The 67,814-nt window shown below is 42.9% G+C and overlaps 7 protein-coding genes and 1 long non-coding RNA gene across 10 annotated transcripts; 3 read left to right on the top strand and 5 right to left on the bottom strand.

The window, feature by feature from the left end:
• Window positions 1–859: 859 nt before the first annotated feature.
• On the bottom strand, window positions 860–3,186 carry spmap2 (sperm microtubule associated protein 2). The gene is made up of 6 exons (XM_074691395.1): window positions 3,125–3,186; window positions 2,979–3,040; window positions 2,840–2,897; window positions 1,526–1,652; window positions 1,185–1,347; window positions 860–1,110 (listed from the first exon to the last, which is right to left on the bottom strand). Exons 1-6 carry the CDS (start codon window positions 3,184–3,186, stop codon window positions 860–862), a joined length of 723 nt encoding a protein of 240 aa, XP_074547496.1.
• Window positions 3,187–5,811: 2,625 nt separating this feature from the next.
• shda (Src homology 2 domain containing transforming protein D, a) lies at window positions 5,812–13,931 on the bottom strand. The gene is made up of 8 exons (XM_074692845.1): window positions 13,691–13,931; window positions 12,513–12,762; window positions 12,310–12,411; window positions 12,055–12,217; window positions 11,362–11,625; window positions 11,107–11,278; window positions 8,893–9,012; window positions 5,812–6,803 (listed from the first exon to the last, which is right to left on the bottom strand). The coding sequence occupies exons 2-8, from the start codon at window positions 12,756–12,758 to the stop codon at window positions 6,617–6,619; spliced, it is 1,254 nt and encodes a 417-aa protein (XP_074548946.1). The 5' UTR covers window positions 12,759–12,762; window positions 13,691–13,931; the 3' UTR covers window positions 5,812–6,616.
• A 1,306-nt stretch (window positions 13,932–15,237) lies between these two features.
• Window positions 15,238–18,368, bottom strand: yju2 (YJU2 splicing factor homolog). The gene is made up of 8 exons (XM_074691398.1): window positions 18,195–18,368; window positions 17,804–17,904; window positions 17,131–17,275; window positions 16,894–17,028; window positions 16,621–16,802; window positions 16,322–16,472; window positions 15,747–15,918; window positions 15,238–15,607 (listed from the first exon to the last, which is right to left on the bottom strand). The coding sequence occupies exons 1-8, from the start codon at window positions 18,216–18,218 to the stop codon at window positions 15,486–15,488; spliced, it is 1,032 nt and encodes a 343-aa protein (XP_074547499.1). The 5' UTR covers window positions 18,219–18,368; the 3' UTR covers window positions 15,238–15,485.
• An 896-nt stretch (window positions 18,369–19,264) lies between these two features.
• Window positions 19,265–22,703, bottom strand: LOC141806135 (uncharacterized). The gene is made up of 3 exons (XR_012599768.1): window positions 22,448–22,703; window positions 20,049–20,404; window positions 19,265–19,512 (listed from the first exon to the last, which is right to left on the bottom strand). It is a non-coding gene; the product is annotated as an uncharacterized LOC141806135 (long non-coding RNA).
• Window positions 20,296–21,405, top strand: LOC141806134 (cocaine- and amphetamine-regulated transcript protein-like). The gene is made up of 3 exons (XM_074691400.1): window positions 20,296–20,431; window positions 20,518–20,598; window positions 20,868–21,405. Exons 1-3 carry the CDS (start codon window positions 20,297–20,299, stop codon window positions 20,973–20,975), a joined length of 324 nt encoding a protein of 107 aa, XP_074547501.1. The 5' UTR covers window position 20,296; the 3' UTR covers window positions 20,976–21,405.
• Window positions 22,643–34,749, top strand: LOC141806131 (microtubule-associated protein 1S-like). Its single transcript, XM_074691397.1, has 10 exons — window positions 22,643–22,841; window positions 23,627–23,722; window positions 26,321–26,403; window positions 26,795–26,932; window positions 28,109–28,607; window positions 29,613–29,699; window positions 30,914–33,246; window positions 33,392–33,527; window positions 33,611–33,828; window positions 33,903–34,749. Exons 1-10 carry the CDS (start codon window positions 22,679–22,681, stop codon window positions 34,056–34,058), a joined length of 3,909 nt encoding a protein of 1,302 aa, XP_074547498.1. The 5' UTR covers window positions 22,643–22,678; the 3' UTR covers window positions 34,059–34,749.
• A 3,341-nt stretch (window positions 34,750–38,090) lies between these two features.
• On the top strand, window positions 38,091–40,218 carry LOC141806133 (growth arrest and DNA damage-inducible protein GADD45 beta-like). Its single transcript, XM_074691399.1, has 4 exons — window positions 38,091–38,253; window positions 38,826–38,927; window positions 39,031–39,247; window positions 39,428–40,218. The coding sequence occupies exons 1-4, from the start codon at window positions 38,222–38,224 to the stop codon at window positions 39,530–39,532; spliced, it is 456 nt and encodes a 151-aa protein (XP_074547500.1). The 5' UTR covers window positions 38,091–38,221; the 3' UTR covers window positions 39,533–40,218.
• An 8,369-nt stretch (window positions 40,219–48,587) lies between these two features.
• gng7 (guanine nucleotide binding protein (G protein), gamma 7) lies at window positions 48,588–59,191 on the bottom strand. Of its 3 annotated transcripts, none has more exons than XM_074691767.1 (4): window positions 58,995–59,191; window positions 54,578–54,706; window positions 51,990–52,105; window positions 48,588–51,134 (listed from the first exon to the last, which is right to left on the bottom strand). In XM_074691767.1, exons 3-4 carry the CDS (start codon window positions 52,068–52,070, stop codon window positions 51,009–51,011), a joined length of 207 nt encoding a protein of 68 aa, XP_074547868.1. In that variant the 5' UTR covers window positions 52,071–52,105; window positions 54,578–54,706; window positions 58,995–59,191; the 3' UTR covers window positions 48,588–51,008. The 3 variants fall into 3 exon arrangements, with proteins under 3 accessions (XP_074547868.1, XP_074547870.1, XP_074547869.1); XM_074691769.1 differs by lacking the exon at window positions 58,995–59,191 and adding an exon at window positions 58,807–58,988; XM_074691768.1 differs by lacking the exon at window positions 58,995–59,191 and adding an exon at window positions 58,761–58,988.
• Between the last annotated feature and the right edge of the window lie 8,623 nt (window positions 59,192–67,814).

Consider the following 67,814-nt stretch of genomic DNA (forward strand, 5'->3'; position numbering starts at 1 on the left):
CAAAGGCTAAAAGATGAGCTAAAGGCTAAAAAGACAAGCTAAAGGCTAAAAAACGGACTTAAGAACAAAACACAAGCTTCTGTGATTAATTTTGTAGTGATGGTGGACACTGGAGCCTAACTGTCAGACAGAAAAAGGACAGAAGAGCAGAAGAAAGAGAAACAGGAGAGAGACAGAGCACAAGCTAAAGGCCAAAACACGGGCTAAAGGCTAAAACACGAGCTAAAGGCTAAAAACCTGAGTAAAGGCCAGAACATGAGGTGAAAGCTAAAAAACAAGCTTAAGGCTAAAATAGAAGCTAAAGGCTAAAAAACAAGCTAAAGGCTAAAAAACAGACTTAAGGCTTAAAAAGGCGCCAAATGCTAAAAAAACGGGCCTGAAGGCTTAAAACAGACTAACGGGTAAAACACAAGCTAAAGGCTTAAACACGAGCTAAAGGCTAAAAAACAGACTAAGGCTAAAACATGAGCTATAGACTAAAACACGAGCTAAAGGCTAACCCCAGGTTAATGTGTTAGTGCTAATGTCTATTCCAACCCACAGTCAGCAGTTATTCTGCAGTGGTCTGTTCAAACTTGAGAGTCTATCAATAAAATGAAGAGCCAGGTTACGTTAGCTCTGCTTGGTGAGGTTGGAGTTGGTAGATGAGCTCTGGTAGGACAGAACCAGGATTCACTGACGTTACAGACACGTCTCAGAGCACCGGGCTGTGAGGAGAGATAAGAGAGACAGGAGGATGTGAATCTGTCAGAAAGGAGCAGGAAACAGAATAAACAGACGTTAGAAACGAATCACCAGGACGTGTTTCTTTATTCCAGCAGGTAAAGTCAGACCCACCGACCCCCCCAGGGTCCAGACCTCAGCCCTCCTTCTTGGAGCTACATTTGCGCGGCAGAGGCAGGGAGAGCTGCTGGATGCGAGGCGAGGGGCTGGCGGAGCGGGCTGCCGGGCTCACCCTGTAGGGGTCGTAGCCCTCATACAGAGCCTTCCTCTCCTTTGGACTGGACAGCTCCTCCAGTCTCCGGCTGGCCACGTGGTTCCTGGCTGCTCTGGAGACCACCCAGCACACCGAGCGCTCCTCTCTGAACTTGCTGTGGTCGTGTTTTGGTGCTGGGGAGAGAAAAGTCCACCTGTCAGAGTTAGAAAGCTCGATCAGCGGCTGAGCTGTGGACTAACAGACGGACCTGCGAGGAGCTCTGTGTGAGCAGACGCTCTGTAGGGGAGGTCTGAGATGGGCCCAGGTTGTGGTTTGTGGTCAGAGCCCTCCTGAAACAGTCTTCTTCTTCGTGGCTGGGCCAGCTGGAGAATCCGTGAAGTGGCGACGGCTGTCTGCGTAGATCTGTTCAACTAAACACACACAGAAAGCATGGAGGAGGTTCAGGTTTCAGACACATTCACCAAAAAGAGAGACTCTGGCCTCTTCAGCAACCACCAGGAGCTGGTAATCCAGGTAACCCACGGTGGCTCTGGAGTCTCAGTAACTGTTGGACAAAGCTGACTGCTACAAACGGCGCCAGTTACTCACAGGAGCCAGCAGGGGACGGTCCGGCTGCCAGTCGGCCACAGGAGCTCGAGGCTGAGCCAGACTGCACAACCGATCAGACGCAACAGCCCGAAGAGCCCACTCACTGACCTCCCACACGGGGGACAGTCTGTGAGAGGAGGAACAACAGAGGAGGAGAAGACCACAGGAAAAAAAGAGTCAAGTTGTAACAGAAATCCATTAAAAAATTAAAGAGAAGGAGGGGAAGAAATAAGACGAGCAAGATAAGATCTGAAGAGGATATGGAGCCATTTTTCTACTGGGCGCTTTGATTAGCTCACAGATAGATTGAGGGGTTTCTACAACACACGTTAATGACCAGGAGTCTGCAACCTGTGGCTTTCCTCTGCAGTGGCTCCTTGTAGCTTTAAAAAAAATTATTAATATATATTTTTTTAATTTTCCTTAATAATAATAATAATAATAAAAATAAAATTGATTAAGAAATAATAATAATAATAATATTAATTATTATTATTATTATTATTATTATTATTATTATTATTATTATCATCAAAATGTGATATCAAATTAAAATGTGCTTTGAAAAAATTGCAAATTTTTAAAAATATCAATTCCCTTTGAACAACACTTGACATATTTTTTAATTTCAATTTTTTTTTAATATTTGCAAGTCTTTTGCAATTTCAATGTCTATAATTCTTGCAATTTTTTAAAAAAAATTCTAAACTCCTACAATCCTGGGAATTTTTAAAATAAATTATTTATTTTTAAGATTTTTTTGCAAATTTCTGAAATAAAAAAAAAAAAATCCAAAATATTAACAAATTTTTTATATTACAAAAGTTTTCCAAATTTTTGCAAATTATTTAAAATAAAAAACTGTAACATCACATGTACAATTTCCGTAAATTCACAATTCTTCTTATCTAGATAATTATTCCCTAGATGTGGTGTTAGGAGAATTTTAAACACTTTCTAGTCTTAAATAAGAAGATAAAGTTAATTTTGTGGCTCCAGAACGACTTAAATCCAGGTGAGCTGAGGCTAAATGGCTCCTGTTTAAGGCAAGGTTGCAGACCCCTGTTAATGAGCTTTGAAAATCTGCACATGCTCAGTCTGAACACCCAACACTGCACACTCTGAATGAAGAGATGTCTGTATTGACAAGTTTTCACTGATGAGCCAGAAAGAGTTCAGGATCTAACAATAATAAGAGCTGTCTGAAAAGTTTGAGCTCTCAGGAAAGAAACAAAGACTTAAAAACAGAAAATGAGCAGCGGCTCAGAAATCAAACGTGTTGACTCAGCGTCAGGTGAACTTAAGAGTATTCACGTGTCTTGTGTGAAGAACTTTTTCCTCCTGCACAGCTCCGACCAGCGAGGGGTTAACTCTGCAGGAAGAAGAGTTTGTCTTTTCACCTTGAAGGACAGAGGGGTTCAGGTCAGCTAACAGGAGACTGAGGGTAGGGTACCAGGTCTGGTGATGGACTCGGTCCTCTCTGGGGGCAGATGGTCTAGCCAGTAAACGGAGCGCCTGTGAGACCAAGAGGAGAGGCGTCAGACAGAGACAGACGCTCAGAGAGAGGCCGAAGGATGGAGGGATGCTCGCTGAGGTTACCGGTCTGGGTGTCTCAGGTGGTTGGGTTTGGGTTGGGCGAGCTTTTCGATCCGGGTTGCCATGGCAGCTGATGAGGAGAGCAGAACGTGATGAACCCAAAATTACCCCATTGTCAAAGCAAATGATGATGTTACCGACCTTCACAGAAATGACAAGTCACGCTACGGCGTTTCAGACGTGAGACATGAAAGTTACACCCAAAAGTTTGTGCTCTCAACTTCCTGTGAGGGAAAGGAGATCTGTCAAACAGACTGAACTCCTCGAACGTTCACCTTGGTGTTTGAACGATGAGTCTGACAACGAAAGACTGATTTTAAAACTACTGCAGGACCAAGTGTGACTGTTTCAGGAAGTCGACCGTCATCCACATGATGGGTAACGTTTACACACACACACTTCCCTGAATCATCGACTCTGTGGCGTGTTACGCTCTCATTACCTGCAAACCAATAACGATTCATTAGTTTTAACCAATCCAACTGCAGCTGACGGCTGACTCACACTTCCTGCAAACACTGATCTTCAAGTTACTGCACAGCTCTCCCTGAGCTCTGAGCGAAAGGTTTAGGAGAAAGTCGTCCTCTTACCACGCCAGCTGCTGGAGCTCTCTGCTTCTTTTCCCGCTCCCTGTAGCAGAGGGGTTCACCTGTGTTGTAGCTGCGGTTGCTGTGACACCTACACCTGCTGGTTGTCAGGGATCAGGTGACACTGGAGGGGAGCAGTGAGCTGAGGATGGTCTCTGCTCAGAGAGCGTTAGGACTGATGGTTACGTCTTTTTCTTCCTGGTCAAATTGAACATTTCAGATATCCACAGTGACATTATTCCTATCCACAATTGTAACTTCAGATATCCACAACTTAATTCCTCCGAGGACAAATCACGCCCCTTTCTCATTACAGATATCTTAAATTCAGTTATGGACAGCCACAATGTGAGATGTGGATATCTGCAACTAAATTATGACTATCCATAAATCTAGTTGCAGATATCTACAATTTCATTCTGACTAGCAACAATTCCAAATCAAGATATCTTCAACCCCCTCCTTTAACGATATCTAATATAGCATTTATAGATATCTATAAAAACATTGTGACTAGTCAAAATGCTGTTATAGATATCTTGAACTGGAATTACGCCGAGTCAGAATGAAATTGTAGATATCTGCAACTAGATTTATGGATAGCCTTAATTTAGTTGCAGATATCTATAATCAAGTTACAGATATCTTTAATTAATTGTGGTTAGAGATATCTGAAACTCAAGATATCTTAAACTTTTATTTTGACCTGTCAAAATGTAATTACAGATATCTTGAAGCAGAGTTTGGACTAGGTGAATTGATGTTGCAGATATCTATAATGATGACAAAAGTCGAAGATTTCTTGCACAACTCTCTAGTGAACGTAGCTCTTGTTCCCCACAAAGTCCCTGATTATACAGGGGTCCTACAGCTCAAGGCAAGTTAAATTTAAGACTTTTTAAGACTTTTTTAATGACGTTGGAAATCAAATTTAAAAACAAGTCGACAACGAACCACAATTAAAAAAAACAAAAGTAACAAACAAAAACACCACATGAATTACCTGGGTTAGAGGGAATTTTAACCCAATGTTAATTTTACATAAAACATCACTTTTTACCTTTTTTTAAACTCATTTTTACAACTTTTTGCCTATTTTGCCCCCATTCATCTTTTTTGGCCACTGTCACAACCATTTTTGGAATTTTTACATGGTTTCTGAAATTTAATTTCAAATATAATTCTAAATTTTGCTGCCATCATCAATTTTCATAAGCCACTTGTGGATATTTTTGCCATTTTTTCCTCATTTTTTCTCTCTCCAGGCAAACTAGGTAGAACCAAGATATGCGTCTGCCTTAAAAGTTCCACATCACCGATTTGTTAGTTGCACTACTGTGATTACGCAATTTTGCCACGAGAGTAACTCAGGAAATTATTCAGAAAAATAGATAAATGTTACTTAATTTTTTTTTTACTTCAAACATTTAAACATATAGCTTACCAATGTGTTCAAATTTTCAAGACTTGAAATTTGGATTTAAAACTTTTTAATGCCAATTCAGGCCTTATTTTTAGAATTATGAATTCAATGCCTTTTAAGACTTTTCAAGGATCCGCGGGAACCCTGATTATAAATTCGTTCTGTTTCATGACATTTTCTAAATATCTTGTCGATGACGACAATCTCCATTTCTTCTGCTAAGAAAACTGTTCAAATGATTTTTCTCTCCTCCAGTTTATTTGGGTCAGTATCCAATGGGAAGCCTCGCATGTCCAGCGTCATGAACACATTTCTAACAGTCAAAATCACATTTCAGATATCTTTAACTGTAATTCTGGATAGTCCAAACTGAATTAGAGATATCTGCAAGTGACATTTAGGATGGTGATGAGGTGAAGGGCAGCTTTCAGGGAGTCATTGCAGATATCTGTAACTCAGTTTGACTAGTGGAAACTGAGTTACAGATATCTCTAACTGTCATTGTGACTGGTCAAAACTGAATTTTGACTAGTCACAATAATGTTGTTGATATCTATAATGTTAATTCCAGAGTCAAATGTAGCTGTTAAATGTTAAAAGGGCTCGTCATATCAGTCACGCAGAAAGAAGCCAGAGCGATGAATTTAAGCACCAAACAGTTTAAAAACAGACAACACCTTTATTTTATCACACATTTAAAATCTTATAAAACAGCAAATAATCTACCAAAGCTTCAGTAATCAGGGTCACAAAGCCACAAGCTTTCAGATAATACTTTAACTCTCTAACCTAGTATTGCAGGAGCGTGTTGCTGCGTGGAAACACACACCTCGTCTGTGTGACGCTGAGGACACGGTGAGGGCACACAGCTACAGCGTCAGGAACAATCACAGGCCTCTGAAGAGCAGAAACCCCGAGCCAGAGCTGCTCAGGGTCGGACATGTAGTGTTTGGTCGACGTGGAGCTAACGCCTAAAGAACAAGAACAGAGTTGGCAGCAACAGCACTTTTTAAACTCTACTTTCTAGGTCTACTTTCAATCCTATCAGCAGATTCCCATCATGGTTTATGTGTCGGGCCACTTTGGAGGATAAAACTTCTTTAACTTAAATATCACGGTAATCCTCTGAGTGACCTGGCAGTCCGGTCTCTGCGCCTCAGGCAGAGACAAATCTCGTCATGCAGTTTGTTTTCTGATCCTTAAACACAGGTGGTCTCACAGAGGAGGGTTTCAGTCTGATACTGGATCACACAGGTGAACGTCTACGAGGCACTGAGCTTTCTCATTAGCTGCCAGGGGAGTCGTCAGGTTTTTCATCAGGGGGAAAATGGCACAGAAAAGTCCAATCTCTTGCTAGCAGTGCAGGTAGAGGAGCAGAGGAAAGGCATGATGGGAAGGAAAGCACAGGAGAGGAAATGTGGAGTACATGTTGTGTTCAGTAGCACCAGGAGCAAGTCTGAGAGGACGTCAGAGAGGACGTCAGCGTCAGAGCGTCTGCACGATGACGGGGTACAGCAGGGACATGTGCTCGGCCCCCCTGATGGGCAGCTTGTGGGTGGTGTAGTAGTGGATGACCTCAGGGATGGTGGAGAAGGGAGGGCTGTTCTCTCCCAGCACGTAGCGGCCGTCTGCAGACAGCGTGAACTTCATGTGCATGAAGCCCTTACAGCTCCTGAGGAGAGAGCAGAGAAACATCATGACGGTCAGAGGACAGGGAGGGAGGACGCCGCCTGAGGAGGAAAGAGCTGAGTCATCCGGGTTTCACATCACAGACATCCTTCATTTTTCTTAGTTTTAAAACAACCCCTGACAACACGTGACCTCTTCTTCCTTCCCTCTACTCGTACTTTTGAAACATAAAATTCGGAATAACAGTGACAGATCATTTTGATCAAAGACAGCACAGTCACCCTGACATCAAGTCCAAATAAAACACAAACAACTCTCTGAGTTTTGATTTTTTTTTTTATAAATATTAAAAAGTAATATTAAAAGTGCACAACAACAACTAACAACTGTCAGAGTTCAAGTATTTTTTTAAGTAAAATAAAGTGCAAAATAAACAGATTAACTGTTACTCTGCCATGTTCATTTATGTTCTCTGAACAGGACCTGATGCACATTTACTGTAGTGTTAAACCGCAGCAATTAAAAGCAGCTAGCGGCGAGGAGGACTTGCTCGATGTTAAAGGTCCGGGTTTTTTGACACCTGGACCTTATTTATAAGTGTGTGCATGCTCATATACTCACTCAGACAAACATTGTGCAGCTCGGAGTCCTTCAGAAGTTATTTAGATCCAGCTGATTTTAGCCGCACTTAGCAGGGGCCACGGAGGAGGGCTTCAGCGCGGGACATAATCTATGCAAAATCGCTCTTTTCAGCTATATTTTTTCATCCATCGCCGGTGTTATCATAAAGTCAGCTCGTCTACCGTCTGCAGACTACGACTTCGAGTTTGACGGTTGTCCTTACCGGTTTGAGCCTGAGTACACGGACAAGGAGCTCCATGAAAGAAGGATGCAGAGGGAGAGAGACGAAGAGCTGGCTCGAGAACAACAAACAGGAGCACGTCCACAACTCAGTGTAAACTGGTGGTGCGCTTGTGGACAGTGTTTGCCTATGGCAACAGAAGAGGAGTGTGTTTGTGAAAACACTGGACAGCGATGGATGAAAAAATATAGCCGATATGAGCGATTTTGCAGAGATTATGTCCCGCGCTGAAGCTCCCTTGCCGTGGCACCAGCTAAGTGCGGCTAAAATCAGCTGGATCTAAATAACTTCTGAAGGACTCCGAGCTGCACGATGTTTGTCTGAGCGAGTATATGAGCATGCACACACCTATAAATAAGGTCCAGGTGTCAAAAAACCGGAGTTGCCCTTTAAACTTTGTTTGCTGTTGGTATCTGCAGCCTTCACGCGTACCGATACCTTGAAAAAAGGCTGCTATCAGTACTCGCCCATACATATCTGAAATGAATAAAATTTTATGACAAAGAATCCAAAATTTGATATTGTCAAACAAAAAATCCAAATTTGTATCAATTTTTGATTTTTTTTGTCCCACCCCTAATTATTTATTTCTAAATTATTTCTATTCTGGACATCACTTCAGAACAACAAAGACAAGCCTGGGTATCTGACAGAGCACTGAAGTCAGTGATGAAGCCCAGAAAGTAAAATAACACTCTTCTGAAAGTTAATGCAGGAACGATAAGAAAGTTGGCTCAAACTGAAACTTCAAAAAATTAAGATAGGAGACCAAGAAATGTATTACTGCTCACAGGATTCTCCAGATCTTTGAAAACACTGAACATTGACCAAAAACCTCGTCTGTCCACCGCCACACAGCTCTGAACACAGACTGATGTTGGTCACGATCCAACCAACATGTTGAACCGAGTGTTTGTTGTGAAGAAGAATCCAGATGTGAGGTGAGGAACATTTCCCAGCATGCCGAGGAACACTCAGTCAACAGCCGCCTCATGATTATTTATACCAGCTGGAAACACACTTTCAGAAAGACCCAGGGCGGGGGGTGGAGGTAGGAACAACACAGATGAAGAAGCTGAGAGGACTCAGAGATAACTGATAAGGCGTAAAGTCAAAGTGCTTCACAGCTCAGATCTGTTTTCTCCTTCAGCATCAGACACAACAGCTCCCCTTTAAATGATGTAACACATGCAGACTGCAGGGAGGAGGATTTGCATATTTCTGGATAAACAACAAAAAGCTGATAGAGACAGGACGGAGGATTTCTTACCTCAGAGACAGGGAGTAGTCGCTTTTGCAGGTCTGGCTGGTCCTCACCAGGTAAGAGCTCTCTTTGCACAAAGTCAGCAGAGTCTCAGCCTCCGAGCGGCTCAGGGTGCCGTGATACCACCTGCAGGGACCAACGAGGAACAGGACCACGGTTTGATTAGATCAGGGTTGTGCAGCTAATACCTGTTGTTTCTAAACCATTATAAAAAAGTCACTTCACATCATTTCTCCTCATACTACATGCGAAAACTTGTTGCAAACATTTTTGTCTGGTTTCGTTTCAGTTCAGGATCTGACGGTTGATATTTCACAGGCTGCTGCAAATCACGTCAGAGTCACTGAGCGCAGCTTCACACAGTCACCGGATCATTCCTGATTAACACATGCACAGAGGTCTGGTGCTGAGCCAAAGGGAGGATGTTTTCTCACAGTCAGAGAAACACGTGAGCAGTCAGGCTGTTTGGCAGGACGACGTTTAACCCTTTCATAACCATTTCATAGCTAAGTAGATGTAATGTGACTTGCTTGCTACTTTATTTGCCAAAGACTTTTAAGTGAAACCTAAAAGAGACGATGTAATAAAAGCTGACTGCAGCCAGGGGAAACACAAAACTAGGTACAGAGAGAAGAAATGCAACAAAATGAAGCATTGCTTTCATATTTGTGATCCCGTAGGAAATTAAACCCGACGTCTTGTTTTGAAGAATATTAGACAGTAATTTCCTTTATCTGCGTAACTGTCACGATGTCAACGACAATTAACGCACAATTTGTCCCATCGGGGAGTGAAACACACGTTTTCGTGTCCCACACAGAAAAGATCACAGGTGTTCATCTAAACAGAGCTCAGGGATTTGAGTGGCACCTTCGACGAGAGACGATGAGAATATACGGTTCATCCTCAAAGTCTTCACAGCGCTTCACTTTTTCCACATTTAGTCCTGTTACAGCCTCATTTTAAAGCGGGAGCAGTTTTACACACAACACCCCACAACCACAACGTGGAAAAAGTTCTTTTTGATTTCTGCAAATTTATAAAAAACAAAAAAATAAGAGATCACATGAACATCAGTATTCACAAACTTTGCCATGAAGCTCAAACTGGGCTGAGACATCCAGTACAGTGCGCATTTTGTGGCATTTCCACTGACTTATCCTGGGACAGATCCTCAAATAACCGAGACGAGCCGTCCCACTTTTTGGGACCCTTTCGTATGGGTGCCAGACTGAACCGATCCGCTCTCTGAAGGTGGAGCTACAACACTGCAGACCATTGATTGGTCGAAAGAATCGTCACTTCCTGTGTGACAGCAGCTGCTGTATTTCTCCTGGCTGCTCACAGACTTCTCTGAGACAAAGTTTGATTGTTCTTTGTATCAAAGAGCTACATGACAATCACAGAGAGGACGAAATGCTGCATGTCTTCATCTCTGCTCTTTGTTTACTGTGTCGCGTTTTTCTTCTTCGTTGGTTTTATTAGCGGGGTAAACTGTGTCGCGCTGCTACAGGTCACGCTAGTGTTCAACAGCTGCGGCTTTTGGCATCCGACTTACACACTAAACTGAATGGACTGAGGAATGGACCAAAACTGACCGAAGACAGGTGTGCCAAGCTCATGGCATCACATTCAAGAAGACTTAAAGTGATCCTCCAGGATGGAACAAGTTGGGTCCTATCACAAGGTTTAGGGCAGAAATGACCCCTACAGCAGTGATTTTGTGCAGCAGAAGCCCAGAGCGCTCACACCAAACACCCCCTCCCTGCTCCTCTGCAGGTTTCCTCTGCACTCAGACGGGGCCATATTTTACTTGACCACAAACACAAATAAACGGACTTCCACCGAAAAACTCTGATATCGGTCTGCATTCACGCTTTATTCAGAGAATTTTCAGCGCGTTACTTTCACACAAAAACACAGCTAAATAAGGCTCTAGTTCTCATCGTGTTGTAAAGCAGCGCTACCTCCGCTGCAGAGCCACAGGCCTCAGGAAACTTATGCTCATGTGATGTCTTGTTTTTTCATTTTTAATACATTTGTCTCCACATGTTGTCAGTATGAGGCGTGGCGTGTTGAATTTGTGAGGAAAGAATGAATTTAGTCTAGTTTTGGAATGAGGCTGTGAAAATAACAAAATGTGGAAAAAGTGAAGCGGAGCCACTGAAAATGAGACGGTGCATCTCAAAGGGCCGTCTTTAACGGGGTGTGTCCACTTACACTTGTCTCTCCAGAGGTACGTATGGATCCACTCTTTCCCCCAGGAGAGGAGGAGTGTCCCCGGCCAGACGTAGCGTGGAGGAGTCTGTGGAGGAGGCGGTGCCTAACTTGGTGAGCCTGGCCTGCTCAGTCTGAGCTCTTGAACGCTCCCTTTCTGCCCCCTCAAACTGAACTACAGTCAGGAAAACAGACACACAGGTTAGTTTGAGACAACAGAGAGGGATTTAACAAACACACGTTGAGATGAACGCCAACCTGCTAAAGCTTTAGAGATGTTGTCCTTCTTCCACTCCCAGGGCTGGTCGTATTCATCCGCCGGCCTCTCGTCATCCTGAGGCAGCCGGCTCTCCCTGCTGTCTATCAGGGCGAGTCCCGCCTCCACCCTCTGGGTCTGCTGCTGAGCTGATGGAGCAGACCGGTGCTGGTGGCGAGTCCTCTCCTCGTATGGGTTATCATACAGCTGACCTCCATCTCCACTCCCAGCTGCAGATCTGTTCATCATCACGCTGTGCTGCAGTTCTGTAAAACACACAGAGACGCTGAGTGACTCATGAAGTCAGGAACATCAGCCAACTTTACTTTTACAACGTGCGTAAAACTCCATTTCTGTCTGTTTAAAAGTGTTTCAGTTCTTTGTCTGTTGTTCTTTGTTGTTTCTTGTGGTACATCCTGTCAGAGCTGAAGCCTACATTTCCATCAGGGGAAACAAAGTCTTGGCACAAGCGCTGGCAGTCAGCCAGGTGATGCTGACTCACATCCTTCCAGTTTTTACTCAACATGAAAATCCAGACAAAATCCTGTACTAGAAGACATCCTGCCGTTTGGCATGGATAAACCATATTGTAGTCTCACTCACAGAACGCCCAGTGTAAAATATGAGAAATCAAGCTGTCGAGTCAGATGACCTTTAATGGATGACTAGAGAGAGGACACAATCTCATATCTGACCTGAGATTATCCGCTGGGCCTCAAACGGCTCCATGTAGCTGCAGCAGTCTGTTGGTGCAGGTTTGTGCTCCCAGTTTGATCTGCCTCGAGGGTCTGGACGGACATCAAACGGATCCGAGTAGTCAGTGTCAGCGTCCAGAGCTGCCGGGGCAGACGGGACCACCTTGGTAAGGAGAGATAAACAGAGCTGCATGTGTAACACCCAGCGTAGGAAACAAACAGAAGTGAAAGTAAAACACTCAAAATGCTTCTTACAGGCTCCTCCTGGACGGTCACAGGACTCAGAGGGACTTTACAACGACCAAACTCCTGAGAGTCCACTTTGATAAGTCTGTGCTTTGGTGACACCACCTTCACCTGGAGGCACAGGTAGACACAGATTTTAAAGTCACAGGTAGGAAAAGAAAAACAGAGCTAACACAGCACTCTTTATGGCTGTAAAATAACGTCTGTGTTACCTCTACGCCGTTGGGCAGCACTGAACCAAACGCAGGGAACGAGGGGAGGCTCACTGTGGCGCTGCAGGAGCTGAAACCTCCATTCTGATGCTCCTTATCAGAGTGCTGGTACGGGTCCTCAAAGTCCAGCTCCTTCTGAGCTCTGTAGGCCCTCAGGATCTCACTCTCAGTGTAGTCTGGCCTCGGGGGCTGAGGAGGGTCACGCCTGCTGCCTAGGTTTAGATAGTCCTTCAGCCACTTTGCCATGGATCTGGAAATCAAACGACACATTAATCCTTCACCGTCACGGCACGAGCTGTTTAAGATGTCCTGATACTACGGACGACAGATCTGGATCTGAAGACTTGGTCCAAAAGGAGCAGGAGCTGGTTTTCTGATGTACAACAGGACTGAATAAAAATCATGTTTTCTTTGTAAGGAAATCTTATCCATGCGTGTTTCATCCTCAAAATGCTGCTTTTATTCTTTCTCTGATTCCTTATTGCCTTGTATCCCTTTGTAGTTTTTAGCTTTCCTTTATTTTTTTATTCTCTTTTGTTATTGTTGTAGTTCTAATCTTGTCCTCACATTCATCCTTTATTGCTCATTGTTGTTAATCTATACAACAATTAATGACCCTGTATTGAAAACTGATATAAACACTAAATTGTTGTAACATTTGGTGTATTATAGAGTTTTTTATCCAATGAAAATCACCTGTAGGATGTTACCTGCTACATAATGATACTGTTATGTCTGTATAAGTAGCATCATTGAATTTATACTTAGTTTGTCAACCTGATAAGTACTAAAATCTATATTATTAAGTGTCAACAGGTCTTCAAACACGATATTCCCAGTGTTATAGAGTTAAGTAAAGATTAATAAAGGATTTGGTGCAAAGTGGAGTCAGAACCAGCCCCTAACACTGAGAATAGCTTCTGTTAGTTAGCATAGAGCAGCTGAATCAGTCTCATTGTCATGAGTAGATGAAGTAAAGCGTTATCTTCCAGGCTATCAGCGTTAAATTCAGTAGGTTAATAAGCGGTGATTTGTCCACAGAGTTTCTTTTATTCACAATAATACAAAGGTTTGATTAACAGGAGTCGATGGATTCATGTCTGTTTCAACATCAGAAAGCTAAGTTAGCCGAGTTAGCTCGTCGTCCACAGACAGCATCGTTACTTCTTTAAACTCACCCTCTTTCTGTCTCGACATTGACGGCTTCCCGGCCCAGTTATGTCTGCCTGGCTACCATCCAGCAAACCGCGCTCACCTCAGAGTAAGGCCGAGAAATAAACCATTGTTCATCCGTGAAATCCGCCCAGGTTCCGAGCCAAGCAGGTCAGGCAGCTAATGTTAGCTGGACCAGACCAGACCGTGGAGCAGACTGTCTCAGTCCGACCGAGTCCGACACAACACCAGCGGCACGGCGGGCGGCGGGCGGCGGGAGGCGGGAGGCCTTAAAGGGGAGGACGGAGCGGTCTGAGGTCTGACGACAGAAAAGCTCCGGGTGTCTGCAGGAATACTTTAATAAATCTGCTACTCCGATAAAATACAAGAAATTAGACCGTTTGAATGATCGAAACTATACCACTCCTGCATTATTACCTTCTATTATACTTTTATTATCATTTTTTAGACTAATGTTGATGGAAGCCCATTCCCGCCAGTAGAAAAAAAAAGTCAAAATTATGAAATAATAAATCATAATTATGAGATAAAAAAGTCGAAATTGTAATATTTATCTATCTATTCATTTAGCTGAAAAAAATCACTTGGTTCAGGATTACATATTGTTTACATGGCGTGGCAACCAGGAGCACATGACTCATAATTACAACTTTATTATCTCATAATTTCACCTCTTTTGTCATTTTTTTTACTGACAGGGATATGCTTCCATAAATTGCACTTATTGTAATTTTTTTTAAATATTTAAACCTGCAATGCCGTCTTTTTGATGGTTGCAGTAAATATAAATATAGTCTTTGACTCCACATTCAAACCAGAGGAAAGATGTAGTTTATCTCATGAGTTAACATACACCAGCAGAATTTATTAACAGATACAGTAATATTCTACTTCTTTAACAGACCCTGAACACTTCTGATCTGCATTTTTAAATCACTGGATATTTTTAAAATCTTTTCCTAAACCACCTTGTCAGGCATTGGACAGATCTTTTGCTTTCTCCATCGCTCGGCATCCAGATAAATCCTCGCGGCTGTGGATGAAATACACTAAAAAGACACTATCTACAGTCAAACAAATTGTACCAACAGTCTTTCACACCTGAGTATGTCAGCCTGTGTTTGTATTATCAGACAAAGCTTTCCTTATAATCCTCAAATTTTCCTAAATATGGCCAAAATTTCTCAACTTCTGCAAGAATGTTATGAGCACAACTGTGTAAGACCAAAGAAACCTAATAATGCCGTGTTATAATAGTTATGTTTTTACATTTTTATCTTTAAGGGGTTTGCAGAACAGCTGAAAAACTTAACCTTACTCAGGAAAAACACATTATCAGAGAGGGAAAAATAACAAACTGATTACTTCTGAGGTTGACCACATGTTGTGTAAATATTATTCAAACACTGTTATACCTGAGAAATTTAATGAAACAAACATTTAATAAAGCACTTTAACCTGAAAACTTCTCAGGTCACGTTAAAATTAAAGTCCAAAACTTCCTGCAGTACAATCACAGCACAACAAACCAGTTCAGAGATGTAGAAAGGTGTAAAAGCTAAAATAAAATTTATTCATCACACATGAAGTGAACATTGAACATTGAATTCCTGACAGTGACCACCCGTTACTACGCCCCGACTCGTGTTCACGTTACAGAAACGCTTCAAAGGAAAGGTAGATACACTGTTTTTACAATTTTCCAGAAAGGTCCAATTCTTTGTTTTCTTCTCTTCATCTTTTATTTCATTGTGTGTCTGTCACAAAGATCTGAACTCCTCTATCTCTGGCGTCTTCTTTTCATTCGCTGTCGTTGCTGTCGCTGTCTGAATACGCCCCCAGCAGGCTGAGAGATGACGAGCCGTTCTGAGCGCAGACAGGCTTCGAGCCATTGTTCGACTCTGGGTGGGTCGTCTTTGCTTCTGTGAAACAAAAGCACGCAGCAGTTGTTTTGGTCAAATAATGGGAAGGCGTTTGATAAATGCAGTGAACAAAAGGACGATTTCAGATACAGCTACGTAAAGACCTTGATCAACGCAGCAGGAGAAACTCACGCTCTACCTGTTAGTGACGAGGCAGCTGTGACTGCGCTGGGTTTACCGACTGCTGCTGATGATGCTGCTGACTTCTTCCTCACAACCAGGGAGCCCAGAGCGCCTCCTCCACCCAGGGTCCCCACACTCCTCTCCCAGGTCTCCACTTTGGCCCTCTTCACTCCTCCTGATGAAGCTCCCTGTGGAGCATTAAGCATCACTTTACTACCACTGCTTCTTAAAAAACCCACACATTTCTAGCTGTAAATGTATCTTTGAAGTGTTTAATGCTGATATTAGATTTCCCCAGAAAGAGCTTTCTTAAAAATTAAATATTATTGCGAGAATCTTTTATCTATTTCTCCCCAGGTTCTGGGTTCACGTTAATTCAGTTCCCGTTAAGCCTGAAAGAGGTGAGACGATGATGTTCTTCAGGTGATAATGCTCATGTTTCTGGAAAACAGGGTATGTCATTACTGGCATTCAGAGACAATGGCTGCCTGGTGATAAAAAGCTGAATCAAACCTTGACAAACGTTTTCCTGTTATCAGCCGGCTGAGAGGAAATAAACAAACCTGGCTCAGTGTGGGTTTTCACGCGTACCTGTGCCTCCGCGGGTCTGTCAGTGGTGAGGACGTCTGTTGGTTTGTCAGTAAAGGCCGTCTTTGACTGCGAGCTGCTCCCCTCCTCCTCCTCCTCCTCCTCTGAGTCAGAGTCTCTGAGTCTTTTCACCAGAGCCCGATCCAGCATCTCTCTGCGAAACAATCAGCACATTCAGATTTAATTGCTTTTTTAATAACTGTTGATCAGAGTTCACACCAGAAGAGCTCAAAGAAGAGACCAAATTTTTCATACAGCTGCATCATCTGTCAGAAAGTCTTTGTGCAGCTGTTTCTACTCACTTTGTCTCCCTCTCATCCTCCTCTTTCTCCCTCTCCTTCTCCACCTTCTCCAGCTCTCTGTATCGCTGGATCATTCCCTCAAAGTCCACCTGAGCCTGCCTCTGGTTCAGCTCCTTCAGCTCCTGCAGGTTCTCCAAAACTTCCATCTCCATCTTCGAGTCCTTTGTGCGGTTCTCCAACACCTGGAGGAGGATTGTGGAAGTCATCACCCCTCGAATCTCTCAATGAGAATTAAAAAAACGATAAACCTTGAGTTGACTCTCCAACACAAACCTTCATGGGGTTGTTCAGTTCCTCCTCTTCCCTCTCCTGTTGGATTCTCTTCTCCTCCTCCTCGATCAGTTTCTCTGCCTGGAAGTTTCTTGTTGCACCGTGCTCCATGGCGTAGTCTGTGTTCTCTGGATCAGTCTGAGATAAGAAAGGTAGATAAATTCATGGAAAAAACAGAGGCAATACGCTAAAATATGATATGATAATACTGTGTGATCATCAGAGTACTGAACCTCTCACCTTAAACGTAATCTCAGCGAGACAGCGAGTACATTTGATGTAGAAACGAAAGATGGGGAGTCCCATGTACAGCTCATTCTGAACCGTCTCTTTACGGGCATTGAACTTCTTTCCCTTGTAGATGTACTCACCACATGTTTTACACCTGCAAACATTCAGAAACATGTCACTGAGACAGAGGAACCAGTGACAACCTATGACATTATCAAGAGACAGTGTTTACTACTCTACTTTTATGAACTAAATGTTTTGAATACTTGATTCTGAGACACACCAGGGTCTCTTTAATCATGCTATGGTTATATTCTTAATCATTAAAGGGCACTTTAAAATAACAGGTCACAAAAACAAGATGTTCATGTAATCATAGAAAGGCAAAGTCAGGAAGAAAAATGTATAAATGTATTGACTTAACTTGAACTGTTTGCCCTTAAAAAATAGTTAAACTCTGATAAAAGTAGAAATTGAGGTAAAATTTTGAAGGCACTGTCTAACAGTACGTTTTAAGAGGAGATCTGAGGATTAAAGGGGATCACTGACCCAGTAAACCTGATCTCTTTTGATAAATCACTTTAAAGTTTTTTTTTTCTGCAGGTTGTGTTGTGTGTCAGTTAAATAAAGTGGGTGATGGAGGAGTGAACATGGTTTAAATCACGTGATAACAAACAGTCACCTCATGTTGAACGGAGCCATCAGCCTGACCACATACTGACGGTCTTTGGGGAGTTTCAGTTTGGGTATTTTGGACGGATCGAAATCCGGAGGGTAGTATTTCTGTGGACGACAAGACGTAGATTAGCAGAAGTCAACTTTAGTAACAGTGAAGACGGATTTTAGAAGACTGTATCTTTTTTACAATCTTTACAAATGCGTAACGCACATTAAATCTCCAGAGACAATTAGAATAGGAATAACACTCGTTTTTTTTTTTACCCCAAAGTGACTGAATTCAATGTTTTTAAAAAACTATCCTTAGCTTCAGAGCTAACCCTGTTCGTTTCTGAGCCCAAATACATGAACCATTAACTACTAAAAAGACCTTTAGTTAATGTCATGATACTTACATTCAACACTTTTCTTTCAGACATTGTTGTTTTGGCTAAAAACGATCAAACACTGAGAAAATTTGGGAATAAAATGAAATCTAACAACGTTAGTTAATGTTAGCTAGTTTTTGTAGGCAGTACAAAGTACTTCCGGTTATCTGCTCATGATTTCCTGTTTTGTTTTCGAGGAGTCCTGCTGCCCCTCAGTGGACGGGGTGAGTACCTGCAACAATAAAACAAATGCACATGAATGGACAAGACATTATCAATAAAGAAAAGGTGTAACAAAACAAACATACAAAAAAGCGTTTTTTTGTGTGTTTGTCATTTATAAAATTATTACAATTAATAATAACAATTTTTATTAAAAGCATTTATTAAAAAGATATTAAAGATTAAGAAGATCTGGAACAAATAAAAATCATGTAATAAAAAGCCAGCATTTAAACAGTGCTATGATAAATCCTTAACAAGAGGCGCAACCCAAAAATGTACAGTACACACACACACACACAGAAAAAAAAAGAAAAAAAAAACAGAGAAGAGAAAAAAAGCCAGACAGATTTTTAACCCAATAACAGCCTGAGACCATGAGGGCCAAAGGTAAGAGTAAACAATGAAATAGAATTGTAAAAATAATAATAATAATAATAACAAAAATAAAAATATATAAATAAGACAGGAGATAGGTGAAGATAAAATTATGATGAAAATAAAAGCCAAAAGAAAAATAGCAAGATTTTTTTTGTGTGTGTGTGTTATTATTTAAGCAAAATAATTCAGGTCAACTTGTAAAAATGAAAGAATAAAAAAAAAAATAAACAAATAAATAATAATAATAATAATAATAATAATAATAATAATAATAATAATGATAATAATAATAATAATAATGAAAAATAAATGATAGAATAGACACAATAGAAAGATATAACAGAGTCATCAAACAGAAGAGGATAACAATATCAAGCAAATCAAATTAAAACTTTATAACAAAAAGTAGTAATGGGTTAAAAGGCAAACACAGTAAGAAGGTTAATAAGAAGACGACCTCACATTAAAGCATTAAAGCATTAAAGCGCTGGTAAACTGATTCTACGTTGAACAAACAGTTGGAGAAACTTTTTTCTTTCATTTGGTTTCAGATCATTCTTATTCCTCTGGCCACAGAGTTAAAACCAGAACTAATTTTCTTCACATTCATCCCACCTGAATAATTGATAAGCATTTTATGTTGACGCTGCCCTCATTTCGCTCTGTGATGACCTCTCCTTGTTCTCATTGCAGGGGGTCCACATGAACATGAGCTGAGAAAGGTGGTCTCTATGTGTGGTCTCTGACGGGGTCAATAAAAGTCCCCCCCCCCCCCCCACCCCCCCCCCACCCCCCCCCCCCCCCACACACACACACACGGTGAACATGAGGTAGTTAACCCTCCAAAAAGAAATGAGATCCTGGCTACAGATTGGTGTCACTGTGGGTAAACCTGAGGTCTGATCAAGGCTTTATTGAACTTTGGTGACAGGAGGAGGAAAGAGGAATAGATCAGCAACAAGAAACAGGTGAAGGGATAAGGTTTGCGTGCACACAAGTTTCTCTGCACAGGGGTTTGAAGAAAGATTTATTTTAGCGTAGTGTAACATAGCAGTAACTTTTGTCATTTTGATTTTAAAGTTACAGATCTTAGCTTCACCCCTTTGTTCTGTAATGATTTCTCTTGCATGTGGTGATCCTCATCACATGAAAATGACTCATCAGTGAGTCAGAGTCACAGTTTGTCACCTGGAGAGGCTACAGTGAAGGAAAATGAGTTTGATCCCCATAAACCACCAGATTAATTTGTCAAATAGCTTTTATGAAATGTAAATTCACCTGTGACCCTCTTTCATCTCACCCCATTAGGCTCCTTCCTGTGATCATCCAAATATACAAAGGTGCTGATTGTCCTCCCCTGTGTCCCAGGCCTCCATTAATATTTCAGGGATCTTCTGATGTCAGCACGGCGCCTATAAAGAGGGCAGATCTCAGTCCTGGAGACCTCCAAACCCTCCACACGGTCAGAGAGCCTCCGTTGGTTTCCTCACAGACTGAACAGACTCCTCCTGTCCGCGTTCAGCACCATGGTCAGCGCTCGCGCTCTCCTCCTCGCGACCACCTGCTGCTGCACCTTCCTGTGGCTCGCGCGCGCAGAGGAGTCCTCGCTGGAGACTCGGTCTCTGGATTTCTCCCTGAAGAATCAGCAGGAGAAAGATCTGGTGAGAGGATTCATGTGATGTTTGACTTGTTGGGAAACGGAGTCTCTTTTCAGTGAAAGATGAGGTTTATTTGTCATTTCCGGCAGATTGACGCTTTACAAGAAGTTCTGGAGAAGCTGAGAAGCAAAGAGATGCCCTCAGAGAAAAAGCACGGATGGCTGCCTTCGGTAGGTACACCAAATTTAAACTTTGGGTCTATTACTCAGCAGTTATTCTCCATTTCTCTAAATCCCCTTCCCTGTTTGAGATTTTAAATGTCCTTGTGAGTAACAGCAGGATGGCTGGGTCAGTCTGTTGGATCATGAAAGAACACAATGAAATGTATTTGTTACAGAGGCGATAGAAATAAAATGTTAAAGTCTGATTTTAATTGAAGAAAACAGCCAACAAGCTTTATGTGGAGTTATATAAATGAACCATCTGGTTTGTTTTTCAGTGTGATGCTGGAGAGCCGTGCGCCGTGCGTAAAGGTGCGCGTATTGGCACGCTGTGCAGCTGTCCTCGGGGGACTTCCTGTAACTTCTATGTTCTCAAATGTTTGTGAAAGAAGAAAAAAGAAATCTGTTGGAAAAAGAGGCAGGTGTTGGGGAGATGAAGTGACTGTTGAAAATAAAAAAAAAACGCCATGTGAAGTGTGATTTTCTTTTCTAACACTTGGACTGTACATGTTGAAATGTAGATGTTTTGTGCTCATCCGTCTGAAATGTTTTATGTGAAACTGATTTTTGTACAAACTTATGAGTGAAATTGTGGCATCTGGTGGTTTTCACTGAATTTTTTGGGTCTAATTTGTTGTTTTCTCACCATTTGTTGCTTCCTGTTGTTCGTGTTATCATGAAGATCATAAATCTGTTGTTTCTTAACACGTCTTTGTCCAAGAGATTGATTTGGTGAATAAATTCACTTAACTTTATCAGTGTCTCAACTTCTTTGCAGAATTGAAAATAAAATTATAAAATACATGCTACAATACCTTTGGATATTACATTTATGTGAATATCATTTAGTTGCAAAATGATGCTAAATTATTGATGCAATTATGATATTTATAACAACAACAACAACCAAAAGGATGATACAGATGATTTGGGTGGGGCTGAAACATTGGTTGTTTGATTAAAAATTATAACAAAATGTCGTTGCCAAACATTTTTCATCCAAGCTTTCAATTTTAAATGATTGCCTCATTTTTTTGTATTTATTTTTGCTTCTCATGATCTCTTAATTTCAATCCCACAGAAATAAAACATTTCAAATCATTGAATTCATAAGAAGTTCTTTTTATTTAATTGTATTAAATTTTTGAAATTTATTTTTGGAATTCAATTTAATTTTATTGTATTTCATTTATTTATTTATTTATTTGCTACGATTTTTTCCAAAACTTTACAACAAATAAATCACTGGAAACCTTTACTTTTATTCTATTTAATTTTTTTATTTATTTGGATCAGACTTTCCAGAGGCCATAACATAAATAAATGACATGACTTTTTTTTTTTTTTTAACAATAATAATTTCACTTTCACTATTTATTTGTTTCTAGTGAGAATTTTAACAGGCCTTACAATAAAAAAATGACTGGATTCCTTTATTTTAATTTAACTTCATTAAATTTTAAAATGCCTTGTTTAATTTAATTTAATCTAATTTTATTTTATTTTATTTTATTTTATTTTATTTATTTATTTATTTATTTATTTATTTATTTATTTATTTATTTATTTATTTATCTCTCTATTTATTTATCTATTTATTTATAAGGGTGGATTATTTTTTGCAGTCCTTACAATGAAGAAATAACTGGAAGTGAACCTGAGGAAGCCTACATTTGCTTAGATTTTAATAAATAATAATAATGATAATATCAGACAGTATGAAAATGACTGGACAACACTGTTTTAATATGGCCTGTGTTGTCCTTGTAGAAACCATCACAGGCTTTGACTAATATCAGCTGTAACATGTGAAGTGAAGAGCTTTTACTTTGACAGGGTGTGTTTATGGGTTACTTACAGAGGATCCTGTTTCCTCTCTAACCGCTGGACACCAATAAAGACAAATCTTTGATCGATTTTCCCTCATGTCATCAATAATTCAGCTTCTTCCTTCACATGCACTAATGCAGACAGCATTCCTGCACAGCAGCTGTCCTCCCTGCTGTCATCCCTGCGCCCTGAGGAGGAGGAGGAGGGGAGGAGGGAGGAGGCGCTGCTGTCAGCCTCTCAGTGACATCACAGCTCCAACATGGCGTTCAGCCGGGTGCTGGAGAGGGAGGTCCAGGAGGAGCCGCGGCTCGCTGCCACCGCAAACCTCGACTTCAGCCTCCACAAACACTCCCTGCTCATCATCATCGGACGGACAGCTGAGCCCGGACACGCAGGACTCACCAGGGGGGACATAGAGAGAGGTAGGATTTACCCAGCATGCCTCCTGCAGCGTCTCTGAACCGCTTTGCTTCCCTTCCTCAGCGTTTAAAACCCACATCCTGCGACTTCTGCTCGCTTTAGCCCGACCTGAGGTCCAAACGCTGCAGTGTTTGTGTCATTTTATCCTCCCTGGCTGAGGATGCGTCATCTGGCGATCCTCCTCCATCAGCACCACCTCGTCCCTGAAGACGCACAGAATGAAAAGCAGTCTGGGTCTGCTGGTCCGTCCCTGAACCACTTTACCGTTATGTAAGGAAAGCTTAGAGGGAAATGTTGCATGCAGGGTATAAAGCTAACAGATAGACACTTGTAACCTGTATGTGTGTGTGTGTGTGTGTGTGTGTGTGTGTGTGTATGCACAGCGCAGGCTGCTCAGACTGGAGTTAGACATGCAAGAATAACCCTTTACAAACTGTGCAGGGAGAGGCAGCTGTGCGGGCTCAGTGCTCGTCAGGAAAAACTGCTTTTAGCTTCAAATTAGGTGAGATCAACAGACCAGGGTCCGGTCCAGAGTCTCTGATGGACTCAGCGTCATGATGGTTTCATGTGGACCTCTGTGTCCTCCCAGAGGCTGATCCTTCCTGACATCACCGTGCAGTTATCATGTTGTTGCTGTGTTTGCATGTATGTGTATATGTGACACAAACTTTGGTAATACCTTCAGGTTTATTTGCATATTAATCTCTCACTGTGTTTGTTTTTATCTGACAGTGTTTTTAAGATGACGTGTATCACTCTTGTCTCCTGTGACCTCTTTGAACTCCAGGGATCCGGTCATGGGACGTGAACTTGAAGTCCTGTAACCTGAACCTCTTTTTCCAAGAGTTCCTCTCCCATCACACAGCGTCTTTCAAGACTGCAGGTTAGTAACTCTGGGACTTTCTGCCCGGACTCAGAGAGTCCTGGTCCATGTTTACTGCCAGGTCATCCGGTCTGGGGTCAGGAAGGAAGGAAAGTGGAGGAGCAGGAGGGCGATTGTTCGACATGGGCGGACCCCGTGAACTGAAACAATAGAGACCTTTAACCAAGCGGTGCCACCTCCCTGTGTGTGTGTGTGTGTGTGTGTGTGTGTCTGTGTGTGTGTGTGTTTGTGTGTGTGTGTGTGTGTGTGTGTGTGTGTTTGTGTGTGTGTGTGTGTGTGTGTGTGTGTGTGTGTGTGTGTGTGTGTGTGTGTGTGTGTGTAGCTTTTTAGTATGCCGTGCCAGCACAGTCAGGGGAAATGGACAGTTGTGGTTCAGCTGGATTTTAGAGAAATGACCACAGACACAACCTGTAACATCAGAGGAGGACTCAGCAGGGGGCGGAGGTTCAGACTCTGTGGGACAAAAATACTGTCCTGACTTCTCTAACTGAGGGTAAAGGATCTTGTTCCTGAAACAAAAGATGATATTTTCTCAAGTTGTTGCACAGTTTGCACATAAAGCAAAATCAAATCTGCAGACGTAAGATAAAAAAAAAACATGTTAGTGGAAGAAAGGCCGTGAGGAGTTTCTGAGTGATCCTGAAAAAGTTTCTCTTCTAGAGATCTACCTGATCCTGATCCACACTTTAAAGCGCCAATATGAGTTACTCCTAAATGCTACTTCTTAGTTTCCTGATTGGGTCGGGCAGGACCAGGTTGATTTACGGCACGTCTAAGTCTCTATGACAACACCACATCAGCTAAAAAGGATTTCTGTGATTATTTTTGTAGTGATGGTGGACACTGGAGCCTAACTGTCAGACAGAAAAAGGACAGAAGAGCAGAAGAAGGATAAACAGGAGAGAGAAAGAGCACAAGCTAAAGGCTAACACATGAGCTAAATGCTAAAACACAAGCTAAAGGCTAGAGCTTGAGCTAGAACGAGCTAGAACATGAGCTAAAGGCTAAAACATGAGCTAAAGGCTTAAACATGAGCTAAAGGCTAACACACAAGCTAAAGAATAAAACACAAGCCAAAGGCTAGAGCATGAGGTAGAACAAGCTAGAACATGAGCTAAAGGCTAAAACACAAGCTACAGGCTTAAACACCAGCTGAAGGCTAGAACACTAGCTAAAGGCTAAAACACAAGCATAAGGCTAGAACAGGAGCCTAAGGCTAAAACACGAGCTACAGGCTTAAACACAAGCTAATAGATAAAACACAAGCGAAAGGCTAAAACACGAGCTAAAGACCAGAACACAAGCTTAAGGCTAAAACCTAAGCTTAAGGTTAAAACATGAGCTAAAGGCTAGAACACCAGCTAAAGGCTAGAACACAAGATAAAGGCTTAAACATGAGCTAAAGGCTAAACACAAGCTAAAAGCTAACACACGAGCCAAAGGCTAAAACCCAGGCTAATGTGTTTGTGCTAATGTTGTCTCCAACCCACAGTCAGCAGTTATTCTGCAGTGGTCTGTTCAAACTTGAGAGTCTATCAATAAAATGAAGAGCCAGGTTACGTTAGCTTAGCTCTTTTTTATCCTGAATGAACAAGATAATCCATCAAGAATCAATTAAACAACAACATGTAAACAACATCATAGGCTGTTCATTCAAAGATATTTTCATCTTCTAATAAATATCTTCTGGGACAGGATGAAACCTTATAAAAATCATTTTAAGGCAACAAGGTAACAATACACTTCTGCAAGAGTGTAATGTTCATTATCCTTTGCTCGTACATAAACAAAACCACGTCTGAGCTGGATCATAATTCCTTTATTCAAGATTATTTTTTATTCTGCACACTCAAAATGATCATCTGGGACAAAGATAACACCCTGTGGACACAATTTAGATTATTCTCAGATTTCTGCAAAATAACAGATTCATTTCCAACAGTTTCCGTCTCCTCTGGAGATCCAGGAGCTGTTCCTGAGACGATTTGTTAGCTTGTTCCTTAGTGATAACTCGCTGTCCTTCAGGTGGTGTTTAGTTTGTGCAGTCTATTAAACATCTTTCTGTTTCAGCTGTGGGAGCTAATTCTCTAGCTGAAGCTAATGCTAACCTGTTATTGGGAGATATTTGACCTTTGCACAGAAGATTAGATCTAAGTGAAGTGGACTGAAGAGGCTCCAGATGATGGAGCAGCTGAAGCTAATCGTTCTCACCCTCAGATCTTTATTTTTCAGTCTAAGACGTGGAAAAGTTTCCAGAGCAGTAACTGGAGTTTAAATCTTTAATCTTTGTTAGACAGGCACTGTTTTTTGGATGTGGGTCATGGCTCTGGGTTTGTGTCGGCCCTGGTTGATCCAGTTCCCCTCAGACTGAGTGAACGTGGCGTCTCGTCCTCAGACTGACTCAGCTCTCCTCTTTCTCCTTCCTGTGTCTCGCTGAGAGTCGATCCTTCGCCTGGTCGTCCCTCTTCGTTTTGACTCCTCTGGGCTCAGACCTGTCAGCTCGCTCCTCCTTCCTGCAGCTCAGACTTTTCCAGTCACCGTCTCCTTTTCCTGTCTGTCCTTCTTTCTGTCTTTCTGCCTTTCTGTCTGCCTCCTCAGGGCAGAAGTGTCTGCGCCACAGCACCAGAGTGTTGGACACTCAGGTGCTGATCAGCCCGTCTTCAGACCAGGTTCACTCAGAGGTGAGGGACGCGCTGCTTTCCTCAGACACACAGAAACTTTAGATTAAACTGGGTGAACAGGAATGCCATGAAGAAGAAAGAATCCTCTCAGTTTTTGAATGTTTGTCCAGTTATTGACTAAAAACCCTGATGATGCATTTAAAATATGACGTATTAAAGCAGAAAAATCAAACCTGAGTCAGTTTAAAGAAGCATGACTTGTTTTGATCCATGATTTCTGACTCGCAGTCTGATTTCAGGAAGTTTTCTGCTGCTTACGATTCACATTCATCTCAGTAGTGAATCATCTGTTCTCCTCTTTCTTTTCCTGTCTTCACTGATCTTTACTTTAGATTTTCCTGTGACTGAAGTGACGTTAAAAAGCTTAAATCTCTCTTCTTCCTGCCTCCAGGTGTCGGCTCTCCTGTCCAGAGACTCGGCCCACAAGCTGCTGATTCTGTCCGGTCAGAGCGTGGAGGAGAGCGGAGAGCTGCTGTTTCACCGAGGCCTGTTTTCTCCACAGCAGCTGAAACACATCCTGACAGAGCAGGTACCTCTGTCTGTCCCTCTGTGAGCTTTATTTCTCCAACAGTTAACCAGGTTTAACCTCGGCTGGTTGTTAGAAACATGTCGGTTTGAGATCTGGGAATATTTGGTGTGAAAAGGCTATTTGTCTGAATTATTTGTCTTCCTAAGTGAAAGAAAACCACTCAAATGTGGTTTTTGTCCTGATCCACAAATGAAAACACAAAAATAATCAACTTTCAAAATAAATAGAGCCACAAGATCCATGTAGAGAGATCACTGTCACTGTCCCTAGACTGAGGATGATGAGAAACATTTTTATCGTCACGGTCCGCCAACTGCAGGCACAGCAAAGGCCGTCTTAAAACCTGAATTATTACTATTATTATTTATTTATTTATGTCGCTTTAACCCCAAATTTTGTCCCTTTTACCTGAGATAAACACAAAACCACCAAACCTCAAAATTCAGTCATGCTTAAAAATTTATGAATCCAGTATTTGTGTAAAAACAGATGCTCCACAGTGCCCCCTAGTGGCTTAAAACTGCAGCCCCTCCAGCTAATTTAAGTCAGAGGCCTGAAATTTTTTGTGAATAACTATCAGGACTAGAGCTACAAAAAAGTCTCTTATAACCATAGGAAATTCAAAACAGGAAGTTTGGAATTTGGACTTAAACATCAGATTTTGAGGATTTATAGAGTACGTATTTGAACAAACTAGTCCAAGGTTTTTCTCAGATCAACTTCAAACTTGCCTTGTTAGGAATTAATTTTTATGACTGTTTGTGTTTACCCTCATATTTACATCTTTAATCACTCTAAACATTGGTTTTAAAGTCAAAGTTCAGTGTATTCTTACCTCGATACCTTAAAGTAAAAGATGCTGACAGTGAAAAGCAGAAACAGATATTTATTTGGAGTCAAACAGGTGATATTTATGTTACTTTTTTGTTTTTCTGCTGATTGTCCTTCAGAAAAAAAAATCAGGATTTGACTCACACTCTTTCTAAACTGCCTCAGCCATATTTTGCTTTTTGAGCTGCTGATATTTATATTTCAGCAACCTCACTTTCATTTTTAGACTTTTTTATTTTGGAAGGGGGTTGCTTTTATTTTGAAAGGACAGCTTAATGAGACAGGAAATGTGTTTTAGTTAGTGGTCTTTGGACAGAAACCTGATCAGGACCGTTGTGTCTGCAGTTCATAGACCAGGAGGTCCCAGCCTCCTGCAGACCCAGCCTGACCCTCAGCTGTCCCAACGTGGGCCCCTGGAGGACCACCCTGTTGGAGAACCAGCTCCTTCAGGCCCCGCTCACGCTGCACGTCAACCCCCCAGAGGTGCTGCCCGCCATGGAGGCTCTGGGGGAATTCACCTCCCTGATCTCCGGGACCCTCTCCCCCCCGTCCCCCTTCGACCTCCTGCCTCCTCCCACCACGGTGGGTTTCCTCAAGCTGTCGCGGCCCTGCTGCTACGTGTTCCCCGCAGGCCGCGGCGACTGTGCCTTCTTCGCTGTTAACGGCTTCACCGTGTTGGTGGATGGCGGCTCCGACTCTCAGGCCTGTTTCTGGAAGCTGGTGCGGCACCTGGACCGGGTGGATGCGATTCTGATGACCCACGTGGGGACGGAGAACCTTCCTGGGGTGAACACCTTTCTGGAGAGGAAGGTGGCTGAGCTGGAGGTCAGCGCTGACCTCAAAGGTGAGGAGGGATCCTCTTCATGTGCTTTGGATCTTTACTAGAGACAAAACCTCTGAGACATGAGACTGTGAGACCAACCTGAGACATTAGTCATGAGACCAACCTGAGACATGAGACATGAGACCAAAAAAACAACAGAAAAAAGCACTTACTGGCAGCTCCTGCAGCCGAATAACTTGTAGCACTGTTGTTGCACTAGCTAGGTTTTCCTTCTGTCTAAATTCTTGCTTGTGTTGTACGTCACTTTGGACAAAAGTGTCTGCTAAATAAAACTGTTGAACTGTAGAACTGTAAAGACCGACCTGAGACATCAGACTTGAGACAAACCTGAGACATGAGACCATTAGACAAACCTGAGACATGAGATCAACCTGAAACGTGAGACTGACCCGAAACATGAGACATGAGACGAACCTGAGACATGGTACCATGAGACCAACTTGACACATCAGACCATGATGAGACTAACCTGAGACATGAGACCCCACTGATACATAAGACCACAAGACCGACCTGAGACATGAGACATGCGGTCAACCTGAGACATGAGACCATGAGACCAACCCCAAGACATGGGACTAATCTGAGACATGAGACCATAAGGCCAACCTGAGACATGAGACCTTGAGACTAACCTGAGACATGATACCTTGAGACAAACTTGAGACATTAGACCAATCAGAGACATGAGACCAACCTGACCCATAAGACCAACCTTAACATGGAACCATGAGACCAACCCCAAGACATTAGACGAACCTGAGACATGACATCGACCTAAGACATAAGACGAACCTGAGACATTAGACCAACCTTAGACATGAGACATAAGACCAACCTCAGATGTGAAGTCATTCTGAGACTTTAAAACCAGGCTGAGACATGAAACCAACCTGAAAGAGTCAGTATCAACAGTTGTTCCTCTTGTTTCATGTTTTGAAGTGTTTTCTCTGTTTTATCTCTAAACATCTTTTTCTCTGTGTTTGTCCTTTTTAACCTGAACAGACGACTCATCAAAGAAGCTCATCTCCCCAGAGCTCGGAGTCGTGTTCTTTAACGCCCCCAGCAGGTTGCAGCTGGAAGAGCAGCCCTGTGAGTGATATGAAGCAGGTCTTTGTTCTCCAGCATTTGCATTGCAAAACGTTAACAGACACATGAGGTCTTTATCTGCTCAGTGCTGGAGTCAAAGATGCTTTTATAGTTTTCTTCTGCACTTTAATGTCACTGTTTTAAAACGCTGCTTTGATCTGAACAGTTTATAGTTTACCCTTTTGATTTTAATCCGAAATGTCAAATGAGACACCTGTTCTTCGCCCTGAAAAGTAGATTTTTAATAACACCCTAAACCTGCAGAGCTGTCACACAGTCTGTGTCAGTGAGCAGACTTCATGAGCCGTCAGGTTTCCTTTGCTTCCTGCAGGAAAGTGTAAAAATGCATGAAACAAAAAGCAAAGAAGAAATGGAAAAAACAAACCCAGCAGGTGTCTTACACCAATCATAGGCTGAGATAACGTTATCTGAGGTTGATCAAATTTCAGGTGACCATGCTGCCTCAGGCCCCGCCTCCTGGAAAAACCTCCAGCTGTGTGGACTTTCTTAGTGATCTTAGTGAAAAAGTCTTTTCCAGGTATAAACCCGATCCTGATCCACACCGTAAAATGAGATTATCAGCATTGATACAGGTTTTTCCTAAATGCCACAGAAGAAGGATGAAAGGGCAGAAGAAAGCTAAAAAGTAGAGTGATAGAGCACGAGCTACAGGCTAAAACTCAAGCTAGAAGTTGAACACAAGCTGAAGGCTAAAAAAAATTCTGAAGGCTAAAACGTGGAAAAACAAGGCTAAAGTTCAAGTTAAAGGTTAAAACACATGAATTCAAGCTAAAAGCTACAACGTTGACTAAAATCTAAAACACAAGCTAAAAGCTAAAACACTTTCTAAAGGCTAAACATGGACAAAAGGCTAAAATTTAAGCTAAAGGCTAAAACAAAGGCTGAAACAAGAGCTATTGGCTAAAACACATGCCAATGGCTTAAATGCATGCTAAATGCTAAAACATGAGCTAAGGGCTAAAGCAAGAGCTAGAGGCTTCAACAGGATATGACGCTATAGCACTAAGAAAGAAGATCTGATCTCCATTAGTTCCCAAAACAAGCAAATGCCATGTCTTCACCTCAGTGTAGCTGTGACTCCGGGTCAAAAGGTGGCGCTGCAGGTTATTCCTCAGAGTCCCTCTAAAGAAAAACTTGGGCTAAGTGTTAAATCTGACCGGTTGCTGTAAAGTTAAGTGTTTTCTCTCCTCTTACAGGTGTTGATAACGTCCTGAAGAGCACGCAGCAGGCGGCCCTCACCCTGAAGCTCTTAAAGAAGTTAGACATCAGACCTCATCCGTTGTTTCGCCCTCAAGTGGTCCCCATCGAGCCGCTGACCCTGTTCCAGAAAATGGGGGTGGGACAGTTGGATCTGTACATCCTCAGCCCGGGGAAAAGCAGCCAGGAGTACCAGACATTCATGCAGAACTGGCCAGACGCCGTGTCCTCGGCATCCAAACCCCAAACCCTCCCCCTCCCCGTCCTGGCCTCGGTGTCCGCCCTGCTCGTCTGGCACCCCGCGTGTCCTCAGGAGAAGGTGGTCCGGGTGCTGTTCCCCGGTGTGACCCCGCAGGCCAAGCTGCTGCAGGGCCTGGACAAGCTGAAGGGTCTGCCCTTCCTCCAGAAACCCTCCGTGACCACCGGAGACCTGGAGCGGCTGGGGGAGGACAGACAAGCCAAGAGGACCGAGAGCCAGGACAGCGTGAGGTCACAGGGGAAAGACACGACGGCCAGACACGGGAAAGACCGAGGAGGGAAAGACGAGGGGAAGGACAACGGGAAGGGGAAGGTGGTGAATGGAGTCGCAGCCAGAGAGGCCGACAAGACCCGACTGAAAGAGGGCGGAGTGAAGCAGAAAGCTGCAGCGTCAGAGAAAAACGCCTCAAAGAAAGGTGGAGCGAAGGACGGGAAGAAGGAGGAGAAACCTGGGAACAAAGAGGAGAACAGCGCCGTCAGGAATGATCAGGGGAGGAAGGACGGCGTCCCTCCAAAACCAAAGAACGAAAACAAAACCAAACTGAAAAAGGACGCAAAGAACGACTCCAAGACAGGGACCAAGAAGACAAAGAAGACACCAGGAAAGGACGCTAACGGCAAGAAGACGAACGTCGAGCTGCAGAAAAACAACTCAGCAAAGCCCAGCGCTGTGACGGCGTCAGCATTGGAGAGTCTGGACAGAGAGAAACCAGAGGACAACTCCAAAGTGTCGACCCCAGAGGATATGACGGCCGACTTCCTGCAGCTCAGGGCGGAAACTGAGAAAGAAGAGGCAGGAAACAGGAGCGTCCCTGGAGGTCTGAGCGAAGAGGCGGAGCTTGACGCTGCTGATCCACTCAGGGCAGAGGCGGCAGGCTGTGGCGAGGGGGCGGAGCAGAAAGTGCAGCTCGGGAATTCCTCCAAACCTGCAAAAGTTGTTGGGTTTCCGTCTCCTCTGAACAGAACGCCGATGACGGAGCAAGCCGCCCAGCAGGACGTCACCCCGACCGAGTACACGCTCCTGGACGGCGCCCTGAGGAGCAGCCCTCCCTCTCGGTCGTCTCCCGATAACCAGGCCGCCGTCAGCCCCGATGAGGAGACCGTGGAAGAAGCTTCGCCTGACTCACGCCCCAACAGCGCCGGCCACACTCCTTACTGCCTGTCCCCGGACGACGTGTGGTGCAACAGGGCGACTCTCAGCCGGTTACAGGCCCAGATCGGGAACCCGGACCCAGCTGACGACAACCAGCCCAACGCTTCATCCAAACAAGGCGAGGGACAGAAGAGCGCCGCAGAGAGCCAGTCCCACCCCCGAGAGAAGCACCTGACCTTCCTCTCTCTGGGGTCCTTCAAAGACGGATCTTCAGACCCGTCTCCGTCCTTCGCCACCACGACCACCACACACTCTATGCCCGCCGAGGTGAGCTCGCCTCAGTCCACCGAGGTCGACGAGTCCCTGTCCATGTCCCTGGAGCAGGGACCGGCCTATGTGAGCCAGAGGGAGGGTGACGACAGCGTGCATCACTCCAACTCCAACGGGCACTTTCCAGGGATGCCTCTACCGTCGAAGAAGACCCCCAGGTCTTTGGGACAGGGGTCAGACATGGGGCGGCCTCCAGCGCCCAGCACGCTGCACTTCGAGGCGTCAGCCCACGACGTGGATCTGTGCCTGGTGTCCCCCTGCGAGTTCAAGCACTTCAAAACTCCAGACCTGAGCTCAGGGGTGGGCGAGCCCTCCAGGGGGTCCTCCCATCACGGCAACAACAACAACAACCCAAAGGAGGCGTCCCCCAGCGAGTCCAACGCCCCCGCCTGCACCGAGGACTGCCCCTCCACCACGGCGGACGGGGCTCTGGACTCGGATGAGGACGAGTCCTGCAGCGAGCCATCGAACTCTTCCCACGGCCTCTGCGCCAGCCGGGCTTTGCCTCAAGACCCGCCCCCAGCTCCTCTGAGGGACAGCCCGCCGCTGCCCCCACAGCCGGACACCGCCATGCCGGTCCCTCAGTCCGACTCTGACGCTCAGGGGAGGAGAGCCAAAACCAGCAGCACGCGAGGGAAGAAGACGCCGGCGGTGAGTCGAAGCAGGAGTGACGAGATCAGATGTTCCACTTTGTCCATAGGGGGCGCCAAAATCCACACAGAGTGAAAGTTACTGACGGGAGCTTTAAAGAGTTTTCTGCACTAACTGGATCTTTTGTTTTTCCGTCTGTTTTCAGGTCATCGAAGCGTCCCAAAGACTGGGCTCAGGTAAAAGCCGGACAGGAAGTCAGAGCGGAGTCTCAAAGGTCTCTTTGACTCGCACTCCGTCCTCAAGCAACCGCTCCACACCAGCAAAGTCCTCCCCTAACCCAGGTTTGACTCATCAGAGACAAAGAGTCAGAGTTCCTGTTTCTGTTTCCTCTCATCAGTCTGTCCTCTCCTCCCGCTCGTCTCAGGCTCTAAATCTACCTCCAACGGGGACGTCAGCGTGTACGTGGACCTGGCCTACATCCCGTCCGGAGCCTCCTCCTCCACGGTCAGCGTGGACTTCTTCAGGTGTGTGCGCTCGTCCTGCTTCATCATCAGCGGCGACAGCCCCGAGAGAGAGGAGCTGCTGAGGAACACGCTGGACGCTCTGCTGGACGGGAAGGCGGCGTGGCCGGACGCCGTGCAGGTACACGGACAGAGATCAGACTGAGCATGTGCTGCGTCACAGACAGGAAGCTGATTCCTCCTCTCTGTCTCCAGGTGACGGTGATCCCCACCTTCGAGTCGGTGCGGATGCAGGAGTGGTACCAGCAGACTCTGGACCGGCAGCGGGAGCTCAGCATCACCGTGCTCGGGTCCAACAGCACCGTCGCCATGCAGGACGAGACCTTCCCCGCCTGCAAGATCGAGTTCTGAGGGAGACGAGTGATGAAGAGCAGAGTTTGGGCTCGGGGATGGAAACCAGACGAGGATGAGGAGAAGTTACCTGAGTGGACGAAGAGGAGAGGAGCTCCTCCTGCTGGAGCGTGTTGCATGTTTTAACTTTACCCTATGACCCTGTGTCTGACAGGAGAGGAGACAAACGGCTGCTCCAGCTGCATGATGGGCTGGAGCGCCTTTAGCGTTAGCACTCACAGGTGTCACAGGTGTCACAGGTGTGGATCCACGGCCTCTGAGCTGAGTTTGTGGGATGTAAAGGGTCATTCCGCTGCTTTGGATGTATATTTTGTATTTGACCTTAAATTTCTGCTCCTAACAGCTCGGTTTGGTTTCGTTTCCCTCGTTTGCTGAAGCTGCGTCAGTGTGACGGACTGAGAGGACGTTTACAGCGTTAGAGGACGTCCCTCTTCGTGTCCAGGTGTGTCGTGACCTCATTGTGGACCATCAGACCTAAAACACAGAGTGATGAATCTAACGGATGATCTGATGGTAGCGAGTGATAATCTCCCTCTGGAAATGAGATTACTCAATCTGAGTGTGCAGAGATAAATCCATCAGAGGGGATTAGAGGAGCAGATTAGATTTAACGACATTACAGCGTTCGTCTTATGAAAAATGGTTGTGTTAGTGATCCGAGCAGAGCGTGAACGCAGGAAACAGACGTTAACGATCTGAGAAAATCACCCTGACATGGGATGTTTAACAGTTTTGATTAATGACTGTAAACATCAACACAAAGATCTAAGGACAAAGAAAATCAAACACAACAGCAGTTTATAATTTAATCCCTGGAAAATGATTCGACTGTTTTTAAGATGAAGGAGCCACTTCAGAAACTTTATTCTGAAAATCAATCAATCAAAATTTATTTATAGAGCGTTTTACAACACTGGAGGTGACCAAAGCGCTGTCCAGATAAAATAAATAGTAAGATAAGAAATAAAAGTAGAATAAAAGAAAGAAACAACAGAACACGTCTGGAAAATGTCTGAACAAATATGTTTTAAACTGGGCTTTCAAAATCTGAATCTGCTTCCTCTCTCTGAAGGAAATGAAGTCAAACACTCCTGATCGAAATCTTTAGACCAGATTTTATTAACATTTGGCTCTGTTGGATCTTAAAATAGTTTTAAATAGAGTTTAAAATGTAAAAAGAAGAAATGGAAGTGAGAAAAAAAAACGGTGTCAGCAATTTATTAAGAACAATAATTAAAGTTAAATATTCTGTTCATCAGTCGATCAAAAGTTTCAGAGCTCAGACCATTAAAAACAAAATCTGCTTCTGACGCCAAAGGCTGAAAAGTTTACTCTCTGTGAACGTGGATCAAAAAGTCCAGAGGTAGACCCTAAACATTTCACCTGCTCTGAGCCGGACGATCTGATTGGTCGTTACTGGAGCCGACTGCAGCCCAACAACCATCAGACGCCATCTGAGAGAGAAGAGCTTTAAGAAGAAAACACGTCTTCAAAGGCCCCGCCTCCTTCAACGCCTTCATGACTGAGGGCCCTGGTCCTGGTCTGTGTGGGAAGGACTGGGTTTTGGACCTGGGAACGGATGGAGAGGGACGAAGACAGAAATGGACGTCAGGTCAGACAGGGGATGATCCTCCGTGAAGACGTCTTCACCACCAGGAGCAGCGTTCCCATGATCCTCCTGGAAACACTCGCATCAAGCAGGAAGTGAGGAGCTCCTCAGTCCTCACTCCCATTTCTTGTTTTTGCATTTTGAAACTTAACTTCTTGAGAGCCAACAGAGAAAAATGTAAAAAAGATTTGATCAGGTGTGTTTCTTTTAAAAAGACCAAAACAAAAATCAAAGATAAAGATGATCTATCACGCTCTAATCCCTCCTAACCTCAGTTTTTCTCTCTGTTTTCACCTCATCTCTTTCTCCTTTTTGCATTTTCATTTATTTAAAGGATAAGTTCACACAATTTTGAGTGCTGCATCAAGTTTCAAGCATGGCAACTCCAACACACCGTCTCATCTGAATGCTGCCTCCACCTCACAGTTATCACTCTCATCTTTCTCACGCTCATGTTTTTAGATTTCTGTGCAGTCTTTAGTCTTTATTTATTGTTTTCTGGACTGAGCACGCTCCTCACAGCTCACGCTTTCTGCTAACGGAGGTCAGATTAACCCAATAACTGGGATTTGAGTCGTTTTGGGTGAAAAAGCTTGAACCCCGGTGTAGCTGAGTGAATTGTAACTCTGTGTATTTGTGGGCATGTATTAAATCCTGTCTGTACTGTTTGTTGTTTCATTCATGATATTCATGAAGAGGACAGAGAGCGGAGCAGGACGCTGGTTTTACAAAGACATCTCTGCAGGTCTGATCAGGTCGGCCTGTCTCTTTAACGTCTGTGAGGAAAACCTGAGCAGGTCTGGGGCTTTGGGGCTTTGGGAGAAATGTACGAATAAAGAATGTGCATCACCATCCAGACGCTGTGGACGTCCTGATTCTTCAGCAGAGTGAGGCTGGATGTCCAACCAAAGCAAACAGGAAGCTGCTCTTTGTTTTAAAGGGGTTTTAATTCAGAGGATGACTCAGCAGAGATTTTCAATTTCCACAGTTTTTTTCTCTTAGTAAGTCGTGATCCTGTGCTGAAGAGGACGAGAGTTGCTGTGAGTTTATTTTTAGAAGGTTACCGCTGTAAAACGATTCCCACAATTTTTTAAAGTCAGAGTTTTTGCTTTTTTTTTCTCAGGATTATGACTTAGCTCCCAAAAATTTAGGAACAACTGAAGAAAATCTGGTTTTGTTTTAAATTTAAGTTGTGAAAGGGAGGTAACTGTTTTTTTGGCACATTTGGCTGGCAATAAAAAAAAGCCACATTTAATGAATTGGAATATTGAATAGTTGGATTTTTATTTATTTTTTATTTTTTATTAGTGACACTAATCACTGCTTAAGAATTCTGGTATCTTATGTTTATTTAGGATTTATATTAAAAAATAAATAAATAAAGTCCGTGAGATTTTACACTTTTTTCCCCCTTAGAATTTTAACTTTAATATTTTTTTTTCAATATTTTAATTTATTTGTGGTTTATTTGCTTAGTCTTATTTTTAAAAGTAGCCTCAGATTTCTCCCAAAACATCTGGAATCTATCTATCTGTATTTATATATGAATATGGGGTTTGAGTCATTTTCTTGAATAAATAAATTATTAAATTAAAAAAAGGTAAAATAATAATAATAATATTATTATTTTTATAATATAATTGTCACGATTAATAATGATAATAATAAAGATAATTATTATAATAGTTATTTTTTTATAAGTATTATTATTATCATTATTACTATTGTTGATAATAATGATAATAATAATACTTTTTCATTATTTTTTATTTGTTTGTTAGTTTCCTTACCTATTTTTAATTGGTCTTTACCATACCCATACAAAATCAGGTGTCTATATATTAAGGTTTATATTATAAAGAGTCATTCTGTGTAGAAAATCCTTTAAAAAATCAGTCCAAACTTTTCTTGTGAACCTGTTGTAGAATTATTAATTTAAAAAGTGATTTCCGCTCTCATAAACTGACAGTAACACATGCAGGTGAATCGTGGGTCACTGTAGACTGTTGCTGTAGTTTGAGCATCACCTTCCTCATGCTTCCTCATCCTTACATCACTGTGTTTTACAATCCAGGAAAACGTCCTCAGACCTGTAATGCCCTCACTCAGCCACCAGGTGTCACTCTAAATTTCATAACGCAGATGTTCAGCTCCAGAAACTCATGAAAAGAGGAGATCATGTTGCACAACTGGATCAGCTCTGATCTGTGATCGACGGATCCTCGGGTCACATCAGTCAGGGTGATGGAGCAGAGGAGGTCTGTGAGTTTCCCTCAGTGTGAAACAGTTTACGGTACAAACACAAACACAGCTGCAGACCACATGACTCACACACGGAGTAGATCAGGAGCAGCCAATCACAGAGCTCGCTGAGTTTCGGTCCCGCCTCCTCTCCGCCTCGGTATAAAAAGTGTTGCAACGTTTCCAACAACAATCTCTGCAAACGGTCGTGAGTGAAGCTTCAGAAACACACACACTCTCTGTTTCACTCTGTGGAAACCTCCACGGCAGCGGATCACCGTCACTCTCTCTGTGGATTTATTCAGACTCCAGCATGATCCCTGAGGAGAACCTGGAGGAGAACAGGTGAGCAGTTTCCCCCTGTGTGGAGTTTTTATGGATGGACAGGATGTGCTGGACAGGAATGTGTCTGTCCTTTGAACCCTGCTTTGCTGGAGCTCCAGCTGCTGTGTGAGTCCAGCCACACTCTCAGTCCGCAGATTGCAGAGACTGTGAGCTCTGAAACTCCTGATTCTGTGGGCTGTGGAAACCAGCTGAGACTAGAAACATTAAAGAGCTTCATATGTGGAAACCTGTCAGCGGGGGGCATCATTTAAAGCTGAAGCATGAGTCAGTTTAGGCTTCAAATGTGATGAGCACTAACTCAAGGGTTGTCTTGCACAACAGTGCATGCATGCTGCAGCGTGCAGCGGGCTGTGTTTACTATACAATGCACATTATGTAAGCCTGTAAATCAAATCAGCGCGTTTGTTTTCACAGCTATCCTCAGGAAGGTCAGGAGGAAGTGTTTTTTACTCAGAGTTCATGTTTTAAACTTCTTCTGGTTCCTCCATGAAGAGCTACAGCACATGTTGCAGACACATAGGTGTGTTTTTAAAGCTCTGCATGAACCCGGCTCCTTCTCTCCGTCCCCCCAGGATGCAGTCTGCAGGTCTGGCTCTGGAGGAGTTGTTAGTCACGGCTCAGAAGCAGGACTGCCTGACTGTTGGCATCTATGAATCAGCCAAACTTCTGAATACGTGAGTTCAGATTATTGAATCAGCTTTTTGTTCTCCGTCCCAGATATCAAACTGTGGTAACCTCTGCAGAGATCTTATGATCTTTCCCCCCCCTCCTCCTCAGAGACCCAGACAGTGTGGTCCTCTGTGTCCTGGCAGCCGACGACGCGGACGACGTGGCTCTGCAGATCCACTTCACCCTGCTGCAGTCCTTCTGCTGCGACAGCGGCCTCAACATCCTGCGAGTGTCGGGGGTGCAGAGGCTGCAGCAGCTGCTGTGTGCCGTGGATGCCAACAGGAACCAGGAAGAGCACGGAGACCTCCACTGCATGCTGGTGACGGTGTGTTGACTCAACTCAGCAGCCTCTGTCTTACGTAACAGGAAGGCTGGAGCAGAGCAGATACATTTACATACAGCAGCTGAAAGCCTTTCTGATACTTTGGCAACTTTGTGCAACTTTTCTCTCACTGCAGGACTAACTTTGTCTGTTTGCTAACTTGTGTTGGATCTGTCTCCTCAGAACCCACAGGCCGACCACTGCAGGCTACAGGAGGTGGGCACATACTGCCGGGAGAGTCGACGCCTGGACCAGTGGGTGCCTGAGCTGGTCCTGCAGGAGCGCTGACACCCACAGACATGAACGTGAAGAAGAAGAAGAAGAGGAGCTTTCTGGGTTCAGGTTTGGATCCTGCTGCTCATGCAGGGCAGGCTGAGCGTGGACTGGGTCAGCCTGGAAACCTGACTTGTGAGACACTCAGGATGGAGACGGATCATGTGGAAGTGGACGCACACGTCTGTTTCCTGCTTCTGTTCTGGGGTGTGACGCTCAATCAGCAGCTGTGACTGAAAAGCGTCCACACCTTGACTTCTACCTGTGGAGGATCAGCGTGTTTCTGAGGACAGGACAGGAATGCTGTGATGAAACTGAGCCCAACATTCCTGAGCGCTCTGACATGGGAGAGTCCTTGGAGAGGTGTGTGTGTGTGTGTGTGTGTGAGTGAGTGTGAATGTGTGGTATGCGTGTACAATCCTCGGATCTTTCTTTAGAAAAGACTGGGCGCGCTGTGTGTGTGTGTGTGTGTGTGTGTGTGTGTGTGTGTGGAGGAGTCTTCACCATGGAAACTAAGAATGTCCTGATGTTTGATTTAAAGACCTGAGATTTCTGAGGCAGGAAGAAGCGTCTGATGCTGCTGGATCAAACTTCTCTGTGCCTTTCAGATCGCTGCTCCTGATCGAAAACGATGCTGTCGGTAATTTATTGATCTCCTTCGGTGTTTGTTTGATATTTATGCTCTATTTTTCTCTGGTAATTAACTCAATAAATTATTGCATTGGTATCACATCCCTGCCTGCAGCCTGATGAGTCTGAGCTCAGATTTCAAAACACGAGCCGTGCGTGCGTCATGGGACTAAAAATAGCTGAGTCATGCATGTTCAGTTCAGGTATGAAGTCACGGAAAGAGAAACGCGCTGTTGCCTGTCAGTGGGTGATTTTTGCAAACAAACAGGATTGTTGAAGGAAACCAGGGTGGAGACAGAAACTGTGATGGAAAACAGCAAACAGGCAGGCTCTTTACATGCTTGATGTGTGGTAAGACATTAGCCATCAACAGAAAGGAGCTAATTGATAAAATCAATTAGGCTAGGTCATCAAATTCAAGTAATTACTGAAATTTTGCAATTTTTTTTTTTAATTTTGGCCAAATTTTAAATTTTCAAATATTTTTGTAAAGCTTCTGCAATTTTTTTAAAGTTTCCATTTTTGTTTGCATTTTGGCACTTTTTGGGGGGGATTTCAATAATGTTCAAATTTTTTGCAAATTTTTTAATTTCAAAAATTTTAAAAAGTTTGCACATTTTTAATTTTGATTTTTTTAATTTTTTGTTTTAATTAGAATTCTGACAATGTTCAATTTTTTTTGCTTTTTTTTTCAGAATATTTGCAAATTTTTGAAATCTCAAAAAATATTTCTAACAGAATTTTTAATTAAAAAAATTAAAAATTATTAGCTCTTTTTTTTTAAATTTCAAAGTTTGTTTTTTTGCAATTTTTTCATACTAGATTAATTTTTGCAAATTTTTGAAATTTCTTTTTCTTTTTTTCAAATTGTACCTCTTTTGGAAATGATGCAAATTTTCGAAATTTCCCATTTTTTATGGAATTTCTTCAATTTTTTTAATGTCAATTTTCTTTAAAGGTTTATAAAATTTTTGAAATTTCAAAAACATGTTTCTAACAGAATTTTGAATTTAAAAAATGTAAAACTATTTGCACATTTTTTATTTAAATTTCAATGTTTTTTTTGCAAAGTTTTCATACTAGAATAATTTTTGCAATTTTTTAAAATTTCTGTTTTTTAGATGCAAATTTTGAAATTTTATGAAATTTCTGTATTTTTTCAACTTGTACCTCTTTTAGAAATAATGCAAATTTTCAAAATTTCCAATTTTTCTTCAATTTTTTCTTCAACTTTTTTAAATGTCAATTTTCTTTGAAGGTTTATAAAATTTTTGAAATTTCAAAATATTTTGAATTTTTTGTTAAATTTATTTAAAATAAAAACTAAGACATTACATTAGCCAATTGATTAATGGGAAAAAAAATCTTGTGCAGATAATCAGTCCCTAGGTTTCAACCATACATAGACTCTTGTACATTTTATAGTTGTTTGTTCATTGTGAAGATAAAGCAGATTTTGTGGCTCCTGAATGACTTTAATCCAGGTGAGCTGAGGAAAAATGGCTTCTGTGAAAGCAACAGTTGCAGATCCCTGGACAAATTATCAGGAGAGCCCATGAAGACCTGCTGTCCCTGCAGGACCAGAACCAGGAGGAAGCTGCAGAGGATCCAGCTCCCAGTTTGGCTTTTGGTTTTGTGTCCTCTCCCTGCAGCTCCCTCCTCTCTGAAATGTCTCGTTGTTGTTGTAAATGCAAATTTCAGAAGTGGCCCATGTGTGTGTGTGTGTGTGTGTGTGTGTGTGTGTGTGTGTGTGTGTGTGTGTGTGTGTGTGTTACTCCACCCATGTACGGTATCTCCACATGATCAGGTAGCAAGATGTCCATGCAGCACAGAGCGGGTGTTTCCTCCTCCCCTCTGGCCTCCTTTCACTCCTCTCACTCCACCCTGTGCTCTCACATGTCTGAGCACAGCTCGCGCTGCAGAGCTGAGGACAGGGAACACTCAGGCACATGGACCTCCCATTTGTTTACAACCTACTGGACAGGGGCGCGGCCAGCCGGGGGCCCGGCTCCTGATTGGCTGGGCCTCTTCCACCCTGAGTGTGACTGGCTCTGGGTTTGAAACTTGGTGGAGACCCGTGACTTCAGAAACCGGTGAGGGATCAGACCCAACAATGACATTCCTGACAGATGATCGGCATTACCTGGCTGTTTGCTTTGTTTCTCCCTTTCTTCTGAGGCTTTTCATCTTTGTGCTGCACGCTATGTTCTGTGCATGTGCAGAGTCTCAGAAACACAACCCTCCTGCTCAGGCTGCACGGAAACAAAAAGCAAAACACAGAAAGCACCTTCAGAGAAGTGCAGCTGATCATTAACCAGAGACAGGCTGTGCTCCGTACACCGTGTTAATGTCACACACTGATTCAAAATAACACATGTTGACAAAACAAAACAAAAGAAAAACTCTCACAGGTTTTTAATTTCAGGCTGACGCTGCTTGAGACTCATAAACTGTCACATAAACATAAGCAGATAAAACCTCATTGTGATTTTTAAAGCTTTAATCAAGTGTTTTGCTCCCAATGCTGCAGATGCTAACATGCAAATCAAGGTGTTATGAAACCATGGTGCCACCTTAGCATAGCATGTTAGCCTGCAAGATGCTCTGAAGTGCAGAAAGCTCAAATCTCACCTGATGCAGGACGACTAGATTTTCATGAGTTTCGACAAAAACCAGAAACTATTGGAATTGAAACATGCAGTTAGAAAAACAAAATGTTTATTGAGCATGAGGACATGCATGCATGGCGGTGCAGTGGATTGGCTGGGGACCTGTCCAGGTGAACCCCACCTTTGCTCCAGCTTCTTACGACCACGAGAGAAAAGGGTAAAGAGACCGGATAGATGGATTATTTCTGAATTCAGTTTGTTTTCCTTATTGTACTTTAGATCAATGTGAGACAGACACTGATGGTCACACAGGCTTTGATACGGTGGCCTGTAGGCGTCAGATGAACAGCATGAAGGCAAAAGCCACAACACACGATAAATTTAGCTCCAACGCTAACGTTATGGCATGAGTGAATCTTAAAGTTAGCTTTAAGATGACATCACCAGTAACACTTGCAATCGCTCCAATCAGGAATGAGTTAGGAGTCACCTGATCAGTCTGAGCATGCTCAGTTTATTCTGCAGCCCACATGTGAAGAAGCTGTGCCCTGAGGCAGAAACAGCTCAATCTCTGCGGGGAAACATCAGTTTGAGGTAAGAAAGTGATTTTTTCTGCTCACCCCGCCCGCTCTGGAGCTGAACTCTGATATTGTGTCTGCTGAGCTGTCGTTCTTTCAGTGTTAGCTTCAGCCAAGCTAGCTCATTGCTAATGCACTCAGGGACAGCTGTAACAAACTTTTTGGGGGTAAGTTAAGTTGTGACATTTTTTTAAAGGGTTAAATTCATGCCACAAAAACTGCTCCCTCTGGTGGCTGGCTGCAGTATAGGTTAAAAATCCATCTCCCCAGTCATTCCAGATGGGCTGTGGTCAAACTTTAAAAAATTAATACACCTGGTAGAAATGTTTCTCACGTCTGATTGTTGTGGTGATTTGAAGATATCATTTGGCTGTCTTGTCTTCAAGTCCTCTTTTTTCTGAAAAGTTCTGTTTTCATTAGTTATACGAGGTTAAAAACGAGGTTTTACGTCACATTTAACGATGATTGACAGCTGATGTTCTTTATATATATATATATATATATATATATATATATATATATATATATATATATATATATATATATATATATATATATATATATATATATACTTTTAATTTTGCATTCTTAAGGGTGTACACAGGATAAACCTGAATTATGTTGATCTGAATAACTTTGGCATTACAGGTGATACTTTCCCGTAAAACACTAGTATAGGGGTACATACACAAATGAGAGTTCATCAAAGAAGAAAGATTTTTGTACAAGTTATACACCAGCTCAACTTCATAACTCAGGTAAACCCTTAGCAAAAACAAAACTAAACAAACAAAACACTGTACAAAGAAAAAAAAACTGAAACAAAAAGCAACAAAAGTTAAAACAAACAGAGCAGTACTGGCAAAATGCATCTTCTTTTTAATATTTCTAGATATTTTATTCCTCTATTTCAACCCATATTTTTCAAGTATTATTATAATTGCATTAGTTCATTTATCTTCTTCCATTGCAACTCGAAAACATCACTGAGATTTCTTATACTTTAAGTATAGTACTAAAGTATAAATATACAGTATAAGACAGCTGACATTCTTGTGTATTTTTTTCGGGGATTGTAAAATATGTCGGGAGGTAGAGTCAAGAAGTGATTAGACTCTCTAAAGAAAATAAAAAAATATTATTTTTGTCACCCGGCTCCACTCAGATTCTCCCAGAATCCCCCACCCCAATCTCCAAAAAAAAAAAAACCTGCTAAATCATTTAGTTTTTGATGTTATTTGGGTCACATTTGATAAAGTTTTAGTGACCTTTCTTGTAAGGTTTTTTTTTTTTAAATTTGCATTCTTTCTATGCAAAACAAAAAATACAAACAAACAAAAAACAAACAAAAAAAAAAAAGATAAAATGTGTACAGGCATTTTCCAGGCTGTTGATTAGCAGACACTTGGAGCTAGTTTGTGCAGCGGTTTGGCGACACTGAGTTAACAGAGCTCAAAGTTACAGAAAGAAATGTCAAAAATGTTACAACTGTCCCCAGTCTCCCCTCCTACAAAAAAACCAAAAAAAAAACACTGTGTGACCCCTTTGAATGTTTTACTCACTTTCACAACTTTTCTGAGACGTTTGCATTCATGCTTTCCTTTGGCGTAGTTGTGTTTTTTCCATTTGCAAAAATGTTTCAATTTGCAAATCGTCTGACACCTCCGAGCCACCGTACTTTAACAACACAAGCATGAAAAGACCCCACAGGAGAAAAATGTGTTAATCATCTTTTTATTAATGTTATCTACTTCTCAATATCATCTTTTTAACAGCAATATCCACAAAATATTAACAATGTGCAAGAAAACATGAGTTATGGCACATCAGAGAACAGTTACAAAAAATAGATATATTTTCTTCATAATCAATCAAGGCAAAAAAGATACATATACTGTATGCATACACAGGAGATCAGAACACAAAAGATGAGTCTGGGGACGGGCTCCCAGGCGATACAGCCACGTTTGATTTCCACCAATGAGGAGCCTCGGATCTCCCCACATGACCAGAAGTGATTTCACGGGGCTCGTTTTGTGTCACAACACCCAAATGATTTCATTTCAGTTCTACTTTAATATGTTAGTTCAGTCGCTCTGATGACCAGAGACCAGCGTTAGCACGTTAGACGCCGCTATAAGGCAAACTAGCAACCGACCAATCAGAGCAGCCGTCAGCCTGACCGGCAGCTCTGATTGGTCTGTGGTCTCTGTCTCTGACGATGGAATGATTGAAAACAGAAGAATGATGAATGTAGCATCTCCAGGACAACCTGTGTGTGTGTGTGTGTGTGTGTGTGTGTGTGTGTATGATATGTTTGCAGTCGTATAATCCTGTTTGACGTTAGCTGCTCAAAGACACAGCCTTTATTTTGTTGATCATCAACAATTAATTTGCTCAATTTAACAAGAATTCAGCTCCTCAGGAAAATAAAACTAAACCATCCTGACTGACTCCTCAGTGATGGGTCTTTGTCCTGTCAGTAAAGTTTTAGCTTTTTTTAAAGAGGTCAGAGTTCAAATGAGCCCAAATCCAGCTACAACCGTTTCTAACAACGTGATAAGAAATGTTTCAGACCACAGAAATAAAACCGTCATGGATTAATTGATAAGACTTTGCATCAGTTTGTTAAACAACAGCTACATCTGACAGCTGGTTCGCTAATCCTCCAGAAACAACGAGACAAGACTCCAGGGACTGAGTCAGAGGCTTGGCTGGAGGATTCAGGGCCTCAGTCGGCCTTCAGGGGGTCTAACCCCAGCCCAGCAGGGTCTTCAAAGGTGCTGGTTGGTGTTTTTCACCTGTGCACTCAGCAGGTATGGAAGGTCCTCTCACATGTTGGTCTGAAAAAAGAAGAAAGCCCTAAAACATTTCCTGAAGCACCGAGCGGTCAGTGCTGGTCTCCGAAGCTTGAATGAGCGGAGCAGAAAGCTGCAGCTGATGGATGTGACGGAGTCAGGCACAGATGGAGCTACACAACAAGACTTATTTTAAGAAGTGAACTCGTCAGCTCTGTGATTGTCGTCCTCACTTTTGGTCTGCACATCAAAAGGAGCCGCTCGTGCTCCTGCTGCGTGTGCTCAGAGCCAGAGGAGGGCGCACAGGCCGACTGTGTCACATGACCTCTGCCCGGTCAGACTCACCCTGACCCGGTGATCTCTGCAGGGCTGCAGCTCTGTTACACTAACCCACCGTGTGTGTGTGTGTGTGTGTGTGTGCCTGTGTGTGTGTACATGTGTGTGTGTGTGATGCTCTGAAGTGACTCTGGAGGCTGTGTGTGTGTGTGTGTTCTTACTCACTGAGCCTCTCCTACTACACACACACACAGGCCTACATACACACTCATGCCTGCACCTCTGCGATCTGTTCTCTGCCAAATCATCCTTTTTAGCAACCAAACACCCCCACACATGCACACACACACACACACACACACACACACACACACACACACACACACACACACACACACCCTCAGCTCTCTGTGACCTCTCTGCAGCTCCTGCTTTCTCTCTGTGCCGTGGGGACGATCACTCGCTGTGAAAATGGAAAATTGAGGCTGAGACAGAGCTTTGAGTCAGAGCAGTGAGAAAGCAGCTGAGTTATTATTAACTTAAGCTCTGATTTCCACAAAGAAGGAATTTTAGACTTTAGATCCAATTGATTTTCTATTTTTGATGCCACATTAATGTTTTTACATTCAATAGAAAGCTGAGATTAACTACGCTTACATTTTGAGAGTGAGTAAAGAGGACAAAGTCTCGTCAGAGGACATGAAACAGCTTCGCAAGGACTTTAAAATATGGAAGCAGGAAAACTCGCCGCTGTTAAAAAAAACAAGAATTTTTCCTTTTTCATAGGGCAGGTCTCAATTTTTAATTTCTTTCTTTCTCTTTTTCTTTTTGGGGTTGGAGGCAATTTGTAATAAACAAAAACTGGAAGCTCTTTCCTGCCAGTAATTAATAAATACAAATAAATATAAATAGAAAAATAACGACCTGTCCTCCAGACAAAAAGCAGTTCATAATCATGAGATCCTATGTCACAGTAATGTTATGGAATGTTGAATGATTTTGTTGATGTTGATTTTTTTATTTGAGGTTAGCTGTGGCTACTTATTGTATGAAAAAAAAAAAAAAAAAGCAGAGTGTACGCTAAATGAAACTGTGGAAATACAGAATAATTAATATCTGTATGTAGTTTTTGCCTATGTTATGTTAACAGGTTGTACACATTTTGTACTTGTGTATTTTTGGTAATCCAATTTTTCTATAGACATATTTTTCGTTATTACATTTACATTATTATTCTGGTATATTTACTTATTGTATTTTCTTTGCAATATAAATTGCTTTAGATATTATAATTTTGCATGTTGTTTTCTGTCCTTATACAATTAAAGGGTTATTTATTTTATTTTTTCTTTCGGGCCACCGTACGAAATCTTCCTCATCCCTTAAGAAATATTTTAAGGTTTTATGGTGTTTGGATAATGATGTGTACCATGTTAGTGAGAAAACATTTGTTATAAAGTGAAACTGAAGCTCCCTGGGGGCGGAGCCGCGCTAGCTGGTCGTTTCCGGTCTTTGTTGCTATGACAACATGTGTCACTAAGCTAGACTTTTTCCACTGCATTTATTTATTCATTTATTTTTAGTATGCAATCAGAAAATTGCATCACACATGTTATATATCCATTTTAAGTGATTTTCATAATAATTCGCGGACGTTTTGTTCACCGTGGTCAATAAAGGTTTGTTGTGAGTCACGTGACTGAGCGGCGCGCAACGTAAACTGACGTAAACTGAAGGAAACTGAAGGAAACTGCAGGAAACTGAAGGAAACTCAGCCGACTCTGTTGTTTTCCGCTGGAACACCAAGAAAACGGTAATAATTATTTATTTTGTACCATTTGGTTCTGTTTGGGTCTGATCCGGATCACATGGTGGATGTTTTTGTATTTTACTGAGCTGTCTTTAGACATACCCTGTGATATGCCTAGGTTGGATACCTTGGCTATCCCTGTTTTGTTGTTTGTATGTTTTGTTTCTTTGTTGTATGTTTTCTTTGTGGACCTATCGGTTTCTGAAATAAAGTCTATCATCTTCACTACCTGTCCAGGTGTAGACCCACTAAAATACAGTCGCTGCTCAGCTTTCACAGTTAAACACAGAGTGACCCTGAGTGTTAGCAGGTGGCTCATATTGACCTGAGCAGGTTCCTCTGTCCTGACAGTCCATCAGCATCAAGTCTGCAACAGATCTCCATCCAGCTCTGTCACTGCACCCACAGCTCTGTCACTGCACCCTCAGCTCTATCACTGCACCCTCAGCTCTGTCACTGCACCCTCAGCTCTATCACTGCACCCTCAGCTCTGTCACTGCATCCTCAGCTCTATCACTGCACCCTCAGCTCTGTCACTGCATCCTCAGCTCTATCACTGCATCCTCAGCTCTGTCACTGCACCCTCAGCTCTGTCACTGCATCCTCAGCTCTGTCACTGCATCCTCTGTCACTGCACCCTCAGCTCTATCACTGCATCCTCAGCTCTGTCACTGCACCCTCAGCTCTATCACTGCATCCTCAGCTCTGTCACTGCACCCACAGCTCTGTCACTGCACCCTCAGCTCTGTCACTGCACTCACAGCTCTGTCACTGCATCCTCAGCTCTGTCACTGCACTCACAGCTCTGTCACTGCACCCTCAGCTCTGTCACTGTACCCTCAGCTCTGTCACTGCACCCTCAGCTCTGTCACTGCACCCTCAGCTCTGTCACTGCATCCTCTGTCACTGCACCCTCAGCTCTGTCACTGCGCCCTGTGTGTGTGTGTGTTGTCCTATTGTTGCCTGTCGCCCTCCCAAACCAACATCATGATAAATGCTTGTGGGGTTAAAGGACAGATCAGGAGGCTGGTTTTTGCCACTGGAATGAGGTCAGATGTTGATTCGTCCTCTAACAGGAAGTGATCCCACACCTCTCAGGCTTTAACTTCCTGTCCCACTGCGTCTTACACATCCTCATCAGGCGTTTGTGTTTGTATCTGTGGTCAAAACCATCCTCCACTATAATCAGCCGCCCAAACCTGGATGACCTTAACATAAAGGGATGAAGACAGACGTGATTCTGAGTAATGAAAGAAAAATCCGACGTCCACACAGACGGGGATTTTGCGTTTAGGTTTGTTATCTTACAAACACTGTACAGGGCAATACTCAACTGACCAGGATCCATGGACTCCATAGAAAGAAACTCAAAGATTTAACCCAAAACAGCTACTCTTCAACTTATCACTTCTGCACATATCAGAAAGAAAGTTTTTACACTTTGTTTGTTTCTCTTGACTTCATCATTTTTTTTGTCACTTCTTCTTTTTTTACAATCAAGTTTGGTTTCTCAGAGAGGAGGAGAGGAGGAGGAGAGGAGGATCCAGCAGACTAGGGGCCGACACTCCAAGACCCGGTGGAGGTTAGTAAATTTATCCGATATAAAGGAAATGCTTGTCAGTAATCTCTTTTCTTCGTCTGAAAGAATCACATACACCAGGAGAGGTGGGGGAGGGAAGTTGAGGTGATTTCCTCACAGACTCTTTTCAGATCATGCCCTCTCGCAGGGTAAAGCACAGGGAGGCTTGATGTACAGTAGAAACTTTAGTTTAAAAGATCCAGCAGGTATCTGGCGAGGCGTTCCCCATGGCACACGACCAGATCCCCTGTCTTTTCACGAGCTGCTAACTCCAGACAAGAGGAGAAACCTGATCCGCCAGGGGGAACGCCTCCTTCAAAGCAAAACAATAAGTTAAAAAAAGGTACAGTATTATCTTATCTGTTAGGTAATGCTTCAACAGAATATCAAAAACGTACATTGAATTCACAAACAAGTATCTCTTCAGAAAAAATGCAGTAAACGTCCAGGGTTAATAGCTTGAGTTCTGTAGAGCAGTTCTCTATGTTCCCCTCATAGCTGCAGATCTGAGGTCAGCTCACACGTCGGTGGGATCGGTGACGGCAGATCAGCATCTAGAGACGGCTTTCTGTACAGGTTGGCACAGCTGGAGGTGTGGCCAAAGGCTGCAGACGGCCGCGTGGAGGCCACAGGCGGAGGAGGTTTGCTGAAACGGGTTTGGGTGGGAACATGCGAGCCTGACAAAAGGCAGAGGCCGAACCGCTCACTTCCAAATAACCTGCCATGGTTTAACACAGCAGGACGGAGGGAAACTCTTTCTAAACCAGCGCTCATGAAACAAACGCGTTTACTGGGACGCCAGGTCGTGTTTGGCACGGCGTGCAGCAGCGCCTACCGTCTCTTTCTGTTGCCCACATGCAGCTTCCCACGCTTTATCCAACCTCACTTCATGACAACAGAAGAGGAACAAACTCCTGCTCTCCTACGGGTTATTAATGTCCAGATCCCTTTTCAAGTTAAACCCATGCTCAGAGTTAATTTACCAGCAGATATGAAGATTACCAAAGCACCTTTCTCAGTGATGAGCACAAACACCTGCCCCCTAGCTGTGGCTACAGGGTATGGCCTTTTCCAGAGTGGCTATTCTGGGAGTGTGTGTTTACGTCAGTGTGTGTGGGGATAGATTTATGTGTGTGTGTGTGTGTGTGTGTGTGTGTGTGTGTGTGTGTGTGTGTGTGTGTGTGTGTGAGGGCAGGAGGAGGGTAGCTCAGCTATAGGATGATGCAGGGTTTCTTGTCCTTGAAAGGGTTTTCGGAGGTGGGAACCCCAACCAGCAGAGGGTCGCTACGAGCGTGCTGCTCACAGTAACTCATCAGGTCGGCTGCAGCTTTGGACACCTGAGAGGAGGAGGAGGAGGAGGAGAAGGAGGAGAAGGAGGTGAGGGGTTTTAACCTCTGAAGACCCGAGCTTTGTCTGGTGTGCAATTTTTAATTCCCCTCACTATTTGAGATAAGTAAGACCTAACACGTATAATAACTAAACTTGGTCTTTTTACAGGAAGTTTGATTATTTTTATATAAGTTCTCTATTAGTTCTCTATTAGTTGTTTGTTATTAGTGATATTGTACTTAAATACGCTTTTTTTCACTAAAATGGGTGTAATGTTGTGATTTCACCAGAAGATGATGTGGGCAGTGTCCCTGCACTGCAGAAAACTGAAATCTTATCAAGTGTTTTTGTCTTATTTTCAGTAGAAAATGTCTTTTTAGACTTAATATGAGCTGAGCAGTCCAGAAAAATGTCTGGTTTTCAGTTAGTTAAAGACAAAAATGAGGTCTGAATCACTTGTAACAAGTAAAAAAAAAATCTGCCAGTGGAATAAGAGAAAAGTTTCTTGTATTAAGACATTTTTCTAGTTTTAAGCAAATTTGTCTTGTTCCAATGGAAGAATCTTTTTACTTGTTACAGCCATTCAGACCTTATTTTTGTCTTTAAATAACTTGAAACAAGACGTTTTTCTGGACTGGTCAGGTGAATGAGACTCAAATCAAATATAACAAGACAATTTTTACTTAAAATAAGATAAAAACACCTGATAAGATTTCATGTTTCTGCAGTGTGAATGTGGCTAAAAGGTCAAAGTTTTAAAAAAATGTAACGTCCATGTATGTGGACACGGGGTCTTTAGAGGTTAAGCACAGAGAGCAGCGTCTGAGGAGACAGCAGCTGAGTTATCAGGCGTCTCGTCTTACCTTGATGCGTTCGATCCCTGCCTCGATCCTCAGCTGTTCCACCAGTTTCCTGGCCTGGGCGATATTATTAGTGGTAGACATGATGATCCATCAGAATACACCAACACAGGAGAAAACTGCAGGAGGACAAAGGAGGAGTGAGATCTGTGTGGTTCACCATCAAAGCTGAGAGGAACAGGAAGTTGCACGGTTATAATTTGTTTTGCACTGAAAAGATTCACACTGAGTGATCGTCTCGTTTGGGGTGGGCTTAAAAAAGTTATTCTCAGGTTAATTGTTGCTCAAGTTGACAGCGTGTAAAGCTCAGTGCAGGCTGCTCCTGTTAATGGGATGCAGTAGGGATGAGAATCAAAAACCAGTTCCTGTTGAGAATCGATAAGAAATGTTTCAACATTCATATCGTTAGCCTTTGTGCTTAACGATTCCCTTATCACTTCTTTACATTTAAGCTGCTGGGTCTTACGTCAGCTAGTCTGCTGCAGCTAGCTTAGCTTAGCAGTTAGCTAACGTTTCCCAAGAAAACTCTGATTCAGGATTTTCATCTTGAAGTTTTCCTGAAGAACTGACTTCATCAAGAAATGTTCATCACTCTCTCTCAGGAGATTCATATTCAGTACATTCGACATGGTTTAAATCACCTCATTTACCAAAATAACAAAATGAAGCAAGCTTGATGCTAACGTATATGGGAAACTGCATTGATATGCTAGCAGTTAGCATACATCAGTATAACTTCAGCTTCAGAATCACAGAAATATATCACGTCAACTCTTTGTAAAAAATACTGAGAATTTCAAATGTGAAAAGCTAACAGGCTAATGAAAGGCTAATGGCTGACAGAAAGGTTCCTAACAACTTAAACTATTGCTGTAACCACTTTAAGACACTAGATGGCCTACTTGATTTATTAATATATTACAACACAGAACATCAACGTCACACTGTGTGAAATTTTGACCTGTTTCTGTTTAATTACGCCCAGAAATATCCAGACTCAGGGACCAATTACATTTTATTCACTTACAGTATAAACTCGGTTAAAGGTTGTTGACACAGAAAACCTGTAAAGATACTTTTTGTAAAATTCACAACAGGAATTGATAAGGGAATCGGTGTTGACAAAATCTTATACATTCTCATCCCTAAGCTACATTTATCCTAACCCTCTGATCACATGTATTAATAAATGCAAACTCTAACAAATCACAGTCTGAGGCCTGGGTTTGAGTTTTCTTTTAGAAACTTGTCAATAACATCTGAAGGAGTGAGTGTGTGGGAGGGTGAGGGCGTGAAGCAGGAGAAACTTCTTTCAGGCGTCTGTTTTAATGTAACAGAGCGTATCAGCAACAACATTCAGACTGAGGTGTTAAACAGCTTCAGTATGTTTCTGTTTTTTGGGGCTGTGTCAGATAATTTACTTTTGTAGAAATGAAACTGTTTCTTTTGCACATTCATGTTCCTTTTTTCATGTTTCATTTTTTTGTTTTGCAAATTGCACATTCTGATGTCTACTCAGTGCACAACTCTTAAACTTTTTAACTTTTTAACTTCAATTGTGAATTTATCTTTATTCTACTCTGTACAAAGTTCTTTATTTAGTATTATAACTATGATTATTTCCTCTACTACTTAAGTTCTATTTTTTCTGCTTTTTTAATATTTAGTGTTTCTCGTGTTTTTCTTTTCTCAACAATTGTACAAAGAGAGAGCAGCTTAAACCAAAGTCAAATTCCTTGTATTCTGGAAATACTTAGCGAATAAAGCTCGATCTGATTCTGAAACGTCTCTGCACCGAGATGACCGACAAAAAATAACTTGTAAGCATGGATTAGTTAGGATTAGTTAGGATCATCTCTCAAACATTATGTTCCTAACTTTAAGGTAAAGATATTTTATCAGAAAACAACTTGCACAGAAGATGAGATATTATTTTGACCTTAGGGGGCACCAAAAACAACACTAACTGAGTCTTTGAGAGAAGTTTAGGAAAGTAAATATTAAATGAAAACATACAGAAGAGGATTAGGGACAATGGAAAAAAAATATTATAATTTTTTTCTCTGAGAAAAGTTATAAGTCTGATTTTTTTTTTCTCAAAAATAAAAATAGAAATAAAAAATGGGCCTTTTTTCTAAAGTGGCCCTAATCCTCTTCCCTAAAAACAGGCGCACTAAAGCAAAAGTTCTGATAACTTTTTAACAACACCATCTTTTAGCTGCATTTGAACCCCAGACCTGATTTCTGGAGGATCCCGTGTCTCTGTGAGGACGTTCTGATCCACTTAAACTTCTTTACAAAACTTTAATCTTCACTCCTCTTTGTGTTTTCACCATCAGCTCTGCAGCTTTGTCCTGCACAGTGCTCTGTTTTTCATGCACTGATTTCCTAAACTGACTGCTGTTCATAACCAAGTTGTGTTAGTATGGCGCCCCCATGTGGCGACTACGTGGTAATGCAACACAGCCAGTGGGTGAAATAAAGCAGCTCCTTGGTGAAACTTCCGTCTGACTGAGTGCAGAGCTGGAACATGTTACACACAGTGTTTTCATGCATGTTATAAATGGAGTGTGTGTGGGAGTTACTGTTACCTGGCTGATGGTAGGCGGACAGGTGTGTCTCTGAGCTCTGACTGGACGGAGAGGACGGCCTCAGGGATTTAGGGACAGTTCCAGGTCAAGACGACAGAGCTGGAGGCAGCTGAGCTCACATTGGCTCGTCTGAAACAGGAAGAGGGGGTTAGTTAGATGGCGCTTGATAAATGTCTAAGTCCTCTGATGTGTTTGAGTTTAAGGATCCAAACGCAGAGATCTCAACTTTCCACCAGCAGCAGAATCAGCACAAAAAACAAACATCCCTCTTTTCCTCACTGCTGCATCCTATCAGAGCGCCTCCTGCTCCTCACGCACCTCGGCGTGTCTCTGAGCGCGTGTTACAACCGTCTCCCACCCCGTCTCTCTGCCTGTCTGTAGCTCCTTCTCCCAGCAGGAGAGTCCTGCTTTAATTACTCCTGCTGTGGAGGAGCTCTGAGATTCATGGCTGTAATTAGAGCTTTTCTGCACAAGTGTGTGTGTGTGTGTGTGTGTGTGTGTGAGTGTCAGTGTGTTTGTCTTATGTGGAGTCGTGCTCGATTGTTCCCTGACTCCTGATCCTCTTCAGGACTCAGGAGTACTGTCTCTGACACTCACATTAATACACTTTAATATTTTCTAAACGATTTTATAGATTTTGTACAGATTTCTAAAGAGACCAGAGGTTGGTACATGTGACCCTTAAAGCTCCTGTGACCAACTTCCTGTTTGTGTTGACTTTGGCGCCCTCCTGTGGTGATGCAGCACATGTTTTTGTTGCTATTCCATAAAAGTAAAAACTATTACGGTGAATATTTACAGTGAACAGTTTTAAAAACAGTTTTTCAACATCTTGTTTGACTCCTCCCCTTTTTTCACTGACACAGAGTCAAAAACGCCAACTTAGGATCCATCAGTCTGCATCAGTTAGTCAGGAAATATTCCTTTAACATCTCGATCAGTATAAACCAGTGATGTGTCGTGGTTGCTGAAATGTCTTGAATAGTTTGTTGCATCATGCTGTGTTCACCTAACGCCTGCGTTTGCAGTTTATTGCAGTTAAGGGTCAGATTTTGACGGGAACCCTCGTTGTCAATCAGATCCTCAGCAATGTCAGAAGACAGCACGAGGAAATGTTGACCGTAGCTTTAACTCATCACTAAAGTTAGGATGACGTTTACCAAAGATTTCAAGATTCATCTCGTCCCTGTCGCCCTAAATCTGCATCCTGTGCCACACCCTTTTTCTATTTTATATCAAACTGATGCATTTCCGTGCACAGCTGAACTTGATCCTCTGAAGGAGCATTTTACGACTTGACGTCAGACAAAGAGCCTGCAATGTTTTTGCAGCTGGTTAAGATCTGAATTTGTGTTTGTGTGACCCAGTGTTGACTGGATCAGAATATTTCTCTTATTTTGATTCATAGAGGAATAAAGTGTGAGTGTAAACTTACTGTTTGTCAAGACAAATCTTATTCTGGACTCATGATCTGCACAGCTTCCTCTAATTAGATACATTTACACAATTAACCCTTTTTATCAAAAAACCTGTTGAGTTTAGTCTGTAATGAAGAAAGGAGCTGAGTCAAATGAGTGTAGCTGAACATGTAAACAAAACCTGTCATAGTCTGTTTCTTTTTCTGAGCTGACGCTCTGAACAAACCACCTTTAAGGTAAAAACCGACAAAACTTCACGGATTGCTCCTTTAATTTGTCCGTACACTTCAAAGACACTGTGAGGAGGATCTGTTATAATTGGACCGCAACTTTTTACCAGATCCAGCTCCATGAGGTTTTTATCAACAGTTAGGTAGAAGTGCGCTTTAAAACATGACAACAAGCTAACTTTGTCAGTTTGTACCGTAGTTTAGTATCCGCCTCCTGTTTCAGCCTTTAGCCTGTGTTTCAGCCTTTAGCTCATGTTTTAACCTTCACCTCATGTTTTAGCCTTTAGCTTGTGTTTGAGCCTTTAGCATGTGATTTAGCCTTAAGCTCATGAGTTTTATCCTTTACCTCATGTTTAAACCTTTAGCCTGTGTTTTAGCCTTTAGCTCGTGTAATAGCCTTAAGCTCGTGTGTTTTAGCCTTTAGCTCGAGTGTTTGAGCCTTTCCTTGTGTTTCCGCCTTTAACTTGTGTCTAAGTATTCAGCGTATGTTTTAGCCTTTATCCTGTGTTTTAGCCATTAGCTTGTGATTTAGCCTATACCTCGTGTTTTAGCCTTTAGCCCTTGTTTAAGCCTTTATCCCGTGTTTTAGCCTTTAGCTCGTGTTTTAGCCTTTAGCTTGTGTTTTAGCTTTAAGCTTGTGGTTCAGCCTTTATCCTGTTTCAGGCTTTACCCCCTGTGTTTTAGCACTTATACTATGTTTTAGCCTTTAGCTCGTGTTTTAGCTTTTACCTCATGTTGTAGCCTTTAACTTGTGTTTTAGACCTTTTCTTGTGTTTTAGCCTTTAGCTCATGTTTTAGCCTTTAGCTTGTGCTTTAGCCTTAAGCTTGTGTTTTAGACCTTTTCTTGTGTTTTAGCCTTTATCCTGTGGTTAAGCCTTTAGCTCATGTTTTAGCCTTTATCCTGTGTTAGCCTTTAGCTCGTGCTCTATCTCTCTCCTGTTTGTCTTTCTTCTGCTCTTCTCTCCTTTTTCTGTCTGACAGTTAGGCTCCAGTGTCCACCATCACTACAAAATTAATCACAGAAATCATTTTTAGCAGAGAAAAACACAGATCTCTCTTCTCTCTGATAAACTTCATCAGCTGGCGTCGTGTTGTCATGGAGACTTAGACGATCAGGAAGCTGAGGAGCAGTATTTAGGAATAACCCATATTGTTGCTGATAATCTCACGTTAAAGTCTGGATCAGAATCAGGCAGAAACTCCTCACAGGGACTTTAATCAATGTAAATGCATGAAACAACCTTTAAGGAGGTCATTTTTGCTCATGTGACCGTGTGAGGGGATGTTGATCTACAATATCTGACACACACACACACACGTAACCTTTCCATCACAATCCAAACCCTGGTTATCCACCCCGAGCAGAGTGTCCCTGGATCACCCTGCGTACATCACTTCCTCTGACAGCCATCAAATGATCTGACTCCAAACCACAGGAACTCCTCACAGCCAGAGCAGAGAGCTACACACACAACAGCTGCTACAGTGAAAACCTTTTCAAGGAGCAGCTTTAAAACCTGATCTTATTCTGGAGTCAGATCCTTCAGATCTACTTCCTCTAAAAATGAAAGTGTGGTCTTTGCTTATAAAATTACAGAGCAGGAGGATCCAGGTGTCAGCACTCTGCTCCTCTCTGCTCCTCCTGGTGTTGATGTGTTGGTCTGTGTCTTAAAGCGGCATCAGTGGAGTCAGACTGAGACTGTGGGTTACAGGAATAAAGCTCCAGTCGTCTTTTTCTCCACTTCAAACCTTTTGTTTTGAAATTCTCAGCCTGTTGATTTGTCAAACTTTGAGGCACAGTGCAGAGCTGAGAGGAGGGAGCTCTACTCTGACACAAACAGCACAAACCCGAGTCTCTGCCCTCCACAGCCAGACCTCTCTCCTCCTACGCCCCCCAAACTGAAAACATTTGCTTAGGGCGATGCACAGACACAAAACCCACACTGTGAGCTGGTCACTTGATTCAGCCTGGACCCAAAAACACCAACCAGGCCCCGAGCGGCCAGTCATCCATCCAGCCTGCTCAGCGAGCACACAGCCGCTCTCAAGACGCGCAAAATCTGCATCAATCCGTATCGATCCCCGCAGCTGCTGAGCGCTGATCAGGCCTGCGTGTCCTCCACCACAGGCCCCTGCTCGCTGCTCCGCCGTGAGAAAACACAATGCGGGCATTTTGATGGATAGAACAGCATGTCCTCTCTCTCCCATGGCTATCCACACACACACACACACACACACACGCACAGAGGCGCACGGCGCGCAGGCACAGGCAGACCTTGTGCACAAATCAAAGGCAGAAATGTTTTCCCCGGTGGAGAGCAGAGCAGCCCGCTCCTGCTCCGCACACAGGCCCTGATTGTTAGCCGTGGGAGCAGGGTGGTGACATGTTTTCAGGCTCCAGCAGCCGACACGAACCCATCCAGCGACGATGGGCACGGGACCGGAGCGCATGCCTCTATGCTCCGCTATTATGCAAATTGATCGGCCTGCTCCAGCCCAGAAAACCCCGAGGATTTCATTTCTGCTGTTACATACAAGAGTCCTCAGAGTCCAGGCGAGCCGCAGGAAATCTTCCACTGACCCTGTCCCCAGTCCTCCCCTCCCGCTCTGCCGGCAAAGGGCTGGGGAGAAGCGGATTCGTGACACCGATGGAGCCCCTCTCCGCTGCAGCCGCCCTCGGTGACGGGGGGCCGGGGTTGCAAAGGCGCACGGACGCGTTAGGATGAAAAAGACAGAGAGGAGGAAAAAAGCGAATTTCTCCAAACTCACCTCCGAATGCGCTGGATTGGTGATTTAAAGGGCCAGGTCCGCTGCTTCTCACCCTCAGCGCTCGTTCACTCCCCGTCTTCGCCGAGCCAAACGCCTCCCCCTCCGCTACCAGTGTCTGTCCACTCCTCTACCCCCTCCTCCCCCTCCTCTCCTCCTCTTCCTCTCTCCTTCTCCCTCTGTACAGTCGGTGTGGTGACAGCACCTTTAACCTGAGGGCTGCAGAGGCTCTAACCACCAAATGCGTCCTGCAGACCCCAACCCTGAGTCTGAGCCCCCATCAGGAGCACACCTCCGTCACATTTCCTCCTCCTGCTGCTGCTCCTGCTGCTCCTGCTGCCCTCACAGGAGCCCTAAATCCTCACTTTGAGCTGTTTGTTTGGGAGTTGTGCTTGATTCTTGGAAGTGAAGATTAGGTGCATGAATGAAAGCCTCATTCACATCAATCCCTCCTGTTGTGCTGCTTGATTTAACAATGAAGTCAAAAAATCCTCCATGAGCTTTGGTCTCAAACCTGTAACTGTGTAAAACTGGCTGAGCCAACCAGAGGTTAACCTCTGACACCATGATCTGACTAATTTAATGCATATCTGGACATATTTCAGGTAAATAATGTAAAAATTATTCGATCATTTAATGAGTATGACATAAAAAAAAGTAGATTTCTTGGAAAAATACAGTTAATTAATTTTGCGTGTATATCTTTAATATTTTCGCCATTTTATTTATTTTTCATTTATTATTTCAAATGACCCTTACACTCTCTGTGTCTGTTTTTAATCATGTGATCTCACAGAATAATCCAGGGGTGGCCAACCAGGCAGAGACCAAGAGCCACAAAAATGACCATGGCACCACAAAAGCCACGTCACACACACGTAGTCCTAGAAACACACTTCCTGTCACACATAAACAAAGTTACATTAGATGAAAAAAAAAAAAAAAAATTCCAATTTATGCAGCGAGTGTACTAAATTTGTACTTGGAGCCATGACAAAGACAAATTTCTGTTTTTACTGCAAAAGAGACAAAGTTCTATCTATCTATCTATCTATCTAAATAGCTATGAACATATGTAGAGAAAAGAAACTGAAACTTAAGTATCAATCTCATCACCTAAGTATTGATCACTACTGATCCCAATGTTGGTTTCAAATTATCTATATTTTAGACTGATTGACACACACTACTCATAAATAGATGTTGACAGCTTGTCCATCATTGTCCAGTCAGCCAGCCTCCACCTCCACAGGGTCCAGGACTGAGCTTCTTCAGCAGTCTGTTCAGTCTCTGTCTCCTGGATCCTGTCTGCTCACAGCAGGTGAAGCTCTTCACATGTGGCCTTGGTGTCTGCTGTTAGCTCTGTTAGCCATGTCTGTGATTAGCATGATGCTACTCTGCCCTCTGGTATTCCCTCTGTTGCTGGGTTAGCACAGCTAGCTCGTCCATCTTATTGGAGATAGATCTTACGTTCCCAATAACGATGGATGGAAGGACAGGTCCATGTCGTCACTTCTTAGCTCACACCTGAGAACCAGCACGTCGTCCTCACCTCCTTCTCCTCACCTTGTGGGAAACATCTGGCCTTGCACCAGTTAGCATTGACATGCTACAGGCTGCTAACAGCTGATTTCACATAAATAATGCAGCCATGGTTACATGTAGGATCTCCAGACAAACACAGGAGAAAAAGTAGTAAAAATATCACTGAAGACACAAAAAGTTTGGTGTCCATGACCAACAATGAGCCACACAAAGTAATGATCCACTCCAAATACAAGGATGATGAAAAAGAGATGGAAAAAAATTACAAGAAACGGACAAAGAAGAGAGAGCTGCTGCAAAAGGCAGCCATAGCCACCAGGGCGGCGCCGAGCAACCATATTAGCATATATTGACACTGAGCCGCAGGTTGACCACCCCTGGCACAATCCTTAGATTAATATCTGTATTTAAAGCTCCTGTAAGGGGTTTAAAAATGGTCGTAGATTAATTTTAAAGCTCCTCCACAACTTAAAAAATCAAAATTATGAGAAAAATTTAAAAAAATGAGACCATCAGCAACAAAATTAATTGTTTTTATATTCACATCTTATTATATAAAGCGAAGGCTGCTGTGGGATAAGGCTCAGAAAATGCATTTTACATAAGTAAGAAATTTGTTTTTACTTGGAAACACATCAACCGGACAATCAGTCAATCAATCAAACTTTATTTGTATAGCACTTTTCATACAGGATTTTGTAATACAAAGTTCTTCACATGAGAAAAAGATAAAATAAAATAATAAGTGGAATAAAAAGCAGAAATTGCATAATTACATAAAATGAAAACATAAGACCCCCACAACCCCCCCAACCCCAAACCATATTCAACATACACACTCACTTACTCAGTCACATGAAGACATGAAAAGGAAATTCTGACAGAGAGCAGAATAAGAGGAATGAGGAAACGCCATCTCGTAGTAAAAATGAGGAAACAGGGGAGCTAAAAGTCATATGATACTTAAAAATACTCGGAAATACTTGAAAATACTAGAGGGTAAGATAAATAAATGAGTAAATAAATAAATAGATAAAATATTATAACAGTATAGAATAAAAGTTAGATAAATAATATTTTAACATGAGATTGTGTAACATCAGGTGCGTCATAAAAGCAGCTAAAATTGGAGAAGCATTTTAAAAAAATCCAAGTAAAAAATAAAAAAATAAATAATAAATAAATTAACAAAAAAAACATAAAATAAAATAAAAATCTGACTGAAACGTAGTAATAAAACAAAATAAAGGGGTTAAAATAAGTTACATTTTACATAAAATAATATTTAATACAATCAGCAAAAAGCGAGATTAAAGAGGTAGGTCTTGAGGTCTTGAATAACAAAGAGAGCAAATGCACTTCTTTTTATAAACTTGTCCATACCTGTGGAGGGACACGTATGTGCCATATCTTCTTCTAGGCTTTTTGAAGGCAAAGGAAAACTTTCTAAATTAAGTGTACTCTACTTGAAAGTTACTATTTGGGTCAAGCTTCCTTAATATTAACTAAATTAGTGGACGTGTGTCATAATCCTTGCTTGTTGTCTGTGAGTTAACACCTTCAATAAAAAAAATAAAAAAGTGAACTATCCCTTTAAATATTTATTTGATATAAGGCATCAACATAAGGAGATGCATTCAGCTCCAATCTACTTTTTCTGTCATTGTCACCTCGAGGAGGGAAATCTCTGCTGCTGTGTTTTGAGCTGTCACTCTCCTCTGGTCTGAGCACGCTCCTGAGCACGCTCCTGAGCACGCTCCTGAGCACGCTCCTGAGCACGCTCCTGAGCACGCTCCTGAGCACGCTCTCTTCCTGCACATCTGGATCTGTTTACCTCTCTGTGAATACTTTTAATCCAGCTCAACCAGTGCATTACTCTGTGCAGCCACACGGGGGCGCCATCGACCCAGCTGTTGCCCCGTCTCCTCCAGGGAGGCGTGGGCCGCTCCTTCTTTTCCTGGCAGGCCGCGGTGCATCCTGCGTTTGTGGCGAGCTGTAGTCCTGCACTCCTCCACGCTGGGCTCAGAGAGCTGCTGCGTGGTTTCTGAGGACGCCGTCTCTGCGGCGGAGCGTCCGCGGCTCTGATGTGTAGGATAGAGTCTATTTTTACTGCAGGGAGGAGGGGGATGGATGGCAGATGGAGGTGTGCAGTGCTTTGACGCCATATGTATGGAAACCTCTCAGAGCTATTTCTGACCCTGCAGAGGACGGCGCTGGCCTCCTTTCCTCCTTTCCTCCTTTCCTCCTTTCCTCCTTTCCTCTCGTGTGTGAAATGATGCTGATGCCTTCACAGTTTGCTCTCCTTTTAGCTGAGTTTCCTCCTCCCCTCCCCTCTGAATTTGTCTCCTGTCTCTTGTTTGTGTGTGTTGTTGGAGAGGCCGAGCCGTGGAAGCCCATGACTCACATCTGAAGGAGGCGCACGGCCGTTAAAGGTGGATCCCTCCTCCTCCTCCTCCTCCTCTTCTTCCTCCTTCACTTAGATTTAATGTGCACTGGCAGCGTTAAATACATTTTCACAGACAGTCTTCCCTACATGTCTGGAAGCTGTGTGTGTGTTTACGTGTGTGTGTGTGTGTGTGTGTGTGTAGGGGGGGCTGCCTCGCTGGCCTTTGGGCCGGCGTCGTCGGTCTCTGTTGGGTGTTCGACTCTCCAGCAGCAGCCTGGGAGACCTCTGCTTGTCGTAACGCATCTCTGTCCCCAGCAGGGTCACACCACACTCTGATGCGACAATCGTCAACGTCACAGCGTGTCCATGGTAACCGCGCCGGGCACAGCATCCCCGAGCAGATGTTGGAGGGTTAAGAGAGGAGGAGAGGAGGAGTGGGAGGCTGTGAATGCAGCATCGAGCTGTGTTTGTGTAATAGCTTGACATGTTGTCCCGTGTGTGTGTGTGGGAGCATGTGTGTGTGAATTCAGCCTAAAGGTGGATAATGAATGCTTAAAGCGGAGGTATTTGGCTTTTTTAGTCTTTATTTTGTCCCTCTAGTGCCCCTGTAGTTTCTTTTCATAACTCATAGCTCTGCAAATCCCATTTTTTCTCCTCCTGGTGTTTTAAAAAACCCTTATTTCAGCCTCATTTTGCAACACTTTTTTTTAGCTGCTGTCTCTTTAAGACTCCCTGCTCCACAAGCCCCCTTCACTCTGATTGGCCAGCCCTTTGGAAGCCTTTCAGGGTGTCCTGAGCTGGTGCTATTTTCAGAACTCAGTGTTTTGATCAGTTTACAGACAGATTCAGAGATTTCTTTAACATGCTAACATTTGCTAGCATTAACCCTTCATCCTAAATATATCTCCCAGACCACTTAGACTTTCATTTTATTTTGCTTTGTCCTTCAAAGAGTCAGGGATCATACCCAGAAAGCTCATCTTCTCTTCTCTCAGGAACCGTTTGATTTTTTTTCTCTTGCCCAATTAGTTGAAGAGTTACGGTAATGAGAGCAGCTCGAGTTTCTGCGCCGTCAACCGTCTGCTCCTGAGACTGTGACATGAAGTCGATCATCAGACGTTTCCATATTGGATGTGATGTGGGCTTTCTTCCTTTCTAACAGCTACAGGGCGACCAGCAGTCACATGACCTGAGCTGTGTCTCTGATTGGACAGTCAGACGAACCTAATAACCTTGAAACTGCTGAGTTAGAAAAAAAATTCACCTCCTGTTCAGCGTGTGCTGATAGTGAAATCATCGTTTCTGACCTAAGCTGTTTTTGAACCAGGCTGTAAACATGTTTTTAATGCTGTAGGGTCTGGTTTTTGGGCTGGTTGTGTTCCTGGCTTGTGGTCTTTCTGCAGCCAGACTCAAGTGGATTCTGGATGAACAGCAACTTTTAGCACTTCCTCATAGGATTCATGTGTCTAAATGGATGTTGCCCTTCAGTCGTTGCCTGTGACTGAATCATCGTTGCAGGACGGTAATTACCCAGATATCACCATGAGGCTTTGTTTATTTTAAATTTAATATTTGATACAAACGTCTTCTTAACGAAGCTTTATGGTGATAAATGTAAGCGCTGGTGCTCACATGTGTTTCATCCTCCTGAGACCTAAACTTTTGTCTAGTGTGCATTCTTTATCCCTCTTTGCTTTTTGGGCCAAGTACAACCTGATAACTTCAATAACTAAATCTAGTCTTTGTACAGGAAGTGATGTCATTGAGTTTTTTGTTGCTAGCGTTATTTCAAATAAACTTTTGGTTTATTGTGACTGACCCATGTGGAAAATAGGTCAAAGTTTTAAAACATCAGGAGGATCAGACCCTACCTGACACAACAGGCCACGCAGCTTCTGGTACAGGCCCTTGGTCAGGGGCGTATTTAGTGGTTTGGGGGCCCAAGGCAAACCCAGTCAGTGGGGCCCTCCATGTCCTTGTAACTCCTCTTCCTCAGAGCTAGACTGGCCTCATCAAGGCATGAGACAGTGCTAATCTTGTTCATGCCAACTTAACGCAACTAAATGCATTTCCTCAAGTTCTGTACTTTAGTTTGATTTAGAAAAAAGTGAATCCATCATTTAGTCCACTTTGTCCTGGATTTGAAATCTTTTATGGTCCATTGAAGCTTATTTGTCCCACAGTGGGGAATTTACAGAGTAACAGGAACAAACAAGAAAGGATGAAGTGAAAAACATTACAATAGGTAAATATTGAAAAAATGATTTAGTAAAGAAAAAATATGTAAATATCAAGCACAACATCAAACTGGAAAAAAATCTACTGAAAGAGGTGATATTTACAGTTACCATACTTTTTGGTTCTATTATTTTAAAGTGAATGTATTTTTATTTGACCCCCTGTCCAGTGAGTTATGTTTCCAAAAAAGAGATTTTGTACAATAATGTTTATCACCAACTCCAAAAGTTTGATTTAGAGAAAATGATCCTGTTTCCTGGGCTAGATAAAGTCCTTAAAATCCTAAAATCTGATATGTTTATCTCAGATCTCAGAGCAACATTGGTTTTATTTCCCACTTGGTTGAAAATAAGAAAAAAATGGTAAAAAGTGTTTTTACCACTTTCTTCCTGAATCAAATGTTCAGATGTGTTGTAACATGGAATAGCCCATTGAATAAGAAGGGAGGGGGAGGAGCCAAAACCATCATTACAGATTAAGCCTTTGATGGATTTTGAAGCATGTGAAGGAAGATTTAGAAAAAAGAAATGCTTTCAGTTGAAGAGAACTTCATAAATCAGTTTTTAAGAGATGCTTTGGGGGCCCCTGGGAATCTTGGGGCTCCCTCCCAGCAGGCCTCCCTGCGTGTACATTTAAACCTCTGCAGATTACCCAGAATGCAGCAGCACTCCTGATCACTGACTTCCAGTAGCAGCTCCAATCAAATTCAAACCTCTTCTTATGGCTTACAAAATACTGATGAGAAAAGCTCCTGCCTACCTGGGGTCCCTGATCCAGGTCTACCCTCCTCCTGGTCCTCTACGCTCTGCTTGTGAAAGACGCCTGGTGCTCCCAGCCCAGCGCGGCTCCAAATCTCTAGCCAGACTCTTCTCCTCTGTTGTTCCCAGATGGTGAATGAATTACCTAACTCTATACGATCCACAGAGTCCCTTTCTACTTTAAGAGACGTCTGAAGACTCATCTGTTCCTGAGCCTTCTCCTCTTTGTCCTCAGGGGGAGAAGGAGTCAGCAGGTCTCAGACTCAGCTCTTGTGATTTTTTAGCTCGACTACTGAATGTTGTTGAAGTTTGAAGTATACTCTTGCAGCAATTAATTGTGGTTTGTTGGCTTGCTGATTATCCCTCTCCCCTCCAAAAAAAAAAAAATAAATAAAATCCCGCTCTTAATGTCAGCACCTGCAGCTGAAAAACTTGTCGCACTAACTAGATTTTCCTTTTGTCCACATTCTTGCTTGTGTTGACGTCACTTTGAACTACGAGGATGTTTTAAATAAACTAAAAGCAAATATTTAATTTAAGGTAATAAAAATCTTCAAGTGCAAACTCTAAAAGTCTTCAGAGATAAATAAAAACAGGTTTTCCTCGTGTGACTTTAAAATCACCCTGAAGCGACTGGTCCAGGTGAGACCGACCCATCAATAAGACAAGACGCACTCATCAGTTCACGTTTTTATTAGGAAAATCATTTTGCAGATTTGATTATTATTCTCATCTATATATATATTTATATACGTTATTTTCAGTTATTCAGAGGATGCATCAGCACAGTATATCTTAATAGGAAGACTATTGCTAGAATAAATATCTATACAATATAACCGGTGAAATAAAAAATGTCCCAACAGAAAAACAAACAAACAATCGAATCATTTACAAAAACAATAAGTGCTTCAAAGAAACGAACGGTCTGCCAAACTGAAGCGTTAAATTCTGCTGAGGAGTTGGTTTCAAGATACAAAGATGATTCACAGTTTGTGTCCTTGTTCTCATGCTGGCTGGAACACCGATAGGGACCATGCAGGGATGAAGGGCCAGAGCCACAGGGTAGAACCGGACTACGTTATCCACAAGGTCTACACGCCCCGCCGCCGCCGCACGCCGCCCTACGCAGAAACGGTTTCTGAGGCGATCAGAGCGCATGTAAAGGGGTGAGCCGGAGAGGTCACGGGGTCAGCTTCCACTCATCCTCAAACACCCGTCAGATCCGCACTGTAGTCTGCCCCCTGCTGGTACAAACGAGCGCGTGCAACGAGAAAAGCACGAGCTCCGCTGTGCGCCGTCCGTCCAGGGGTCGGGGTCGTGTTTGTCATCCTGCTTTTGAAGAACACATGAACACGCTGTGATGGAGCAGACGCCACCGGGTCAGGACTTAAATCTGCTGTCTGAGTCGATCTTTACGGAAACCCAGAGTGTTCGTTGTTACAGAGCAGGAAGAGGGGGATTTCAAAATAAAAGCTCTGATAATATAACATCTCAAAGTTTCTCAGTAGGGGAGACTGGGGACAGTTGCAACAAGCCTTATCTCTCCAATCAGAAACATGCCAGAGTGATCACACACTGCACATGCTCAGTTAGACCCTCTACCCACCAAGAAGAGAGAGGCCATATTGAGCATCTGCTCCTGCGTCTATCAAGTGAAGTTGTTTTGGAGGAATGAAAGTAGCTTTTTTCATGAGCTGTGTTTTTGTCATACTGTCCTGACCTTATGTATGAATGAATCCAAACCTTTCTAGTTTGAATCACTGTTTGTTGACTGTTAAATGACATGGTGAGCGTGTGTCAATGTGGCTAGCTAGCACATGGCGTTTTGTCATGACTGGTACCATGGGGACTGTTGCAGCTGTTGCAACTGTCCCCAATGTATTAGGTTAGTCA

This window comes from Halichoeres trimaculatus, unplaced genomic scaffold (assembly GCF_033239565.1).
Source record: "Halichoeres trimaculatus isolate MK-OKI-2021-1 unplaced genomic scaffold, fHalTri1.1 fHalTri1_scaffold_17, whole genome shotgun sequence".
In the NCBI taxonomy this organism is placed as follows: domain Eukaryota; kingdom Metazoa; phylum Chordata; class Actinopteri; order Labriformes; family Labridae; genus Halichoeres; species Halichoeres trimaculatus.

What these genes read in the sequence shown, in the direction of transcription:
- LOC141806131 (XM_074691397.1), top strand. Translation starts at nt 22,679, where the DNA reads ATGGCGTTCAGCCGGGTGCTGGAGAGGGAGGTCCAGGAGGAGCCGCGG. An exon ending in AACACATCCTGACAGAGCAG is followed by an intron (nt 26,933 to 28,108) that starts GTACCTCTGTCT and finishes TTGTGTCTGCAG; the next exon opens with TTCATAGACCAGGAGGTCCC. An exon ending in CGTGGCCGGACGCCGTGCAG is followed by an intron (nt 33,829 to 33,902) that starts GTACACGGACAG and finishes CTCTGTCTCCAG; the next exon opens with GTGACGGTGATCCCCACCTT.
- LOC141806133 (XM_074691399.1), top strand. Translation starts at nt 38,222, where the DNA reads ATGATCCCTGAGGAGAACCTGGAGGAGAACAG. An exon ending in GAGAACCTGGAGGAGAACAG is followed by an intron (nt 38,254 to 38,825) that starts GTGAGCAGTTTC and finishes CCGTCCCCCCAG; the next exon opens with GATGCAGTCTGCAGGTCTGG. An exon ending in TCCACTGCATGCTGGTGACG is followed by an intron (nt 39,248 to 39,427) that starts GTGTGTTGACTC and finishes CTGTCTCCTCAG; the next exon opens with AACCCACAGGCCGACCACTG.
- gng7 (XM_074691767.1), bottom strand. Translation starts at nt 52,070, where the DNA reads ATGTCTACCACTAATAATATCGCCCAGGCCAGGAAACTGGTGGAACAG. An exon ending in CAGGGATCGAACGCATCAAG is followed by an intron (nt 51,135 to 51,989) that starts GTAAGACGAGAC and finishes TCCTCCTCTCAG; the next exon opens with GTGTCCAAAGCTGCAGCCGA.
- yju2 (XM_074691398.1), bottom strand. Translation starts at nt 18,218, where the DNA reads ATGTCTGAAAGAAAAGTGTTGAAT. An exon ending in CTGAAAGAAAAGTGTTGAAT is followed by an intron (nt 17,905 to 18,194) that starts GTAAGTATCATG and finishes TGTCGTCCACAG; the next exon opens with AAATACTACCCTCCGGATTT. An exon ending in TCGCTGAGATTACGTTTAAG is followed by an intron (nt 17,029 to 17,130) that starts GTGAGAGGTTCA and finishes TTCTTATCTCAG; the next exon opens with ACTGATCCAGAGAACACAGA.
- shda (XM_074692845.1), bottom strand. Translation starts at nt 12,758, where the DNA reads ATGGCAAAGTGGCTGAAGGACTATCTAAACCTAGGCAGCAGGCGTGAC. An exon ending in GGCCCAGCGGATAATCTCAG is followed by an intron (nt 11,626 to 12,054) that starts GTCAGATATGAG and finishes TGTGTTTTACAG; the next exon opens with AACTGCAGCACAGCGTGATG. An exon ending in CATCTCTAAAGCTTTAGCAG is followed by an intron (nt 11,279 to 11,361) that starts GTTGGCGTTCAT and finishes TCCTGACTGTAG; the next exon opens with TTCAGTTTGAGGGGGCAGAA.
- LOC141806134 (XM_074691400.1), top strand. Translation starts at nt 20,297, where the DNA reads ATGGTCAGCGCTCGCGCTCTCCTCCTCGCGACCACCTGCTGCTGCACC. An exon ending in ATCAGCAGGAGAAAGATCTG is followed by an intron (nt 20,432 to 20,517) that starts GTGAGAGGATTC and finishes CATTTCCGGCAG; the next exon opens with ATTGACGCTTTACAAGAAGT. An exon ending in AGCACGGATGGCTGCCTTCG is followed by an intron (nt 20,599 to 20,867) that starts GTAGGTACACCA and finishes TTTGTTTTTCAG; the next exon opens with TGTGATGCTGGAGAGCCGTG.
- spmap2 (XM_074691395.1), bottom strand. Translation starts at nt 3,186, where the DNA reads ATGGCAACCCGGATCGAAAAGCTCGCCCAACCCAAACCCAACCACCTG. An exon ending in CACCTGAGACACCCAGACCG is followed by an intron (nt 3,041 to 3,124) that starts GTAACCTCAGCG and finishes TTGGTCTCACAG; the next exon opens with GCGCTCCGTTTACTGGCTAG. An exon ending in TCACACAGAGCTCCTCGCAG is followed by an intron (nt 1,111 to 1,184) that starts GTCCGTCTGTTA and finishes TTCTCTCCCCAG; the next exon opens with CACCAAAACACGACCACAGC.